This window comes from Artemia sp. Qi Xiang Cuo, chromosome 17 (assembly GCF_049724085.1).
Source record: "Artemia sp. Qi Xiang Cuo chromosome 17, ASM4972408v1, whole genome shotgun sequence".
NCBI lineage: Eukaryota > Metazoa > Arthropoda > Branchiopoda > Anostraca > Artemiidae > Artemia > Artemia sp. Qi Xiang Cuo.
The window spans coordinates 46,346,690-46,412,897 of record NC_142810.1 but is presented as its reverse complement, the minus strand read 5'-3'; the positions used below and the strand labels follow the sequence as shown (position 1 = coordinate 46,412,897).

General features: G+C 43.4%; 3 protein-coding genes across 3 annotated transcripts; 1 reads left to right on the top strand and 2 right to left on the bottom strand.

Annotated features, from left to right (window-relative positions):
* The first annotated feature begins 27,228 nt into the window (after positions 1 to 27,228).
* Positions 27,229 to 28,763, top strand: LOC148942261 (uncharacterized). Its single transcript, XM_089103271.1, has 2 exons — positions 27,229 to 27,288; positions 27,477 to 28,763. The coding sequence occupies exons 1-2, from the start codon at positions 27,229 to 27,231 to the stop codon at positions 28,761 to 28,763; spliced, it is 1,347 nt and encodes a 448-aa protein (XP_088959397.1).
* Positions 28,764 to 28,858: 95 nt separating this feature from the next.
* Positions 28,859 to 29,587, bottom strand: CAHbeta (carbonic anhydrase beta). Its single transcript, XM_089103270.1, has one exon. The coding sequence runs from the start codon at positions 29,585 to 29,587 to the stop codon at positions 28,859 to 28,861; it is 729 nt and encodes a 242-aa protein (XP_088959396.1).
* Positions 29,588 to 31,845: 2,258 nt separating this feature from the next.
* Positions 31,846 to 37,800, bottom strand: LOC148942259 (uncharacterized). Its single transcript, XM_089103269.1, has 2 exons — positions 33,372 to 37,800; positions 31,846 to 33,278 (listed from the first exon to the last, which is right to left on the bottom strand). The coding sequence occupies exons 1-2, from the start codon at positions 37,798 to 37,800 to the stop codon at positions 31,846 to 31,848; spliced, it is 5,862 nt and encodes a 1,953-aa protein (XP_088959395.1).
* Positions 37,801 to 66,208: the final 28,408 nt, after the last annotated feature.

Genomic DNA, 66,208 nt, shown 5'->3' with positions numbered 1-66,208 from the left:
ATAGCGGTCAGCATCATTACCGGAGGGGCAGGCACCCCCGCAGTACTTGGCTTCCTTGCCGGTGCTAGCACTAGTGCCGTTATGGGCCTCCCGGGTTTACTTCAATCGATCCGTGCCGTTGATGAAGCGCGTATAGGCGAAGCATCCGGCGTTATGGATGATCAAGCTATTGAACGAGCAAGCTCAGCCCAAAACTGGTCGACCGGCACCTACATTGCTGGGATATTGATACCTAATGGTGCAGGTAGTTACGTTAGTAGCCGAATAATTGACTCTAATACCGCTTTAGCAGCAGGAGTAGCCGTTGGTGCGGGACTATCAACTATATTAGAAATCATTGGCGCGCTTGCCCCTTCCAGCCGCGAAAGCGCAGGTTTTACGGCCCTATGGGAAAAACTTAACTCGATGACGCCAGAAGCACGGGAAGAGTACTCAACCGCTTTCGATACGGTTATGGAACAGAAAAATATTCCACAAAGCGCCAGACCTGCGGTACTTGCCGCCTTTGTTGAAAATAACTTAGCATCGTTAGATAAAACCGCATCAAAAGCAAGTAAAGATCTAGAAAGTTATTGTGATCAATTGGGCCGTCAGCAATAGATAAAAAATTTATTACAGAAAGACTTAGGCACAAAGGAAAACAAACGCTATAATACGCCCATCTGGGGATGACTTGGCTTCGACGCTGATTACAAAACCTTAGGTGCTGGTCGAGAATGTAGTGATTCTCGTAAATCCCTCACTACACAGTTATAGTTGCAAACGACGATAACTACGCTCTAGCCGCATAAGCCGGCTTGTGCCGCTCCTTCAGGTGTCTGTAACTAGAGGATTTTGCGGTATCATTCGAGACAGAATCGCCCGGACGCTTTGCCTCAAGCTGAACGGTTAAAACTAAAGAGGCTCGCCCATAACACCCTGGCTCTCGGGTCGTGACGGGTTAATTAAATAGAGAAGCCTAAACATGTAGATCTTGAGGCGGAGGATTGACGGACGCGGGTTCGACCCCCGCCATCTCCACCAAATTGATAAACGAAGACGTCCTAGGGCGTCTTTTTTTATGCCTGAACCCCTTGAATTTCCTCACTTCCACACCTAACATCATTCTTAGGGGTTCCGAACATATCCTCAAAAAGCCCCCACCCTTGGGGGCTTTACTGGGGGCCTTTGCATTCCCACGCAGGAGCATGGGAACGAGTTTACAACCTTAACCCCATGCGAGGGCGTAGACCCGCCAAGCGGATACAGTCAGTAATTTATAATACATTATGACATCCACCAGCGAATTCATTTTTTAAAAAGAAAGCAGCTAATAAGTAGGTAGCCATACAAAGCTGGGGGTACAAGAGCAACAAAAAATAAACATATCTATTTTAAAACAGTTAGTTATATAGTTTATTCGTTAGACGCCATCCACCAAATACCGCAAAAAGCCCCGTTAATCGGGGCTTTTTGTTATCTATCTCACACACGACCTAGCTCCCACGCTCTGGGTGGTAGCCGATGCCGACTTGCATTCCCACGCAGGAGCATGGGAACGAGGTGAAACCAACCTCACACACTGCGTTAGTTCATTACGGGCTTAGCTTAACAGCAGTCCCAGTGGCTACTAAAAATAGCATTGACTTACCACTTCCACTAATTTCAGAATAATTCAGTGATACGCCAATCACAGCATTAGCATTTAAAGAAACTGCAATTTTCCTGAGTTCCATCAAACACTCCTGTTTAGCTTCACCTAATGCGTTTTGATAAGCTTTACTTCTTCCTCCTACCATATCTCTAACAGCCACAAACACATCTTTAAAAACATTCATACCGATTACACATTCAGCAGAAACTATATCGAGCGTTTCAACCACTGGGCGTGTTTCGACGTATGGCGCTGTTGTTAAAATCACCTCCAACAAATGTGGCTCTGCTTTTAAAGCATCTTGTCGACTAGCAACCTTCTCCAATAGCCCGTCTACTATCTCAGGAACTAGGTTAATACCCAACGTTCCAGCCTCGATAACTTTGGAGACAACGATTTGCCCTCTCAACAGCTCAACATTAACTAAGGTTCCAGCCTTTTCAGTCATCAACTCTATTAATTGATCAACTGTTTCAATATTTTCACCATCAACGCCAATGATGAAATCATCTTTATATATACCCGCTTTCTGCCCAGCACTGCCCTCTGCTGGAACAGCTACAACCTGCAATCCAATCATTATTTAAATCCATTTTGGTAAAAATTCAGTCAGATTTCGCATAAAACAATGCACCTATAAACAGCCCACACTCAATGCGTAGCTGCAGAAATCGAATACTGGCTAATTGCGATTAATTTAACCTAGTGTAAACACACACGGCAGCATCCATTCTGACGGAGCGCGGTTAGCACAAGCTTCAGCTAAAGAATGGCAAAGCTGGAAGTGACAAGCACTCCCCCACTTGGCTCCCACGCTCTGCGTGGTAGCCGATAGCGTCGCCGTATCGAACAGCCTGACTTGCATTCCCACGCAAGAGCATGGGAATGAGGTGATCCTATCTCACACACTTCGTTCTACGCTTAATGCGGTTAGACCATCACCTTTTAATCATTCACAACAATTTCACTCAAACCATGCTTTTCAGCAAATTCTGTTAGTTTGCCGGTTTGCTTCATGGTTAAAAGGAAATCATTTATCTCTTGTAACCAGTCCAGTTCGCCTTTGGGAACTGCATAGGCATATTCCGTAGGTGCGAGTGATTCTTGAGGTTTAAAAAGCACCGCCCATGAGGTGAGCTGTGTCATGCGTTTTCCGTAGGGGTAGTCCGCCATAAATACATCCGCTCGGCCACTTAGCACTTCCTGTTCTCGGGCTTTAAAGCTGTCCACTACTGTGACTTTAGCGTTTTTAATATAACCCTTAAGCACAGGTTCCATAAACGTCCCCCGCTGTACAACAACGATATTGCCGTATTCATCAATCTCCTCCCAGCTGGTGATATACTGGTTATCTTTTGTACTTACCGCATAAATATCACTTTTTAAATAAGGAGAAGAGAATTCCATATAAGTTTTACGATCGTCTCTTATTCCAACTGCATGCATTGCGATATCGCAGGCATCATTGGATAAATTCTCAACTAAGCTGGAGAAAGAACTCTCCACAAATCTTAGTGTTACACCCATAAAAGTAGATAACTCCCGAGCCATATCTATGTCGATGCCTTCGAGGCGGCCAGTTCTGGGGTTTTTGTAACTTATGGCAAAATAATCAGGCCAATAACACACTTTAAGCTCACCTAATTCACGTACTTTTTCACCTCTTAAACTTGAAGCAGCAGATTGATTTATAAGCAATATCAGACACAATGCTATAAGTTGAATTAGCCTACATTTATACTTAGTTGCTCTCATTTAGATAATCCATTACGTCCAAGTTTTTTCCGCTTAATTACTGATAACAAACACAATTAGATAATTCTTCGTTATACTCAGTATGATCGACACTATCGAGCCAAATCTGCATGAAAGATTATAGCGCTATTAAATCCCGATCCATCACAAGATGGATATTTTCAGGTGTAATAAGCTCCATACTCTTAATCGCTAGTGTCTTATGGTTTAGCCTTATTCAAAGCATAACAGAACGTACCGAGCGATCGGCGCTCTATGCAAGAATGATTGAGGCGACGGTCACCCGAACATTAGAAGCACTAGAGATCAGCCTTCTCTCTTTATCAGATGAGTTAGAAGCTCACGAAGCAAGCCCTGATCATTTCAACGATGTGCGGGAAAGAGCATTAAATGTTCTCAATTTCGCCCCCCAATTAAGACAAATCGTCATAATAAAAAACAATAAAACAATTGTTAATACTAATACTGACAATAGCGAAAACCCAATAAATAATATTAACTTAGAGATATTAGGCTTTAAAAAAACACCGTCTAATGCCTATAGTCTTGGTCTTAATATAGGGACAACGATCAAAGGACGTTACTTACCAACCACCTACGAATACCCCGATGAATCCGCACGGCTTGAGCTTATTCCGATCGGCTTTTCGACCCGTACACACTCTGGGGAGGATCTGCTGATTCTTGCCGCATTTAATTCCAATTATCTAATTCGATATATTAAAGACCTCGATATAGAAAAAAATGATGATGTTTATTTGATTGATTTTCATGGCAACGCGCTTATTCAAACAGGTTTGTTTGGCCCCAACAGAGAGAGCATTACCCAGCATCTATCAACCGTTTTAGATAATGGAGAAGATGAGGATATCAGTATCAACGCATCATCCTATTTCCCCACTTACACCACCACTACGCGACTCTCAACAAAATACCCCTTAGCGGTCGCCATTGTCACCAATTTTGAAGATACCTTTTTTCTTTGGGTAAAACGGAAAAGCACCTTCCTCTTAGTTATTGGCTTAGCCATTGTCACGCTCATTGTTGGTGCTATTTATATCGTTAGAATGAATAAAAAAGCATTCGCGATGAGGGAAAATGTCCACTTATTATCTGAAGTCGTCGAAAAGAACCCGACCGCTATTATCATTACCGACAATACCGGTGATATTCAGTATGTGAACAGAAGTTTTGAGCAGATCACTGGATATAAGAAGAATGATGTATTAGGGCAAACCCCACGCATTCTCAAATCAGGTCATATGCCTGAACCACAATATGACGATATGTGGCAAAAGCTTAAAAGAGGTAAAAGCTGGTATGGGGAATTTCATAATAGACGTAAAAACGGTTTACTCTATTGGGAAAGAGCATCCATCAGCCCGCTCATTAATGATGATAATGAGATCACCCACTATATTGCCCTGAAGCAAGAGATTACAGAGGAGCGCAAAGCTCAAAACAAACTGCGTTTAGCTTCAGCAGTCTTTAATGCAGCTGCCGAAGCTATATTGGTAACCGATGCAAAAAACCGTATACAAATGGTGAACCCATCCTTTCAAAAGATCACGGGTTACTCTGAAGCAGAAATTATTGGCCAAACCCCTGCGATATTAAAATCGGGTAAACATAGCCCTCAGTTCTATAAAGACATCTATGAACAGCTCAACAGCAAGCATAAGTGGGAAGGTGAGATCTGGAATAAACGAAAAAATGGGGAGCTTTATCCTCAGTGGATCGTGATCTCCTGTCGCTTAGACGTAGATAAAAACATTGAAGGATATGTATCACTGTTTAGCGATATTACAAAAAGAAAAAGTGATGAGGCAATTATTCTTCATCAAGCAAATTATGACGCATTAACAGGTTTGCCTAACAGGCATTTATTTGAAGATCGCTTAAAACAATCTCAAAAACTTTGCCAAAGAAACAAGACAGAAGCCGCGCTCTTTTTTATCAACTTAGATCGCTTTAAATATGTAAACGATACATTTGGTCACCTCGCAGGGGATCTATTGCTGAAATCAGTCTCTACACGACTAGAAGCCTGCATTCGCAAAAGTGATACCGTAGCGCGCTTAGGAGGGGATGAGTTTGCAATCATCATTTCTGAGATAAACCACACAAGCGTTGTTGAAAAAATCGCTAAGAAAATTCTAGCCAGCTTAACTCAGCCTTTTATATTGGAAGGTAATCACGCCTATATTTCTTGCAGTATTGGTATAGTAACGCATAGCTGTGATGCCACGACTTCAGAACAGCTTATCGCCAACGCAGATAGCGCTATGTACAAGGCGAAAACGAAAGGACGCAATCGGTACGAGTTTTTTGATAAAGACCTAAGCACTAAAAACAAAGAACGTAACTTGCTAGAAAACGATATTTATAATGCCATTGAACGTAACGAATTCTATCTAACTTACCAACCTATATGGAGCATTGATGGTAAACATATACGTTCAATAGAAGCATTAATAAGATGGCAGCATCCCCAGAAAGGCCTTATACCACCCTCTAATTTTATCCCTATTGCTGAAGAATCAGGACAAATCTTAGCTATAGGTGAATGGGTAATTAAAGAGGCTTGCAAGTTTGCTCAGATACTCAGAAAAGAGGTAACGAATCCTCCCTCAGTGAGCATCAATATTTCCAGTGTTCAATTTATGGAAGGCCGTGTAGCCGAGATAATACAAAGGGAGTTAGCTGCCAATAACCTGCCAGGCTCAAGCTTAGTCGCAGAAATTACAGAAAGCGTTCTTTTATCAGAGAAAGAAAATATTTATACGCAGCTTAAAGAGATTGTCGTTGTAGGCGTAGACCTTGCGATAGATGACTTTGGTACAGGATACTCATCCCTTAGCTATCTGAAAAAGTATCCCATTAAAAGACTAAAAGTTGATAAAATCTTTATCGATGAAATTGCTTCGGATATGGATGATCAAGCGTTAGTATCGGGCATCTTATCTCTAGCTGAATCTTTATCACTATTAACGATAATTGAAGGGATCGAGACAGAGAGTCAATTAGCAATAATAAGAGGCTTAGGCTCCCCTATGATACAAGGTTATTTGTTTTCCAAACCAATTAAAGGGGAACAAATACTTGAGTTATTAGACAACAACGCATAAATTGATTTTTTGATAATATGATTACCTCTTGGTAAGAAAAATATTCAATATATGCTCTAATTCTAAACCCCGTGCTGACATTTAAGGTAATACAGCACAATTACAAACACTTTCCGCAGAGCAGCACGAGAATAAGCAAGCCACACACCTTTAGTTTTAATTGAGCATAGTTATTGAATGACCTTTGCAATATAATTTACTGTAGCTCAATAAGAGGTACGGGATGCGGATATCATTACGTGGTGACGATGGGCTAACAAACTGGTCGAAACATGGATAGCAGACAGGCTTTGAACTTTATACTCATCCTTATTAGCGCCTCTATGGTTATGGCTGGGTTATATCTCAACCTCAATCATCACGACAATTCCACCGCATTAATTTTAATAGGCGCGGGTGCGAGTAGTCTTATTCCCCATTATTATTTTTCCAGTAAAGCTAAACAATTACATACCGTTAATTCATCAAGCCATACAGCACAAAGCTTTCAAGATACATTTGAAAAAGCCGCTATTGGATTAGCCCATGTAGATCTACAAGGTAAGTTTATTCGTGTAAACAGTAACCTATGCCAGTTTTTAGGTTACCCAGAACAGGAACTCCTCGAAACCACTTTTCAATCCCTCTCCCTTCCCGACGACTTGGAAGAAAGCTTTAGATGGATCAGAGCTGTTTTAGCTGGCGAAGAGGTTGAAGATTTCTCTAAGATCAAACGTTACTATCATAAAGATGGTCGTTTAGTTTGGGCAAAACTTACAACAACACTAGTTAAAAATGAGCTCAACGAGCCTGATTACTTCGTCTCTTCCATTCAAGATATATCAGACCTAAAAAATACAGAGATGCTTCTTCGTCAATCAGAAGAGAAATTTAAAACAATTATAGAAGCGGTATCTGATGAAGTTGTTATATGGATGTCGACACTAGGTATGCAAGAGATGCTCTATGTAAACCAAGGGTTCGAAAAACAATGGGGACGCTCGGTTGACACATTATATGAAAACCCAAAAAGCTTTTTAGATATTATCCATCCCGATGACAAAGACGCAGTTGAACAAATATTTACACTAAGCCCCGATAGCAACTGGAATATAGACTTTCGCATCATCCGAGATGATGGCGAAATACGTCATATTCATAACGTCGGCTTTGGTATCCTTGAAAACGGTGAACCTCTTTATCTTGTCGGCTCGGCTGTTGACCGTACCGATATAATGAATCGTCAGCAGCAGCTAGACGAATCTATTCTCAAGCTTGAAGCGGCTTATAAATCGTTAGAGCAGCTGTCACAAAAAGACGGACTGACCGGTGTCTTCAATCGCACAACATTTTTAGAACATCTCAGCGATGCTCATGAACGCTATAAGCGTTATAAAACACCCGCAACATTAATTTTTATCGACCTTAATCAATTCAAAGCGATTAATGATAATCATGGTCATATCACCGGGGACAATACGCTAATAGCTCTCGCTAATAAGCTATCAGAAAATATTAGACAAACCGATGTTCTCGGCCGCTATGGTGGAGATGAGTTTGTAGTTCTGCTTAACAATAGTTCAATTGAACATGCTCAAGAGTTTTTTAACCGCGTAGGTAATAGCATTCAGGTCGATTGCAACTTATCCGGCAAGCCCCTGAGAATTGGTATCTCTTATGGTGCATATGAAATTGATCCTACCGTGGAGACTCTTCAGCAATGGATATCCCATGCCGATATTTCGATGTATAAAGATAAAGGAACGCACTCCAGTTAGCCAAAACGCCTAACCTATACAATTGATGTTTTATCCCGCTTCACATAAGCTCATCTCATACCTTGCTGGAGTCGGAACATGCATCAACCTAGCCCTATCATCTTACAGAACAATCCTCCATTTTTAGATGAAATAGATCTAACAAACACTCAGCTAGCCGAAAAAAGTGTTTACTTAAAAACACTTAAGAAATCACAAAAAAAGATACTCAGTGTCCAGCAAGCTTATTACCACCAAAAGCGTCGAGCTATTTTGGTCTTTGAAGGTTGGGATGCCAGCGGTAAAGGGGGGGCTATAAGGCGCTTAACTGAAAAATTAGATCCTCGTGGCGTAAACGTTCACCCAATAGGTACGCCAACCCCTGAAGAACAAAGTAAGCATTACCTATATCGCTTCCAAACTCGCTTACCCAAAGCGGGGACGCTCGCACTTTTTGATCGCTCTTGGTATGGCCGAGTTTTAGTAGAGCGGGTTGAAGGTTTCGCTTCAGAACAGGAGTGGCAACGCGCTTATCAAGAGATCAACGAATTTGAACGTAGCCTTATTGATGACGGTGTAAAGATCATAAAGATCTTTATGCACATTAGCCCAGAAGAACAACTTAAGCGATTTGAAGAGCGATTAAATAATCCGGTAAAACGCTGGAAGCTAACCAGTGAAGATATTAGAAATCGTGCAAAATGGACAGACTATCATCAAGCCATTAATGATATGTTTAAATATACTTCTACAGAAGCTGCGCCTTGGCACATCATTCCGGCAAATCATAAATGGTATGCCCGCACTGATGTCCTAAAAATCATAGAGGCACAACTATCTGAAGGCATGGATATAAGCCCACCTCCCTTAGATCCAGCGATGATTCAAGAAGCCTATGAAGCTTTAGGTATAAAAATTTCTGATTAATCTCTCTTTGCAACAATTCTGAAATAATTAGTCGTCATTATTAGTCTCAATTACAAAGAGGCTAATAAATATGACAGAAAATACTTTAAAAACTCAGCTGAAACAGTTGCTGAATCGTGGTTACTCAGAGATTGACGTTTTAAACTTAGGCATTGCACCTAAGCATCTAATTGATCAAGCTATTTCCGAATACAAAGCTGATCAACGTATTCAAGACCAAACACTAAGTACTCAACATAATCAGGCAAGCTTCGCTATGCGCTTAGGTGGTTAATTTAGCCACCTCCCCTCCTTTTGAATCATTTTCCTATTATCTTTAGCAATATTCATTTCTTCTATTGATTTCATTCAGATACAATTCACCTCGTTTGGTGTATTAATGTTAGCTACTTGAGGAGAGTAATGACTCACCTCCAAGGGTGGCAGGCTGATTTTTGTGGGGGAAGGCCCGTTAGTCCCAATAACAAATTGATGAGCACTTATAGGAAAATTACAATGAAAAAAGTACTTATTGCAGCAGCAGCTGCTACTTTGATGTTACCTACTGCAGCTATGGCTGAGCGTGATGGCCTAACTGTATACAACACCAAATGTGGTGTATGCCATGCTTCAGGCGCCGCTGGCGCACCTAAAGTAGGTGACGCGGCAGATTGGGGCGCACGTGCAACACAAGGTATGGATACCCTATTAGCGACTGCTAAAAAAGGTAAAGGCGCTATGCCTCCTTCTGGTCTATGTATGGATTGTAACGATAACGAACTTAAGTCCGCTATCCAATACATGATAGACAACTCAAAATAAGCACCGAATTCACATAAAAAAACCGCCATATTAAGGCGGTTTTTTTTGTCTCAGCCACGAGCTAGAATATCTCCGTCGGCGAAAGGTTACGTAGCTCACCTGTAGGATCACCCTCCTCTCTCGCTTGAATTTTCTCTAACAACTCCTGATCTTTACCCTTTTGCACAATAATTTCTACACGGCGGTTTTTAATTCTATTCGCCGGCGTTGTGTTAGGAACGAGGGGTTTAGTATCAGCATAACCTAATAACCTAAAGCGTGACTGCTCAATACGCGGATCACCAAACAACTCGTGGGCAACCGCCAATGCACGCGCTACCGAAAGATCCCAGTTAGATTCAAAACGGCGTCCAGCATAAGGAATGTTATCACTATGCCCTTCAATCGCTACGTTACCTTTCACATCTAACAGCACGTCTCTAATCTTGGCTAACACCGGGATAGATTCATATTTCAACTCTGCAGAACCTGAATCAAAAGAGCCTTTCTCTTTAATACGAATAATAATATTTTTACCATCCGTTTCAACTTCGACGCTGCCATCACCGATCTCTTCTGCCAACGCTGCGGCAAACTCAACCGCCTCCTCTTTTGCCTGCTGTTCTTGCTCTTTTTGCAATGCCTGATCAATACCGGCTTCTAGATCCGGTGTATCACTCTCACCTTCTTTTGAACGGACATCTAATGTATTCATATCATTATTGACCGTCATCTGACGGACTTCGTTCAAGGGAGTAGGTTCGGGACGACCTGGACTAAACTCTTGGGCAATAATAGAGGTGCCTTTAGGTATATCTTCAACCTTAATCTGGTTTTGCACACCAAAGGCTTCACGCATTGAACCCGCAAGCTGCTTAAACTTCAGCACATCCATCTCTGAAAAAGATAGAAGCAAAACAAAGAAACACATCAACAGCGACATTAAATCGCCAAAAGTTGCTAACCAACCAGGTAACCCTGCAGGACAGGGGGGGCATTCATGTTCTTCGGTATCATCACTCATTGCTCAGCTCCTTACCGAATTAACCTTCAGCCGCTGCACGTTTTTTCTCTGGCAGATAGTTTCTCAACATCTGTTCGATCACACGTGGATTTTGACCTGCTTGAATAGCCAATAAACCATCAATAACTAAAGACGCATTGAGCGCCTCTTCATCTTTTCTGACATTAAGTTTATCTGCCATAGGTAGAGCAATCATCGTTGCAAGCATGGCGCCATAAAGCGTTGTCAGAAGTGCTACGGCCATGGCTGGACCAATAGACTTTGGATCGCTCATGTTAGAAAGCATCTGCACTAAACCAACCAAAGTACCTATCATACCCATTGAAGGGCCGACATCCCCCACAGCAGAAAAAACTGATGCGCCGAATTCATGACGGTCACTGGTTAATTTCGCTTCTTTCTTCAGCAGCGTTTTGACCACTTCAGGATCATGGCCATCAACCAATAACTGAATCCCCCGTTGCATAAAGTCACTACTAACCGTTTTATCCTCTAAAGAAAGCAACCCCCCTTTACGTGCGGCATCCGCTAACTCAACGGTCTCGGCAATAATATCCTCAGGGTTTAAAGACTTATACATGAAGGCTTTGGCAGCCACTTTACCTGCACCAAGAAACTGACCTAAGGTAAACTTCATCAATACAACAAAAATACTACCGCCAATAACAATCAATAATGACGGCGGATTGACAAAAACACCTGGATCACCACCCGTTACAATTGCGGCGACGACAATACCAAAACCGCCTAATAAACCGACGAGCGTAGCTATATCCACTCAGGACTCCTTAATACCAGCCAATAAACACTGTTCAAGCCTTACCTAACGAACTGCTTATCATAGCAAAAAAGTCTCAACAATCACCCACTCTTCATAGGTTTAACGGTTATTCTTTAGGTATAATTGATTCTAGGCCGATGCTTCGGTAAGTTTAGCCCTTTCAATGTGGATTTATTCCCATGCCTCGTAAAAACAAAACAACCGATTTTGAGCAATCCTTGCAGGAACTCGAATCAATAGTCACACAAATGGAACAGGGAGACCTATCTTTAGAGGACTCTCTTAAAGCATTTGAAGAGGGCGTCAGCCTCACTCGCGAATGCCAAAATATCCTTGCACAAGCAGAGCAGAAAGTGCAGCTGTTAATCGAATCAGGCGGTGAGCTAAAAACAGAGCCATTTGAGCCTGAAGAGGATCGCTGATTTGGAGATTCAGAGCCTGCTCAACCAATACAGCGAACGTGTCGATAGTTATCTTAAAACATGCATAGTACAAAAAAGTATCGATCCGATTTTACAAGAGTCGATGCTCTATTCGCTTTTTAATGGCGGCAAGCGTGTCAGACCCACCTTAGTATATATGGTTAATACTATGCTGGGTGGTGAGATGTCCTATGCTGACAGCGTAGCTGCGGCAATAGAGTGTATTCATAGCTATTCGTTAGTACACGATGACTTACCGGCCATGGACGATGACGACCTAAGACGGGGCAAACCAACTTGTCATATCGCCTATAATGAAGCAACCGCAATATTGGCTGGCGATGCGTTGCAAAGCCTAGCCTTTGAACTGATCGCTGTAGATAAGTATCTTTCTGCCGACGCTAAAGTTCAGCTCGTAAAAGAGATCAGCATCGCTTCCGGCTATCAAGGTATGGCCGTGGGTCAATCCTTTGATCTACGCAATGTAGGAAAACCTTTAACCATCGCGCAGTTAGAAACTATGCATCAACATAAAACAGGAGCTCTTCTAAAATGCTCTGTCATTATGGGTGCAATCACTAGCGGTAAAGCTGATCAAGACCAGCTCATTGCATTAACCGATTATGCGCGAGCCATAGGCTTAGCTTTCCAAGTTCAAGATGACATTCTAGATATTGAGGGTGACTCTACTGTGATAGGAAAGCCCCAAGGCTCGGATATGGCGCAAAACAAACCCACCTATCCTGCACTATTAGGCCTTGAAGGTGCTAAGCTGAAGCTACAACAACTACACGAAGATGCTAAACAAGCTTTAGCCCCATTTGGTTCAGAAGCATCTGAACTCAAAGCCTTGGCTGATTTTATCGTTCATCGCGATCATTAACTGTAAAAGACCCTTTATGTTTCTCACAATTCCCCCATCTCGTCCTAGTACCCCCCTGCTAGATCAGATTAATGATCCGGACCAATTACGGCAGTTGTCCGCTGAAAAGCTACCTGAACTGGCTGAACAGCTTAGAGCGTTTTTACTCTATAGCGTTGGACAGAGTGGTGGGCATTTTGGTGCAGGACTTGGGGTTGTAGAGTTAACCATCGCTTTACACTATCTATTAAACACCCCTGAGGATCATCTGGTTTGGGATGTAGGTCATCAATCTTATCCCCATAAAATTTTGACTGAGCGTCGAGATAGCATGCTAAAAATCCGTCAAAAAGGCGGGCCATCGCCCTTCCCTAAACGCGCTGAAAGTATCTATGATGATTTCGGCGTGGGGCACTCCAGTACCTCAATAAGCGCTGCATTAGGCATGGCGATAGCCGATAAGTTAAAGGGCTTAAAAAACAAGACGGTTGCCGTCATTGGTGATGGTGCTATGACAGCAGGTATGGCTTTTGAAGCGCTCAACCATGCCGCGCATACCGACACTAACCTGCTTGTAATTCTAAATGATAACGATATGTCGATCTCTCAAAACGAGGGTGGTCTGGCAACCTATTTAGCTAAAAATATAAAACACAAAACTGAAGGCGAAACGACCGCCGCACTTTTTGAAGCCTTAGATTTTGAATACACAGGCCCTATAGATGGCCATGACCTACCCTTACTATTAGCAAAACTTTCAGACGTATTAGCCAAATCAGGTCCGCAATTCCTTCACCTTATTACGAAAAAGGGCAAAGGGTTTAAACCTGCAGAAGAAGACCCTGTGGGCTACCATGCGATCACCAAGATAAACCCGATCCACCAGCCAAAAGAAAAGAAGGTTACGTATTCTAATATTTTTGGCCGCTGGATCTGCCATATGGCAGAGTCTCATCCCGACCTAACAGCAATAACCCCCGCAATGAAAGAAGGCTCCGATCTCGTTGAATTTGCCAACCGCTTCCCTGCTCGATTTTTTGATGTCGCTATCGCAGAACAACACGCACTAACCCTTGCGGCGGGAATGGCTTGCCAGAAGATAAAACCGGTCGTTGCTATCTACTCCACCTTTTTACAACGAGCCTATGACCAGCTTGTTCATGATATATCAATCCAGGAGCTCGACATTCTACTGGCAATAGATCGCGCAGGACTGGTTGGTGAGGATGGTTCGACCCATAGCGGCGTACTTGATATTAGTATGCTTCGCTGCTTACCTAAGACCGTCATTATGACGCCCTCGAACGCTCAAGAGCTGCGTAACATGCTCTACACGGGCTACCTTTATAAAGGGCTAGCGAGTGTAAGGTACCCAAGAGGGTCAGCGATTGCCCATGTAGATGGTGAGATGGAAGCGCTCGATATTGGCCGCAGCCAGCTAATTACTACAGGTAAAAAAGTGGCGCTACTAAACTTTGGACCACTCCTAGAAACAGCACAAGCTGTTTCTGACAAACATGGCTACAGCTTAGTAGATATGCGTTTTGTGAAGCCGATTGACAGTGAAATGATTACAGAATTGGCAAATTCACACCAACTACTCGTCACTATAGAAGATCACAGCATTATTGGTGGCGCAGGATCAGAAGTAAGCGAGTATTTACACCGAACTAAAAGTAGCACACAACTCTTAACTTTAGGCATTCCTGATAAATGGATAGGCCATGCCACTAGATCGGAGCAACTTACTGAATGTGGATTAGATGAAGCAGGCATAGAAAAGGCTATAGCGCATGCACTCAGCCATTAAATTTATAACCTGAGAAACGCAATAAACTGCAAAACTATTGCCGCAAACACCCCAGCAATAACATCATCCAGCATCACTCCTAGCCCCCCGGAAACTTTTTGATCGGCCCATTTTATCGGCCAAGGTTTCCAAATATCAAAGATTCGAAACAGGACAAAACCTATAATAATCCACCAAAAGCCAGCGGGTGCTAAGGTCATCGTAATCCAGAAACCAACGAACTCATCCCAGACAATACCACCATGATCATGTACACCAATATCTTTACTGGTACGGTCACACAGCCAAATCCCAATCAATGTTGTTACGACCAACATTAAAAGATACCAAGGCAAGCTCAATTGCTGAAACCAGAAATAAGGAATGACAGCAGCCAGTGTACCAAACGTGCCCGGCGCCCATGGCGCTGCCCCACTCCCTAAACCGAAGGCTAAAAAGTGGATAGGGTTTTTCCAAACACTTGCCGGTACTTTATTCACGTACACTCCTCACTTAGTCATCTGTTCGCTGAAAATGATCGTAACCGGAGCCCTGTATCTGACAAGGTTCTCCTCGAAGAAATAGCTCGATATCCGCCCGATCTGTCACTTTGCCTATAACAGCCACAGGAACGGATAACTGCGATAAAAGAGCAAGATAATTAGGTGGGAGCGTAAAACACAACTCAAAGTCCTCCCCTCCCGTCAGTGCCCATTGACGAGCATTCTCCTCGCCAAACGTGGAAATGAGCTGGGATGAGATTGGCACCGCTTCTAACTGTAAACGTGCTCCTAAACCACCACTCGCTTTTAGAATATGCGAAAGGTCGGACAATAATCCATCGGATATATCAATACAGCTACTGGCTTTACCTAACAGTACTTTACCAAGCTCAATACGTGGCGTCGGCGCATAAAAGCGTTCGAGTAGATAGTCTGCATAGCTATGATCCTCAAAGCCATTCAGCAAACCTTCTAAACCACCTCGACTATCACCTAAGCAACCACTGACACAGATAAGATCATCGACTTTAGCCCCTGCACGCGTTAAGCGGTGATCATGCGGTAGGAAACCATGTACTTGTGCAGAGAGTGCTAACGGCCCTTTTGTAGTATCACCCCCTACAAGCGAAACACTGTATTCAGCACACAACTGCGCCAAGCGACGGCTAAACAACAGTAGCCAATCATCTTCTGCTTTTGGCAGTGTAAGCGCTAAAGTAATCCACGCAGGCGTCGCCCCCATTGCAGCTAAATCACTTAACGCCGAGCCAAAAAGTCGACTAGCGAGCAGATCAGCAGGGGTACCTTCAAGAAAGTGTGTACCCTGAACAAGCGTATCAATAGATACAGCTAACTGATAACTGGCAGGCACAGAAAGTACAGCACAATCATCACCTATGCCTAGTGCAACAGAAGCATCCGTAGATGCTTCTGCAAAGTAGCGCTGAATCAGCTCAAACTCACCTAGTGACATGGAGCTTAAGACTTGCGCTGACGTTGATCTCGGATCTCAGCCATACGGACGCGCTGAGCCAATTTATCTAATACACCATTAACATAACGATGACTGTCAGTCGCACCAAACTTCTTAGCTAACTCAACACTCTCATTAATGGCCACACGGTAAGGTACCTCAATACGCTGGGCAAGCTCAAAGGCACCAATACGAAGAACTGTCAGCTCAATTGGATCAAGCTCTTCAACTTGGCGATCAAGGAAATCAAGATAAGACTTATCTAGATCACTTTTTGCACCGGCAATACCATGCAGAAGCTCAGAAAATAGTTTGATATCCGTATCACGCATATCATTATCAACTCTAAACTGTGCTTCTATCTCGTTCACCGGTTGTCCAGCGATTTCCCACTGATACAAGGCTTGCAGCGCATAACTACGTGCATTACGACGCTGTGTGGTTAAAGATAGTTTTTTCTTAGTCGCTGGTTTATTTTCGTTGTCACTCATCTAAAATCAAACCTCAAGTTGCTTAAGCAAACTAACCATCTCTATTGCAGATAGTGCAGCTTCAGCCCCTTTATTGCCCATTTTAGTGCCTGAGCGTTCAACCGCTTGCTCAATACTGTTAACCGTTAAAATACCGTTAGCAACAGGCACATCATAGTCCAAAGAGACCTGAGCTACGCCTTTAGAGCTTTCACCGGATACATATTCAAAATGTGGTGTGCCACCACGAATCACTGCACCCAATGCGATAATCGCATCATCTTTTTTCTGGGCAGCAAGACGTTTCACAGCCAACGGAATTTCAAAAGCACCCGGCACACGGATAACACGAATATTTTCTTCGTTGATACCATGGCGTTTAAGGGTATCAATTGCACCCTCTAATAAGCTTTCTACAACAAATGCGTTAAAACGACCGACTACGATAGCGTAGTTGCCGTCAGCGTTCACAAAATCACCTTCGATGGTTTTCACAGCCATGATTCAAGTACCGGTCTAATTAGTCTTCACAAGGAATATATTTTTCAATCTCAAGATCAAACCCAGAGATCGCATTAAACTTCATTGGTGCACTGAGTAAGTTCATTTTACCTACACCCAGGTCACGCAGTATTTGTGAGCCTGTTCCTACCGTTAGGTAGGCACCTGATGCACTCACGTTTACTTTTGATTTCTGATGACTATTAAGCATAAGCTCCAATGAGTCACCTATATCAATTTTTTCGCCATTATCTAACAGTAGAACAACACCTTGACCTTCTTTCGCTACGCGCTCTAAGGCTTTACGCATTGTCCACTTCGGCTCTTCACCCGACATAACGGCACCTACTACATCACGTAAGACCTCATTACGATTATGTACACGTACATAAGTGGGCTCATCTTCTTTAATCTCACCCAACGTCATCGCTAGATGAGTGCAGTTCTGAATCTCATCTTTGTAGGTAATATAGTTGAACTCACCATACTCAGTAGACATCACACCCGCATTTTCGCGCTGTACTGTATGCTCATTGGCCGTCCGGTAGTGGATCAAATCCGCAATCGTACCGATCTTTAGATTATGCTTTTGAGCAAACTCTTCTAAATCTGGACGGCGCGCCATAGTGCCATCATCATTCATCACTTCCACAATCGCTGCCGCTGGGGTGAAACCTGCCATACGCGCTAGATCACAACCTGCTTCAGTATGTCCCGCTCGGCTCAATACACCACCGGGCTGGGCCATCAAAGGAAAGATATGGCCCGGCTGAACAATATCGTCAACTGTAGCATCCGCTTTAACCGCTGTTCGAACTGTATGTGCACGATCCGCAGCAGAAATACCCGTTGTTACCCCTTCTGCCGCCTCAATAGACAACGTAAAGTTGGTCGCAAACTGAGCACCATTACTTTGAACCATCAACGGCAGCTTCAATTGTTCGCAGCGCTCTCGGGTCAACGTTAAGCAGATAAGGCCGCGGGCGTGCGTTGCCATGAAATTAATATCATCAGCACGAACCATTTCCGCCGCAATGATTAGATCACCTTCATTTTCACGATCTTCATCATCCATCAAGATAACCATCTTACCTTGACGAATATCTTCCAATAATTCTTCTGGTGTATTTAGTTTCATCAAATTTATACCATCGTTAGCGGTTAAAGCCGCAAGCCATCAACGTTTCCATTGTTAAACCTTGATCACTTTGTTCATTATTAATATCTTGAGTATGACCCAATAGACGCTCTAAATAGCGAGCAATAATATCCACTTCTAAATGGATCAAACGCCCGGGCACATACTCCATCATAATTGTTTCTTGCGCTGTATGAGGCACAATATTCAACTCAAAGCACTCACCGTCAATAGCATTCAGCGTCAAGCTAATACCATCAACCGTCACTGATCCTTTAGCTGCTAAATAACGCTGTAAGTTTTTCGGCGCTTTAACAATAAAACGTATAGAGCGTGCATCTTCTTGCCGAGAGACAATCTCACCTAAACCATCTACATGCCCAGTGACAATATGCCCACCTAAGCGACTGGTCGGCATCAATGCTTTTTCAAGATTAACACGTTCACCTATACTCAATGTATGAAAACGAGTATGAGCTAATGTCTCACGCGAGACATCCGCAATAAAGCCATCACCCGGTAATTCAACAGCGGTCAAACAGACCCCGTTAGTTGCAATACTGTCACCTAGCTTAACATCGCCAAGATCTAAATTTCCGGTACGCACATACAGACGCATATCGCCTGACTGCTCCTCGATTGAGGCAATGGAACCCACTGCTTCAATTATTCCGGTAAACATCTACTGTTCTCCATACACTGGTGTTAATACCAGCTTTAGATCGCTACCCATCATCCGACTATCGATCTGCTTTAATTGGATCTGCTCAGCCATTTTCGTCAACGGCAAACTGAAGGTTGGCCTGGCATCACTGCCAAGTAGTTTCATCGCTATATAAAGATGTAATTCATCCACTAGACCTTGTGCCATAAAAGCACCGGCCAACATTGCCCCCGTCTCAACGAGAAGGTCATTACATTGTTCATTTTTTACCAGCCACTCAAGCAATGCATTCAATGAGACTCGATCTTGTTCGTCAGGTAAAAGCACTATTTCAGCGCCTTCACTTTCTAATGCTCGATGTAATCCTTGATCGGTAGAACAGGTCGCTATTAGCGTACGCCCAGGCTGTTTTAGAATTTTAGCTGTTGTTGGGGTACGTAAAGATGAATCTAACACAACCCTTAGTGGCTGTTGCTTTATGATCTCCGCCGCGTCAGGTAAACCTAACTGCTCTTCACGTACCGTTAGAGCCGAATCATCATGGATAATCGATTCCACACCGGTAACAATAACTGAACTTTGCGCTCGTAATTTTTGTACATCTCGACGCGCAGCCGGCCCTGTTATCCATTGAGATTCCCCAGAGGACATAGCGGTACGACCATCAAGGCTTGAAGCCAACTTTACCCTAACAAACGGTTTGCCTGTCTCCATACGCTTGATAAAACCTGGGTTCAGCGCTCGGGCTTCAGCTTGAAGCAAACCCGATGAGGCTTGGATTCCAGCCTTGTACAGCATCTCTATACCTCGACCAGCTACTTGAGGGTTTGGGTCAACCATCGCGGATACAACACGAACAACCCCAGCCTTAATTAAACCCTCTGCACAAGGAGGCGTTCTACCGTAATGACTACAAGGCTCAAGCGTAACATAAGCCGTAGCGCCCTTAGCATCATTACCCGCTTGAGCAAGGGCATTCACTTCAGCATGTCCCTCACCGGCTCTAAAATGAAAGCCCTCACCGACAATCACATCATTTTTAACTAAAACACAGCCTACCCGTGGGTTGGGGTGGGTGGTATACAAGCCTTTACGCGCTAATTGAATGGCCCGTGCCATATACTCACGATCAGCAATAGACCACTGTGGATCGATAAGAGACACTTAATTTCCACCCTCTTTATGCTGTTCAGATAAGCGTTCAATCTCTTCTTTAAACTCATTTATATCTTGAAAGCTTCGATAGACTGAAGCAAAGCGAACATAAGCAACTTCGTCTAATTTACGGAGCTCCGACATCACCTCTTCGCCCACCTGCCTAGAGGGCAACTCCCGCTCACCCGTCGCTCTTAAACACTGCTTAATACGACTTATTGATGCTTCAACTTCTTCAATAGATACAGGACGTTTTTCTAGCGCACGATGAATACCTGCACGTAACTTTTCATCATCGAAAGGTTGACGAGATCCATCGGCTTTAATTAAACGAGGCATAAGAAGCTCGGCAGCTTCATAGGTAGTAAAACGTTCAGTACAATTTACACATTCACGGCGACGACGTACCTGCTGGCCTTCTGCCACCAGCCGGGAGTCGACTACTTTGGTTTCAGTGGCATTACAAAATGGACAATGCATCAACCTTTCCTGCGTAAAGAGCGAGGGATATCAGCGCTGAATTAATCAACTAACATCCCGAATATTGGGGAATTTTTCTGTTCTTACATATAGAAAATAAAGAGAACAAAATGGGGCTGTCTAAAGAACTTGCAAGCAAGTTCGGGACAGCCCCGCGATTGTACATTTTTCCGGCTATAAGTTATAGCCGGTTATAGAGATTACTTATATACAGGGTAGCGTGCACAGATCTCTTTAACTTGAGATTTAACCCGTGTAATAACCTCTTCATTGTTGATATCGTCAAGAATATCGCAGATCCAGTTTGTAAGATCTGTAACTTCAACTTCTTTAAAGCCGCGACGAGTAACAGCAGGTGTACCTATACGTAAGCCAGAAGTCACAAAAGGTGAACGTGGATCATTAGGCACTGAGTTTTTGTTAACAGTGATATTGGCACGACCTAACGCCGCATCAGCATCTTTACCAGTAAACTCTTTATCGATCAGATCAACAAGGAAAAGATGATCATCTGTTCCTTCAGAAACGATTTTAATGCCGCGTTGCATAAATGCACCAGCCATCGCCTGTGCATTCTTAACCACTTGAGCTTGATACTCTTTCCACTCAGGCTCCATCGCTTCTTTAAAGCAAACCGCTTTACCCGCGATAACGTGCATCAAAGGACCACCCTGAGACTCAGGGAAGACAGCGAAGTTTAGCTTTTTCTGCAACTCCTCATCCGCACGCGCGGATAAGATCAAACCACCACGAGGACCACCTAAGGTTTTATGCGTTGTTGTTGTAACAACATCAGCGATACCTATAGGAGAAGGATAAACACCCGCAGCGACTAAACCGGCAACATGGGCCATATCAACAAACAGAGACGCACCCACTTTATCCGCGATATCACGAAAACGCTGCCAATCAACTACACGTGAATAAGCAGAGAAGCCCGCAACAATCATTGTTGGCTTATGCTCAAGCGCTAGACGCTCAACGTCATCGTAGTCGATTTCACCTGTATCTGGGTTCAAACCGTACTGAACGTAATTATAGATAGTACCAGAGAAAGAAACGGCTGCACCGTGAGTCAAGTGACCACCGTGCGCTAAGCTCATACCTAAAACGGTATCACCTGGCTTACAAAGCGCCATATAAACAGCCGCATTTGCCTGCGAACCTGAATGAGGCTGAACATTGGCATATGTCGCACCAAACAATTCTTTAGCACGATCAATCGCCAACTGCTCTACAACATCGACATGTTCACAGCCGCCATAGTAACGCTTGTTGGGATAACCTTCTGCGTACTTATTGGTCAGCGCAGAACCCTGAGCCTCCATTACGCGTGGGCTAGTATAGTTTTCTGACGCAATCAGTTCGATGTGCTCTTCCTGACGTACAGTTTCAGCCTGCATTGCAGACCATAGGTCCGCGTCAAAATCAGCGATTGTCATATCTTTGCTAAACATTGTATTTTCTGTCCCCTCAATACAATATGGGCTCTGTTCAACTGAAAACAGCAACGGTTAAACCGCTGATCAATTAGCAGCAACGAACAACTTAAGAATTGGGAAAGGCGGTATTATAACGAAACATTTGCGGGGTTACACTTGAAACAGACTCAAAAACTCTTCAATTGTACTCAACATGCAAACTTCTAGGATTTTTCCTCTTTAAAGAGGAAAAATAATCTCTACTTTTATCGATTGATTTACTCAGGCGATAGCCTTCTACCTGCTATTTCCGTTAAAATTACTGCATTAATTTCTGACAAAACAGACAGGTTACTGCATGGCTCAGTTCGTTTATTCAATGAACCGCGTAGGCAAAGTTGTACCGCCAAAACGCGAAATTCTGAAAGATATCTCCCTCTCTTTTTTTCCTGGCGCTAAAATCGGCGTATTAGGGCTTAACGGCTCAGGTAAATCTACTCTTTTAAAAATTATGGCAGGGCTTGATACTGAAATTATTGGTGAAGCCCATCCAATGCCAGGTCTAAACATCGGCTACCTTCCTCAAGAACCTGAATTAGACGATACGAAAACAGTTCGTGAAGTTATCGAAGAGTCAGTCGCTGATGTAAAAGAAGCACTTGATGGCTTAGAGGCAGTCTATGCTGCTTATGCTGAACCGGATGCAGACTTCGATGAACTCGCCAAAAAACAGGCGCAATTTGAAGACCTTATTCAAGCCAAAGATGGTCACAACCTAGACACCGCACTTGAACGTGCTGCCGACGCGATGCGCCTTCCGCCTTGGGATGCTGAAGTTAAAAACCTATCCGGTGGTGAACGTCGCCGTGTTGCTTTATGCCGTTTATTGTTAGATAAGCCTGACATGCTACTGCTCGATGAGCCTACCAACCATCTGGATGCTGAGTCTGTTGCATGGATTGAACGCTTCTTGCAAGAATACCCAGGCACGGTTGTTGCGATCACCCATGACCGCTACTTCCTTGATAACGCTGCAGGCTGGATATTGGAGCTTGACCGTGGACGCGGGATTCCTTATGAGGGCAACTACTCCTCTTGGCTAGAACAAAAAGAGCAACGCCTCGCGCAAGAAGCCAAACAGGAAGCTGCCCATCAAAAAGCCGTTTCTTCTGAGTTAGAGTGGGTTCGTCAAGGGCAAAAAGGGCGTCAATCTAAATCAAAAGCACGCTTAAAACAGTTTGAAGAGATGAACTCAAAAGAGTTCCAAACGCGCAATGAAACCCAAGAGATCTACATTCCACCTGGACCACGTCTTGGTGATAAGGTTATCGATGCCGTTAATATCTCTAAAGCTTATGGTGACAAAGTGCTGTTTGAAAACCTTAGCTTCTCCATTCCTCAAGGCGCTATTGTCGGCATCATTGGTGGTAACGGCGCAGGTAAATCAACACTCTTTAAAATGATCAGCGGCGAAGAGAAACCAGATTCCGGTGAGATTGAAATTGGCTCAACCGTCGAACTCGCTTACGTTAACCAATCCCGTGACCTTAATGGTGATAAGACCGTTTTTGAAGAACTTTCTGATGGCCAAGATATTATTACTGTAGGTAATTACCAAACACCATCACGCGCTTATTGCGGTCGCTTTAACATTAAAGGTGGCGATAAGCCTAAATTTTTCAAGGATATATACGGTGGTGAGCGTAAACGCTTAAATAATGCGAAACTACTTAAAGAGGGCGGCAACGTTCTTCTTCTTTATGAGCCGACCAACGATTTAGATATAGAGACACTACGTGCCTTGGAGGAAGCTATACTTGCCTTCCCTGGCTGTGCGGTTGTTATCTCCCATGACCGTTGGTTCCTAGACCGTATCTGTACACATATGCTGGCCTACGAAGGCGACTCTAAGGTTGAGTTCTTTGAGGGCAACTACACTGAATATCAGGACGATTACAAACGTCGTTATGGTAAAGAGCATCAGCCTGAGCGTATCAAATACAAACGTATGGTCGATCTAGGTTAAACGATTACGACTAACAAAAAACCGAGGCAGTGCCTCGGTTTTTTTATAACGACAGAATAAATACGAGATTATGAAAAACCTCAAACAGCCACATAAAGCTGATCTCTTCCCGCATTTTTTGCTGCATAAAGCCCATCATCTGAACGTTTCAACAGGGACTCTATATCATCACTGTTATTCAGCTCAGCAATGCCTATACTCGCAGTAAAACCAATTTTATCACCATTTGGCGCAGTCACTTTTTCAGTATGACAAGCTAAGCGAATAACCTCCGCTACCTCTTTAGCTTCTATAACATTCATCCTTGGCAGCACCATCAAAAACTCTTCCCCCCCATACCGACATACCAGATCTATACGTTTACGGGCGTGTTTTCGCATGACTTTAGCAAAAGACTTTAAGACAAGATCACCCGCTGCATGACCATAACTATCATTTAAGTTTTTAAACTTATCTAAATCGAACAACAATACGCTTAATGCTTGCCCCCGCTCGCGAGCCTGAAGTATATCAAGTGATAACTGATCCATTGCTTGACGACGATTAGACAACCCAGTCAAAGGATCTCGCGTCGCCTGTCGATATAAACCTAGTAACATATTCAACTGATTAACCGCAGCCCAACCAGCAATCAAACCAAGAACAGCTAACAGCCATAAACTATTGATCGCCTCAACATCCCCTACCGTTCCTCTTAACAGCTGCGTGACAAATTCAATTAAAAGCACGCCCAAGGAAAAACATAAAGCTTCACTAATGGCGAGCGGGAAAATAGCCATCATCGTAATAATCATAAAAGGGAAAAAATGATACCCAGCCACATTAGAATCATAGCCTTGTATCAACAGAAGTGTACTAGAGGCTGTTTGGAATCCTGACAACAATATCACCAGAATCACCAAACGCAGCTGCGCGAGTTTCAAACTGTAGCGTTTAAAACTCCACAACGAGAGAAACAAACAGCCTAATGCTCCGACAACACGCGCAAGCGCTATGGAGTCCAGCATATCTTCAGGCAATAGAAAATAATCAACTAAAAACCACGCAGGCTGAATAAGGGCTAATAGAAAAGCAATTATTCGTATCCGGCGAAACAAATAATAGCTACGCGTTTGATTAAAATATCGCGAATGACGACTGCCGCTAGACACATCCAACAAAGTTTCTAAAAACATAATAACCCTTACTCATTAAAGGTTTTTGTTGCGAAGCTTAAGGACAAGCATGCAGAACAACCATGATATAGCTCAGTTTATAGGCAATTATTCAAAAACCCAGCACATCAAACATCGTGAGAAACAACGATCCGTCAAACACAGCTATTTATTTTATATGCACGTCTATACTAAGATAACATCATCATAGGGACCATAGGGAAACCAATATTGTGACTACACCTAATACTGAGCGCCGCCGTTTTACTCGCATTGATTTTGATGCAAGAACGGAACTACAGCAAGGTGATCATATCTACGAGGTAACCCTAATTGATATATCGTTTAACGGTATATTAATAAAAAGCGCTCGCCCCCTTAACTTATCTTTAGGCGATGAAGCGTTCGCTACCATCCATATACAAGGGGATAACCTGAGTATACGCACCCCTGTGAGCCTGACCCACAAACACGAAGATGAGTATGGTTTTTTAATAGAAAACTTAGATCTAGATTCACTGACTTTACTACGCCGGTTAGTCGAGCTAAATCTAGGTGAGCCCTCTTTACTAGAGCGGGAACTCGACCACCTTTTTACTACAGAAACAGATTAAAGCGCCTCAAGCGCTTCGGTCAACTTAGTAACAGGAACAATCTCCATTCCAGCTAAAGCCTCTTTAGGTACATTGCCTTTAGGCACAATCGCCCGTTTAAAACCATGTTTTGCCGCTTCTCTTATTCGCTCCTGCCCGTTAGGTACAGGTCGTATTTCCCCAGATAAGCCTACTTCCCCAAATACCATTAAATCATGAGGTAAAGCCTGATCCTTAAAGCTAGATACAACTGCAAGCAATAACGCCAGATCTGCACTTGTTTCCAATACCTTTACCCCGCCGACAACGTTTACAAATACGTCTTGATCACCCGTCATCAAGCCACCATGACGATGTAATACCGCCAACAACCTCGCCATTCGGTTTTGCTCCAAACCCACAGCAACCCGTCGTGGGTTATTCATATGGGATTGGTCAACCAGTGCTTGAATCTCAACAAGCAAAGGCCGTGTTCCTTCCCAAACGACCATAACCACACTACCAGGGCTAGGACCCTCTTCGCGGCTTAAGAAAATTGAGCTTGGATTTTTAACCTCTTTAAGACCCGTTTCCAACATGGCAAACACACCCAGTTCATTCACCGCCCCAAAACGGTTTTTATGCGAACGAAGTGTCCGGAAACGAGAATCAGCTGAACCTTCCAGTTGCAACGAGCAATCAATCATATGCTCCAAGACTTTAGGGCCTGCCAATGAACCATCCTTAGTAACATGTCCAACCAAAAACAGTACGGTACCTGTCTGCTTTGCAAAACGAGTTAAGTAAGCCGCAGACTCTCTTACCTGCGATACGGAGCCTGGCGCAGATTGCACATCTGCCATATGCATTACCTGTATAGAATCAATTACCATCACTTTTGGCTTGAGTGTTTGCGCCACATCACAGATAGTTTCCACACTGGTTTCCGAGAGATTTTTAAACTGCCCCGTCGGTAAATTTAAACGGCTCGCACGCATAGCAACCTGCTGCAATGACTCCTCACCTGTTACATATAGGGCTGGCATCTGCTCAGCCAGATAACACATGGTTTGCAACAATAAAGTACTTTTACCTGCTCCCGGATGACCGCCCATTAGCACCGCAGAACCAGGCACTAAACCACCGCCTAACACACGATCCAATTCACCCGCTCCAGATGAAAAACGCGGCATCTCCTCCAAAGCGACCTCAGAAAGGTTAACGACACTCTGCTGCTTTGCCCCACCAGCATAACCATCAAAGCGAACATTACGTGTTTCATTTGCATTTGATTTTGCAGTCGACAACCGGACTTCCGTCAAAGTATTCCACGCATGGCACTCCGTACATTGGCCTTGCCACTTTGTGTAATCCGCTCCACAGTCATTACAGACGTAAGCCGTTTTCTGACGTGCCATTAGACCTCTCCAAATTGCTGTAAATTTTTTAGAATTTTACCCAACCTAAATCCTATAACCTACTGATCTTTACGTTGATCTTGATAAATACCGAAAACAGCCTTCATTTATTCAATAGATGCACTACAATCAGTTGCCTAACAATAATGCAGGCCTGCCCTTAGGAGATAAACATGAAATTGGAAACTGTAGCGATACATGGCGGATATGAAATAGACCCAACCACTAAATCTGCCGCGGTTCCTATTTACCAAACCACATCTTATGCCTTTGATGATGCTCAACACGGCGCAGACCTCTTTGACTTAAAAGTACCCGGTAATATATACACCCGCATTACGAATCCCACCAACGATATATTAGAAAAGCGTGTTGCAGAAATGGAAGGCGGCGTTGCCGCGCTTGCCGTTGCATCTGGTATGGCGGCTATTACATACACCATACAAACACTTGCAGAAACCGGCGATAACTTCATCTCTACCAGCGAACTCTACGGTGGTACATACAACCTATTTGCTCATACTTTGCCCCTCCAAGGCATTGAATGCCGCTTTGTAAATAAAGACGATGCAGCGGCTATCGAAGCGCAAATAGATGAGCGAACTAAAGGTATTTACTGTGAATCCGTCGGCAACCCATCTGGTGGCATCGCCGATATTGAAACGTTAGCAGAGATCGCCCATCGTAACGGCATCCCACTTATCGTTGACAATACAGTGCCTAGCCCTGCCATGTGGCGCCCGATCGAACACGGCGCAGACATTATTGTACAAGCAGCAACCAAATATATTGGTGGACATGGTAACTCAATCGGTGGCGTCATCATCGATTCTGGTAACTTCCCTTGGGCTGATAACGCTGAACGCTTCCCTTTATTAAACACGCCTGATATTTCCTACCACGGCGTGGTATATACTGAAGCCTTTGGTCCTGCTGCATTTATTGGACGCTGCCGCGTGGTACCGCTTCGCAATATGGGAGCCGCACTTAGTCCCATGAATGCTTTCTTATTACTACAAGGACTAGAAACACTTAGTCTACGCATGGAACGCGTAAATGAAAACACACGCAAAGTCGCTAACTTTTTAGAAAACCACGATGCGGTTGGCTGGGTTAAATACGCGGGGCTCGAAAGCCACAAAGACTATGCACTCGCTCAAAAGTACATGAACGGCCAAGCCTCTGGCATTCTAAGCTTTGGCGTAAAAGCAGGCAGAGAAGGCACACGTAAATTCTATGACGCACTGCAAATTTTCTTACGTTTAGTAAACATCGGCGACTGCAAATCACTCGCTTCGATTCCTGCTGAAACGACCCATCGTCAGTTGAATGATGAAGAGTTAGCATCTGCGGGTGTCTCGCCAGAAATGATTCGCTTATCTATAGGTATAGAGCATATTGATGACCTCATTGCCGATCTAGATCAGGCATTAGCAGCGATCAACAACTAAAGCCTGAGCATTAAACTCAGAGCATTGAATTCAGAACAAAAAACGGTTGGTAGCGAAAGCTCCAACCGTTTTTTATAGGCAGACCAAAAACACACTTAATTAAATAACGCGCGTAATTTGTTCCACAATGAGCGTGCATTTTGGTTGTCTTTATCAGAAGCTTGAGCCAGCTCCTTTAGTTTTTCAATTTTTCTGATGGCTAAACCATATTGTTCATCAACTTCATCGAGAGACGATGCGTTAAATTCAAGGTCGTTAACAAGACCATCATTAAGACCATAGATCCAGCCGTGAACAGTGAGCTCCTGCTCATTAGTCCAAGCTTTCTGAACTATAGTGGTTTCGCAGACGTTGCTTGCTTGCTCAATCACATTCAACTCACACAAACGGTCTAACTGCTGATGAGAGTGATCCCAAACAGATAAAAGTTCACGATGCTTTTTATATACATCGCGAATATGCCGCAACCAGTTATCGATTAAACCGTGTGGTTCAGTCTCGATTGCAGCTTTAACCCCTCCACAACCATAATGACCAACAACCATAATATGCTTAACTTTGAGAACTTCGACCGCATACTGAATAACAGACATACAATTCATATCAGTATGAATGACTAAATTCGAAACATTACGATGCACAAAAAGCTCACCAGGCAACATATCCACAATTTCATTAGCGGGAACACGGCTATCAGAACACCCAATCCATAAATACTCTGGAGCCTGCTGCTGTGCTAACGTCTCAAAAAAAAGAGGATCTTCCTTGTTAATCTTATCCGCCCATTGGCGGTTACTTTCTAGTAATTCAGTTAGCCGTTTCATATTAGTTTCTGATAACAAAAAGCGAGCTTATAGCCCGCTTCTTTTGGTTAAAGATATACTCTTTAAGTCCTAGATAAAGCCTTTTTTCTAGACTGGTTATACTCTTCTTCTGTAATCAAATCTTTTTCACGCAAACTTTTTAGTTCTTGTAACCTTAATTCAAGACTCTTTTCAGCTTCGACTAACTGATCCTCACTGCACGTTTTTTCTTGACGCAAACTATCAATACGCATTAAACGAGTATTAGCAGCATTGATTGCTGAATTATAGTTATTACTCTTTGCAATCAAGTTAAATGGAAACCATAAAAGCCCATCCAACATATCTTTGCCTGTAACATCATCCTTATCCTGATTCACGGCATTAATAATCGCCTGAACTCGCACCTGCTCTGCCGTCAGCTGCTCACAATTCATGACTTCATCCGAAGCGCTATACGCAGAAACAACTTCATGATCTGCGCTACCAGCACATCCTCCAAGCGTTAAAACAGAGCCTAAAACAGCAATAGACACACTACGTTTAATCATAAACATCTTCCTTGATAAGAAATTAATAAAAAAATAGAGAAGCACCTTAGCTCCTCACAAAAAAATCATGCGTGATACTTAGCACTTAACTCATGCACCGCATCAACAAACGCTTTAGGCTGTTTCGGATCAACAAACTGGTGAATACCATGGCCAAGGTTAAATACATGCCCAGATCCATTACCATACTGGCCTAAAATAAATTCAACCTCTTGCTCGATACGGCTTGCCGGTGCATATAAGACACTTGGATCCATATTTCCTTGCAGCGCAACTTTATCGCCCACTCGAGCGCGTGCATTGCCAATATCTGTCGTCCAATCCAAACCTAAGGCATCCGCACCGGTTTCCGCCATTACTTCAAGCCACTGCCCACCATTTTTAGTAAACAGAATAACCGGCACTTTGCGTCCATCATGCTCACGAATCAAACCATCAACGATCTGCTTCATGTACTTTAACGAAAACTCTTGGTAGCAAGGACCACTTAATGCGCCACCCCAAGTATCAAATATCTGTACGGCTTGCGCACCAGAACGAATCTGCTCATTCAAGTATGTAGTGACAGATTGAGCTAACTTATCCAAAAGAGTATGCATAACTTCAGGTGTTGCATACATCATCTGTTTAACGTGGCGAAAATCTTTACTAGAACCACCTTCAACCATGTATGTGGCTAAGGTCCATGGGCTGCCAGAAAAACCGATAAGAGGAACACGCCCATTTAATTCGCGACGAATCTCTTTCACTGCATTCATCACATAATCAAGGTCTGTTGCAGCATCAGGTACCGGTAGGTCTGCAACATCTTTCTCTGTACGAACAATTTTCTTAAACCGTGGACCTTCACCTACTTCAAAGTAAAGTCCCAATCCCATTGCGTCTGGGATCGTTAAAATGTCAGAGAATAGAATTGCGGCATCAAGATCATAACGCTCTAATGGCTGAATAGTTACTTCACAAGCAAGCTCTTTATTTTTGCAAAGGCTTAAGAAATCACCTGCTTTAGCACGCGTTTCTCTATATTCTGGAAGGTAACGTCCCGCCTGACGCATCATCCATACGGGTGTTGCATCTACAGGTTCATTAAGAAGAGCACGTAAAAAACGATCATTTTTGAGTTCAGCCATTTGTGTCAGCCACTTATATCTTGTAAATTCGAATTGGCCGATATTCTAACGATTTCTGACAGGAATTACCTGTAAATGTATAAACAATTTTAATAACTGATGATACAGATTAAATCAGCACTTTATTTTTTACTGCTCTTAGGCATATTGACTGGCTGCCAAAGCCATTCTGTAAAAGAGCTGCCACTGACACCTCAACCTTTGGCCGTTTTCGAACACGAAATAGTTTGGTTAACAACGTCAACCTCCAGTACCTCTCAAGAGCAACAAGTTAATAGCTTTAACCTTAAACTAAAAGATCGTCTGAAAATGTATGGTGCCAATAATATACAGACCACCAATAAGTCTGGGTCATCAAATAAGGGGTTAATTATTATTAGTAAAATCAATACGGATAACGAGGAAGGTGCTTACCAGCTATCTATCTTACGCGAGAACAGGGAACTCATTCACGGCTCTTACCCTAATACACTGAAAGGCGAAGAGGTCGCTATTAATAAGTTCTTAATGTCTATTCACCAAAAAATAGTCAACGCTGATAAGTACTTCTAATAAAAAAGGCCGCGAATGCGGCCTTTTTTCAAGATAATCTAAAAGCTTAAACTTCTAAATAATCCAAGATTCCTTCAGCCGCTTTACGACCTTCAGCAATCGCCGTCACAACGAGATCAGATCCACGTACCATATCACCACCCGCGAACACCTTTTCATTGGTAGTCTGGAATGGGTACGCATGCTGCTCAGGTGCCTTGACTCGACCATCTTCATGCAGATCGATACCGAAGTCAGCAAACCAAGGCGCTGGACTTGGACGGAAGCCAAAAGCCACTAATACTGCATCAGTTGGAATAACTTCCTCAGATCCAGATACCACCTCAGCACGACGGCGACCATTTTCATCAGGCTCACCCATCTGAGTGCTAACAACTTTAATCCCGGTCACTTTACCGTTTTCACCAACAACTTCTATAGGTTGACGGTTAAACTGAAATTGAACACCCTCTTCTCGGGCATTCTCAACTTCGCGTTTAGAACCAGGCATGTTTGCCTCATCACGACGATAAGCACAGATAACAGATTCTGCACCTTGACGGATAGAAGTACGGTTACAGTCCATGGCTGTATCACCACCGCCCAACACTACAACCTTCTTACCTTTAAGGTCGATAAAGTCGGCTGGATCTTTCTCAAAACCCAGACAGTGATTAACATTAGAGATCAAAAATGGAAGTGCATCATAAACACCCTCCAAATCTTCACCTGGAAAACCACCTTTCATGTAGGTATAGGTACCCATACCTAGGAACACCGCATCATATTGATCGACAAGGTCTTGCATAAGTACATCTTTACCAACTTCGGTATTTAACTGGAATTCAATACCCATCTCAGTAAAGATTTCACGGCGACGAGACATAACATTTTTTTCCAGCTTAAACTCTGGAATACCAAATGTTAACAAGCCGCCAATCTCAGGATTACGGTCAAAGACAACAGCTTTCACGCCATTACGTGCAAGTATATCCGCAGCTGCAAGGCCCGCAGGACCTGCACCAATAACGGCCACTTTTTTATCAGTCGCTGAAACCTTAGACATATCAGGTTTCCAGCCCATCGCAAAAGCGGTGTCTGTAATATATTTTTCAACCGAGCCAATAGTTACCGCACCAAAACCATCATTAAGAGTACAAGCCCCTTCACATAAACGGTCCTGAGGACAAACACGACCACACACTTCAGGTAATGAGTTTGTTTGGTGGCTAAGCTCAGCCGCCTCAATAATATTTCCTTCCGAAATCAGCTTTAACCAATCAGGGATATGGTTGTGTACTGGACACTTCCATGAGCAATACGGGTTACCGCACTCTAAGCATCGATGCGACTGTTCTGATGCATCGGGTTTATCAAAAGGCTCGTATATTTCACCGAATCCTTCTTTACGCACATCAGCATCAATTTTCTGAGGCCCTTTACGGCCTACATCGAGGAACTGAAAATCGTTATTTAAACGGCCAGCCATAATCCTCACCTCTTAAAAGCAACCTCCCGACAAATTAGGAGATTGCAGATTATTCTTCATATACCAAATGGTACGTAGCACTTATTCTGGGCGTGTACGAATACTAGTCAGTAAATCATTTAAACTAGCCGCTTTCGGTTTAACCAACCAAAATCGACCAATATAGTCATCAAGATTATCAATAATCTCTCGACCCCAAGCACTGCCAGTTTCTTTGGTAAATTCAATAATGACTGAGCGTAGATGGTTTTTGTATGCTTCCATACTTTCAGTATGGATACGCTGAATCTCAACTAACTCATGGTTATACTTATCCACAAAGTTATTATCGACATCCAATACATACGCAAAACCACCCGTCATACCTGCACCAAAGTTATACCCCGTTGCACCAAGAACTGTGACTAAACCGCCTGTCATATATTCACAACAGTGGTCGCCTGCACCTTCAACAACCGCGTGAACACCAGAGTTACGAACACCAAAACGTTCACCAGCTTGACCTGCAGCAAACAATTTACCGCCTGTGGCACCGTATAAACAGGTGTTACCCATAATGGCAGTTTCATTTGATTTAAAGGTCACTTCAGCAAATGGTCGGATAACAATCTTGCCGCCCGCCATGCCTTTACCAACATAATCGTTAGCATCACCTTCTAGGTACAAGTTCTGGCCACCGGCATTCCATACACCGAAAGACTGCCCCGCATGTCCTTTAAAGTTAAAGGTCATTGGCTTGTCAGACATACCAAGGTTGCCATGCTTCTTAGCAATAGCACCCGATGTACGAGCACCAACAGAGCGATCGCAGTTGGTAATCGTCAGCGCCCATTCACCGCCCTGCTTCATATCAATCGCTGACTGAGTTAACTCAATCATCTGGTTATTCAACTGGGCAGTATCGTAAGGCTCGTTACGCTCAACTTGACACGTGTTCGGGAATTCATCACCAGCTGAAGCCAAAATAGGACTTAGATCTAAGTTCTTCTGACGTGGCGTATCACCATCCAAGGCTTCCAAAAGATCTACTCGACCAACAAGCTCTTCCATAGTGCGAACACCAAGTTGTGCCATAAGTTGACGAGTTTCTTCTGCAATAAACCTGAAGAAATTTTTAACCATTTCAACGGTGCCGCGGAAGTGATCTTCACGTAGCTTTTCATTCTGCGTTGCCACACCGGTCGCACAGTTATTTAGGTGACAGATACGAAGGTATTTACAACCTAGAGCAACCATCGGCATAGTACCAAAGCCAAAGCTTTCAGCACCTAATATTGCACCTTTAATTACATCCAAGCCAGTCTTAAGACCGCCATCTGTCTGCAACCGAATATTGCCGCGCAGTTGATTCCCACGAAGTGACTGATGAGCATCCGCTAAACCTAACTCCCAAGGGGAGCCTGCATAATGGATAGAAGTTATCGGTGATGCCGCTGTACCACCATCATAACCAGAGATAGTAATCAGATCAGCGTAAGCCTTAGCCACACCACAAGCGATAGTACCTACACCTGGGCGCGATACTAATTTTACTGAAACAAGAGCTTCTGGATTCACTTGTTTTAGATCAAAAATCAACTGAGCCAAATCTTCGATAGAGTAAATATCGTGATGAGGCGGTGGTGAAATTAGAGTAACACCCGGTACGGAGAAACGTAGGCGAGCAATAAGGTCGTTGACCTTACCACCTGGTAATTGTCCACCTTCACCCGGTTTTGCACCTTGAGCGACTTTAATCTGTAGTACTTCAGCATTCGACAGGTATTCAGGCGTTACACCGAAACGTCCTGAAGCAACCTGTTTAATTTTAGAGCGTTTCATGGTGCCATGACGAGCAGGGTCTTCACCACCTTCGCCAGAGTTAGAGCGACCTCCTAATTCGTTCATGGCAACAGCTAAAGCTTCATGAGCTTCAGGGGATAGCGCACCAAGAGACATTGCTGCCGAGTCAAAACGTTTAAAGATATTTTCTATCGGCTCCACTTCGTCAATGGAGATAGATTGCACATCTTTACGCAGCCCCAACATATCACGTAAGGTTGCATAACCACGGTTATTCACTAACGCAGCATAACGCTGATATGCTTCTGGGTTACCGGTCTGAACAGCTTCATGGATAGTACGAACCACATCAGGGTTGTATGCGTGATACTCACCGTCATGCTTATACTTCAGCAATCCACCCGCCTGGATAGGCTTACGCGCAACCCATGCTTCTTTAGCTAATAAGCTCTGTTCAAATTGAAAATCCTCAAAACGAGCACCTTCAATACGACTAGTAACACCCTTGAAACAAAGATCAACAATCTCTGAACTCAAACCAATCGCTTCAAATAACTGCGCGCCACGGTAAGAAGCAACGGTTGATATACCCATCTTCGACAGGATCTTCATCAAACCTTTGTTAATACCTTTGCGGTAATTTTCATGGGAATGCAAAGTTTCCATCTGGATCTCTCCAGTAGAACACAAGTCATTCAACACACGATAGGCAAGGTACGGGTAAACAGCAGTGGCACCAAAGCCAAACAAAACAGCAAAATGATGCGGATCGCGTACTGTACCACTCTCAATCACAAGGTTAGCGTCGCAACGCAAACCTTTGTCGACCAAACGGTGGTGTACAGCGCCTGTTGCTAATGCAGCATGAACAGGTAAAAGACCACGTGTAATATTAGCATCCGTGAGGATCAGAATAACTTTACCATCACGTACACTTTGTTCTGCTTTATCTGCGATCCCTTGAATAGCTTCTTTTAAAGAAAATTTCTCAGGGTCGTAGTTCAGATCAATTTGAATAACGTCAAAGCCTGGCTCACTGTTATCGCGCAAACGGTTAAACTTACTGGCCGACAGAACAGGGGTGGTTAAAATTACACGATGTGCATGTTCCGGCGTTTCTTCAAATACGTTTCGCTCAGCACCAATACATGTCTCTAAGGACATAACAATCGCTTCACGAAGAGGATCGATCGGTGGATTGGTAACTTGGGCAAACTGTTGACGGAAATAATCATATACAGAGCGCACCCTATGGGACAGCACAGCCATCGGCTTGTCGTCGCCCATAGAACCTATGGCTTCCATTCCGCTTTCGCCTAATGGTCGCAAAATCTGTTCACGCTCTTCAAATGTAACTTGGAACATTTTCATATGAGTCTTAACTTCATCCGCAGACATCTCTACAAATGATTTAGACTCTTCATCCAAGTTCATGGTCTGCTCTAGACGCAGTGCGTTCTCTTTCAGCCACGCTTTATAGGGTTTAGCAGCTTTCAGACGGTTATCGACATCTTGCGTATGTAAAACATCGCCAGTTGCCGTATCAATCGCCAGAATTTGGCCTGGTCCTACACGACCTTGAGCAACAATATCTTCAGGCTTATAACTGAACACACCTATTTCTGATGCTGTACAGATGTACCCTTGCTTAGTCATTACCCAACGAGATGGACGTAAGCCATTACGGTCCAACATACAGACAGCAAAGCGACCATCGGTCATTACCATACCTGCAGGACCATCCCAAGGCTCCATATGCATAGAGTTAAAATCATAGAATGCACGTAAATCAGCATCCATTGTTTCAACATTCTGCCACGCAGGCGGCACTATCATGCGTACAGCACGATAAATATCCATACCGCCAACCAACAAGAATTCCAGCATATTATCCATACTTGATGAATCTGAGCCGGTCGTATTTACAATCGGCTGTAGCTCATCCAAGTTGGGTAATAGATCAGTTGCAAATTTACTTGCACGCGCCTTCGCCCAGTTACGGTTACCTTCAACTGTGTTAATTTCACCATTATGCGCCAAGAATCGGAATGGCTGCGCCAAAGGCCAGCGAGGTGCTGTATTTGTAGAAAAGCGTTGATGATAAGTACATACCGCTGTTTCTAATCGCGGATCTGCTAGATCCTGATAAAACACAGGTAGATCCACCGGCATAGTTAATCCTTTATAGGAGATAACTTTGTCAGAGAAACTACAGATGTAAAAATCTTCATCTGCCGCCATAGCAATTTCAGATTTACGGCGAGCGATAAACAAACTAATAGCAAGCTCCCTCTCACTCTTGCTTCCAGCAGTAATAAAAACCTGCTCGATAAGAGGAAGAGTATCTTTTGCTATAGGGCCAAGGCATGAATCATCCGTTGGCACCACTCGCCAACCTGCAACACCTAGACCTTCATTAGTAATCGCAGTATTAACTGCAACACGTGCAGCTTCTGCTTTGGCAGCTTCGCACGGTAAAAACACCATACCCACTGCATAAAATTCGCCTAGTTCGGTGCCTAACTCTTCCTGTGCGACTGTGCGCAAGAAGCTATCAGGTTTCTGCATTAACAGGCCACAACCGTCACCTGTCTTACCATCTGCAGCTATACCCCCACGGTGCGTCATGCAGGCAAGCGCTTCGATTGCTTTATCTAGCAAATCGTGACTAGCTTGACCCTGCATGTGTGCCATAAGGCCAAAACCGCAGTTATCTTTAAATTCACCGGGGCAATAAAGAGCTTTGCTCATAAGCCATTCCCACTTAAAAATACTTCGAAATCAATGTCTTAATAATCTTTCTGCTGCAATATATACGCCAGTCAGCAAAAAGGGACAGCTATTCTACACGCGAAGTCTGTTCGGAACAAATTCCAAACAGCATAAAGGAAGGTTTAAATCACTAAAAGCAGGTATAAAACTAAATATATCTTATTGTTTCATCAAGGTTTTTTCTTTCTTATATCAAGTTGAACGCCTTGCACACTTCTTGCCCAAGGTTTCACATTTTGCAGCGTTTTAGGCAGTTTTCGGATAGCAGCATTAGCAATATCACGGTTAGGATATTGCCCATAAACAACCACATGCCAGGGCAAGCCCTTATAAATAGTCTCAAAATGGTGAAATTTGCTAGGGTTAGACTGAGCTGCGATAAACTCCAAAGCACTCTGCTTTGATCTCGCCCCGGTCATTTGTAAAGTATATCCAGATGATTTCCACGTGAGTAGAACGCTCTCACTTGGTGCAATATCGGCCACTTTATTTTGCGACGCAAGCGCTTTCTTCGTCTGCGGCACAGAGGGAACAGTTTTCTTTTCCTGCGCTTCAGATGCTGAAGGGGATTGTTCCTTCACAGCAACAGGAACACTGTTAGCAGATGGGGTGTTTTGCTTCACTACAGCTCTTAACTCTTCTTCCAACGGAGAAGGCTTAACCTTCACTGGAGATGGTTTTGTTTCTTCCACCACTAAATTTTCATTATTAAGTTTTGCTTCTTGCTGCTGCAATCGGAGCGCTAGATCACTTTTAACAGCAGATATAGGAGTATCCGTTTCAACGACCTGTGTATCATTAACAACAGGTACTTGCTCTATCAACTCATCTCCAGCACCTACAGCAGGTTCTACAGAAACTGTATCAGCCTTTTCGCCTTCAACTGACGCGGTAACAGCAAGAGAAAGAGGTACTGAAACCCGCTCATCGGTCACTACTTCAGAAAGAGGTTCTGTGCTTTCTGGCAAAAACTGCCACAAAGAGACGGCAACAATAGCAATTAAAAGCACTCCAACGCCCAGCATATGTAACGCTGGCAGAGGGAAGGATGATCGCTGTGCAGGTAGAGATGACAGGGATACCTTACCTCCAGCCAATAAAGTTTCGACCCTTCCAGGCATCCCTTCAGACAATTTAATTAGTTCGTTTTTTTTCTTGTCCGATAAAGTCGAAACAGCGGGGTGACATAATTCAATATATTCTGCGGTTTCCGCAACGCTCATACGTTCGATATTAAGATGATGAACTCGCCCCTCAAGATGTTTAACATCATTACTGGCGAATAATTTCTCTGCAAAATCGTTATTCGATACAAGCAACACTTGCGCATCAGCAGCATGTAAATTCAACAATAACGCCAGCGCCCCTTCTGACAGATATTCTGCATCATCAACAGTAATCAGACATTTCTGGCCCGCAGCTTGTATAGATTTTAATTGGAGATGAAAGGCACTTAATTGATCAGCAAAGCTAGCTCCACTTTGCTCATGCGAAGGAAATTGCTGCATTAACAATGCTAGCAGTTGCTGCTCACCTAACTCAATCTCGGGGCGAACTGAACAATAATATAAGGTACTGTCTTCTGTATCTGGCTTTAACTGGGCAAGCAATGTACTTTTACCTGCACCATGCTCACCTGAAACCAGCAAAAGAAAGTCAGAGAAACGAATAAAATGCTTCAATTTATCTAATAATTGAAGACGACTTGACGGCTCAAAATATATATTTTTCTTCATTTTACCCGTTCGAAACCCATGACATTAGCGCCTAATTCAGACTAGCAAAACGTTGCTAATTTTTTACCAGCACTTAACGTTTCCAACAAAATGGAAGGAGGGAAATCGGAAGTCACTACAGCTTTACCAATTTCTTTTAGGAGCACTAAGCGAATACTGCCATCAATAACTTTTTTATCGACACCCATAAGCTCCACAAAACGTTCCGGCGTCATTGCCTCAGGTGGGTATAATGGAAGATTTGCAGCCTCCAAAATAGACTTCACCCGAGCCACATCAGTAGCGGATATATTCCCTAAGCGAAAAGACATATCGGCAGCCATCATAGTACCGGCACCGACGGCTTCACCATGCAACCATTCACCGTAACCTTGATCCGCCTCGATGGCATGCCCGAAAGTATGGCCTAGATTTAATAAAGCTCGAATTCCCTCTTCTCGCTCATCCAAAGCAACAACTTCAGCCTTAATCTCACAAGAACGTAGTATTGCTTGCTCAAGAAGGTCCGGCTGCAATCCCATCAAGCCATCAATATGATCTTCTAAATAGCATAAGAAGGCCTCGTCATAGATTAGACCGTATTTAATAACTTCTGCCATTCCAGCGGAAAGCTCTTTTTCAGGCAAAGTATTTAGTGCATCTGTATCTATAACGACACATTGAGGTTGATGGAACGCACCAACCATGTTCTTCCCTTGAGGATGGTTGACGCCCGTTTTACCACCAACAGAAGAATCAACTTGCGACAAAAGTGTTGTGGGAACCTGAATAAAATCAACACCTCGCTGATAACATGCAGCGGCAAACCCTGTCATATCACCGATAACGCCGCCACCTAATGCAATCAAAGTTGTTGTCCGATTATGACGTTTATCAAGCAGGGCAGTAAAAATATTATTTATCTGCTCCAAGTTTTTATACTGCTCTCCATCAGGCAATATAACTTCATCAACCTGAAACTTTTTATTCAAAGTGGCTTTAAGTCGTTCAAGATACAGAGGCGCGATAGTTTCATTAGTAACAATTAAAACTTGCTTACCTGAAATATAAGGCACCATCAGGCCCTTATCTAACAACCCTTGGCCAATAAAAATAGGGTAGCTACGCTCCCCTAGGTCTACTTTCAACGTTTGCATACTACCCACTTATTACTCTACTTCGAGAGGAGACTTGGCCTTTAACTGCCTAATAATTTCTGTAACAACTGTTTTAGGATGGCGTTTATCTGTAACTACAACAATATCAGCTGTATCAAGATATAAAGGGTGCCGAATAGACATTAACTCTTCCAAAACAGCCTGTGGATTTTCCGTCTGCAACAAAGGACGGTTTTTATCCCTAGACGTGCGGTCTAATTGCTGCTCAACGGATGTTTCTAAGTACACTACCGTACCATTAGCTTGAAGCATTATTCTATTTTCAGGCCTTAAAATAGCCCCCCCGCCCGTAGACAAAACAATATCCTTACGTAAAGAGAGCGCTTCAATAACACCCTCTTCTCTATCCCTAAAGCCCGACTCACCTTCGACATCAAAGATCCAAGGTATATCAGCACCCGCTCGCTTCTCAATCTCACGATCAGAATCCACTAATTAAAGCTTCAATTCTTGGGATAACAAACGACCTATGGTACTTTTCCCAGCCCCCATAGGCCCAATCAAAAATATATTCAATTCACACAACCATAACTACTGAGATAAGGAATTACGCACCAATTTCGGTGTAATAAAAATCAATAATTCTGTTTTCTCAGAAGTGCTCTCTTTATTCCGAAATAGTGCGCCCATGATAGGCAAGTCACCAAGCAATGGGACCTTGTTAACACTATCACTTGTTTCATGTTTAAACACACCGCCAAGAACAATTGTTTGCCCATCAGGCACAACCACCGTTGTCTGCAATTCATTATTATCTATACTCAACTCACCATTGGCCAATACTTGACCAATGGAATCTTGTTTAATAATCAACTCCATAGCAATACGATCACCCGGATTAATACGCGGGGTCACGTCCAAACTAAGCACTACATCTTTAAATTCAATACTTACCTCGCCATCCTCTACTGTTTGGTAAGGGATTTCTGAACCAGACTGAATCAATGCTTTTTTACCATTAGTTGTCAGAACTTTAGGCTGTGAGACAATCTCTGCTTTGCCATCGGCTTCTAAGGCGCTCAATTCTAAACCAATCAATGTACTCGCACCCGGCGCAAAACCAATTGCTATTTGTCCAACATTAGTAGCTGTAGCACCCAAGTCCACGTTCAAACCATCAGTTGGAGATGTACTAGAGAAATCGATAGAGCTATGATCTTGGCTGACAATCCAGCCTTTACCATTATCCACATCGTTATAGCCAAATCCCCATTTAATACCTAAATCTTTAGTTGCATTTGACGTAGCATTAACAAGGCGTGCTTCAATCAAGACCTGCTCCACCTCGACATCAAAACGCTGCAAAGTTTCACGAATTTCTTGAATCGCATTGGACGTTTCTCTCACCATCAAAACATTAGTTTCATCATCAGCCATAATAAAGCCACGCTCAGAAACCAGTTTAGCGCCCTGAACCGTGCCCATCATTTCCGATGCTTTTCGATAATCTACCTGGATAAACTCCGTACGTAGGGGCGCAAGCTGTTCCACTTTCTGTGAGCTTTCCAACTCTGCCTGTTCCCTCTGCGCGATCTCATCGGCAGGTGCAATAAGCAATACATTACCTACGGTGCGTTGATCAAGACCTTCTGTTTTCAAAACAATATCCAGCGCTTGATCCCAAGGAACATTTTTAAGACGCAAAGTGATATTACCGCCAACACTATCGCTCACCACCAAATTTAACTCGGCAACTTCAGCAATAATTTGCAGAACAGAACGTAACTCAACATTTTGGAAATTAAGATCTATCTGCTCACCGGTAAACTCAAATAACTCTTTAGTTCTTTCATCTTTTTCCGCTTGGCTCAACGGTTTAAAATCAAGAATCAATTGATTATCTGTTTGATAAGCTAAATATTCATAAGGCTCGGCACTTGGCTTAATCAAAATACTAGTATTGCCACCATTAGCCATCGAATCGATAAACATAACAGGCGTCACAAAATCTTGTACATCAACCCGCTGCTCCAACGCTCGTGACAGATCGGCGCCCACCAAGTTAACGACAACATTATTACCTTCTTCCTGAATATCGACACCGGCTTTATCATCAGACATGGTAATGGTAACTCGACCAACACCACCCTCAACTCGTTCAAAATCCATGCCTTGAACTTTAGAACGGGCATCGACAAACGCTGTAGCACTCCCAGAATCAGATGCTTTTGATACTACATTTTCTGATGCTTCTGACGTTGAAGGAAGCCCTGAGTTATTACTTTGCACAACAACAAACAAACTATTACCTTCGGAGAAGGTTTTATAACTAGAGGGCTCGTAAAGATTAGCCACGATCCTTAACCGGCCTTCCGTTTGAGCAAAGTTAATTCCATCTACTTGACCTGTTTTAACATCCAGGGAACGGCTTGTTAAATCACTCTCAACTCCCCATAAATCCATTACTATACGAGCAGGTTGATTGATCATATAAGCTTGCGGAGAAGGTGGTGCAGAATCGAAGTCAAAACGAATTTCTACTTTCCCTCCTGGCAGGGCCACAAAGTTAGCATTTTTCATTAAAACGTCTGCTGCCGCCCACTCCGACAATAAAAGACTGACCAAAGCTATGCTCAACCAACGGAGATTCGTATACACACGTACTTTAGTCATCATAGGGACCCAAATTTTCACAATAATATCCCTTATTCCTGCTCAGCCAAGGCAAGGTTTCGTGATCGTTTCATCCAACCACCACGCCCATTCGTTACAATTTCAACTAACTCGATTTTACGTTCATCTAGCGAAACAATTTCGCCAAAATTTAAACCCATATAGCTACCGACCGTAACCCGATGAATCTCGGAATTAGGATCTCGAATCAAAGCCCATAGCGTATTATCCGCTTTTTGATTGATTGTTCCGACCATATTCAACTGATCCAAAGCAAAAGATTCAAGATAATCTTTATCTCTTACATCATCAGGTTTAATCCCATTATCTGGTTCTGCATTGACCTCTTCATCCACATTATCACTAACAGAGAGCGGAATCAGAGGAACAAAAGGCTCTCTCATAGAGGCACCTTTATACACAAAACTATGGTAAGGCTTAAATTCCGGAAGGGGTTCAATTGAACCTGCAGGCCTAGCTTGCGCCTTAGCAATAAATTCCTTTAAATCACTCGTATCTTCAACCCACTCAACACACCCAGTAAGCAAAGAAAACAATAGTGGCAAGATAATAATCCTACTATGATGAGTCATCCCTACCCCCTTACTTAGTTTCATCATAACGATAAGTCTTAGCACTAATCTGCATAGAGACCTTACCGGCTGAGGGTTTTATTGTGTAGTCATGCAGGGTCACGATACGTGGTAAACCAGCGATTCCACTTACAAACTGCCCTAACTGATGATATGAACCGGAAACATTAATATTAATAGGCAACTCAATGTAGAATTCTTTTTTTGATTCTGCCGCAAGCTTGATCGATCCAATATCCAAACCGCTATCAGTACCTAGATTAGTAATATCATCCAAAAGCCCCGGTACTTCTTTCTCTGTAGGGAGTTGTTTTTTTAGTTCACTAAACTTTTCCTCTACATCTTCCATCTGTTTTCGAAGAGCATCGAGATTAGCCACTTGAAAAGCCTTTTCTTTATAAACGGCCTTCAACCCTTGCTCTTTAGATATCTCTTTCTTTAAAGCGCTTTGTTTATCTGTAATATAAAAATGCCAGCCTGCAGCACAGATAGCTACCACTACAATTAGATAACAGACAATCTTAACGCCTATAGGCCAGTTCCCCGCCGCATTGAAGTCCATATCATTAGGATCGAATCCTTTAAACGCATTCCTTAACGCACTCATTAATTAGCCTCATCCGCTTTAGGTTTAGTAACAGGCACAGAAAGATTAAACGTATTCAAACTATCTTTACCTTTACCTACCCCACTAAGATTGGGTTCACCAAACCAAATCGACGTATCCAAATTTCTCATCAACGTCGAAACATCTAAGTTATCTTGGGCCAACCCTGCTATAACAACACTGTTAGCTTTACGTGACAAAGATGAATAGTAAAGCCCATCAGGCATGACACGCACCAACTCATCAAAATTTCTAACAATAAGAGGTCTTGAACCTTGTAACTCTTGAATTGCAGTAAGGCGCTCAAGCAATTTCGCCCGTTTTTCCTTTAATTCTTTAATGGCTGCTAAGTCACGATCTAGTTTCTTCGTTTCAGTTTTCAAATAACCATTTCGGTCACTTTGACGATCTTTCATAAAATCAAAATAGTAACCGACTGCAAACACTATAAGGCCAGCAAATAATGCTGCTCCTAATAAGTTCATCAAGAAGTTTTTCTTTCTTTCTTCAGCGCGCTCTTCACGCCAGGGTCTTAAATTGATAGTTGCCATCTGTCCCTAACCCTCAAATCCACGCATCGCTAACCCACACGCCTTCACTAATGAAGGCGCATCCCGTTCAAGTCTAGATCGATTAACTCTCGAATTAATAGCCATTGAGACGAAAGGGTTAGCCATTTTAGTTGTTATACCCAGTTCCTCGGATAATTGATCAGCAAGCCCATCAATCGTCGCTGTACCACCTGAAAGGTAAAGCGCGGAAAGTTCACGATGTGCGCCAGAAGAATAGAAAAACTGCAATGATCGAGAGACTTGCTGCGCAACCGTTCCTCTAAAGGGAAGGACAACCATCTCATTAATTTCGGGGGACAGATCGTTAAGGCGTAATGATTGCTCCACCTCTTCTATACTCATACCATACTGCTGATGAATAGAGTTCGTAAGATCATTACCGCCAAATGCTTGCTCTCGGCTATAAACAATCTCTTTTCCCTTGAAAACGTTCAAGGTTAAGGTTGCCGCACCAATATCAACAACACCGATCAGGTAATCAGCGCTCCTTTGTTCAGAAGAGATCAGAGGAAATGTGCGCTCGACTGCGTATGTGTCTACATCGACCACTTGGCACTGCAAACCAGCACTATTAATCGCATCTTCACGCTGTTCTACATCACCTTTACGACAAGCAACGAGCAGCACTCGATTTAGATTATCATTATTCTCAACAGGCCCTTGCACCTCAAAGTCCAAGGCGACCTCATCTAAAGAATAAGGGATAAACTGATCGGCCTCTACTTTTATTTGATCTTCCAATTCAAATTCAGAAAAGGCATTGCTCATTTCTATACGTTTAGTGATGACTGCAGAGGCTGGTACGGCAGCAATTGCCGAGGACATCCTCCCTCCAGCAACCTTGATTGCTTTTTCAATCGTAGAGGCAACCTCCCCTACGTCTTGAATATTCCCATCAATGACGGCAGTAGGAGGCAAAGACACCACAGCATAAGCTTCTAACGAATAGCTCTGTCCACTCTTAGACAAGGCTACTAGCTTAACCGAAGAAGAGCCTATATCTAGCCCTACTAAGCTTCCCGATTTATTCCCCAATAAGCCAAACACAAATATATTCCCTAACTTAATACTGCGTTAATGTGTGTTTACTACTCTATTACCTAACTCTAACTCGTATTAAAACAAATTAAAATTCAATATACGCTAGAGCAAAGTGGTAAGCTGTCTATATAATAGACCTTTACTAAAACCCTCAATTATCAGATTAGCATGTCACCTATGTTTTCGCTTTTCAAACTTTTGTTTAAATTAGGTATTTTTTGTTTCCTCATCGGACTAATATCCGCTGCGGGCGCCTATTATTATTTTTCGCCGCAACTCCCGAATGTCGAAACATTACGGGATATACGTTTTCAGACCCCCCTGCGTATATATTCTCAAGATCAAAAACTCATCGCAGAGTTTGGCGAAAAACGCAGAACACCAATCACATTCGAGGAAATCCCACCTCAATTTACCCAAGCCCTCACCGCAGCAGAAGACAGTCGTTTATTTGATAACCACGGCCAAGACATAAAAGGCCTTTTTAGCGCAGCCATTAAATTATCAACCACCCGCCACAAACAAAGCGGTGGTTCGACAATTAACAAGCAAGTCGCTAAAAACTTCTTCCTTACTCGCGAACGTACATTTAGCCGAAAATTTATGGAGATCTTGCTAGCACTCCGAATAGAGCAAGAACTATCCAAAGAAGAAATCCTTGAACTCTATATTAATAAAATTTATCTAGGACATCGCTCATACGGTATCCAAGCAGCAGCTAATGTATATTACGGCACCGACATCAAAAACTTGAGCCTTGCTCAACACGCCATGATAGCAGGCTTACCTAAAGCACCATCTGCATACAATCCAATTACAAATTCAGATAGAGCAATTGAACGCCGAAACTGGATTCTTAGGCGCATGCATTCCTTAAGCTTCATTAACGATCAGCAATTGGAAAATGCTACTAACGAACCTGTAAGCGCCAAGTATCATACAAGCGACATTGAGCTTAGAGCCTTCTATGTAGCAGAGATGGTTAGACAGCAACTCTACGAACAATATGGAGAATCGCTCTATACTGACGGCTATGTAGTATATACAACTTTACAGAGCAATCTTCAAACCACAGCAAATGATGCCGTCTCAAATGGTTTAATTGCTTATTCTGAAAGGCATGGTTATTTCGGTGCAGAAGACAACTGGGACACTACAGAACCACAAGAAACCTTACAAAAACGCTTAAATAAAATCATCAGCTACGGTGTACTCAAGCCAGCGCTAGTGCTTAATGTTTCCGAAAAAGGTGCTGAGCTACTTTTAAAAAACAACCAAACCGCCACCTTAGAATGGGAAGGCATGTCATGGGCAAAACCTTATAAAAGCGTTAACCGCACAGGCAAAACCCCAAAAGCAGCAACAGATATCTTGAAAATAGGCGACCTAATTCGAGTAAGAGAGAAAGAAGGGAAACTCCATCTTTCACAAATACCAAAAGTGCAAGGCTCTCTCGTTGCCCTTAATCCAAAAACGGGGGCCATTCTATCCCTTGTTGGCGGTTTCAATTTCACTCATAATAAATTCAATCGCAGCACCCAAGCTGTGCGGCAACCAGGATCCAACTTCAAACCGTTCATTTATGCTGCAGCACTCAACAAAGGCTACTCACCCGCCTCACTTATAAATGATGCTCCCATTGTTTTTCATGATACATCACTTGAAGGAAACTGGAGACCTCAAAACTCAAGCCGAAAATTTTATGGGCCTACACGCCTTCGTCAGGCCCTCTACAAGTCTAGAAACTTAGTATCCATTAGATTATTAAGAGCTATAGGTATTCCCACAGCACAAGACTACCTGGAGCTTGCGGGCTTTGACCGCAGCAAACTACCTAGCAACCTGTCGCTATCCTTAGGTAGCGCCGACGTTACACCACTGACCTTAGCAACAGGCTACGCCGCTTTTGCAAACGGCGGCTTTAAGGTTGAGCCTTTCTTTATCGAACGAATTGAAGACGCTTTCGGCAAAAGCCTTTTCACAGCACAACCTAAAATAGCCTGTAACACCTGCGTAGATACCGAAAACCCTCAACAACAACTAGCACCAAAAATATATGACGAGAAAGTAACTTTTCTTATTTACAACATGTTACAAGATGTTATTCGTAGAGGGACAGGAAGAAAGGCTTTAGTACTCGATCGCCGAGATATTGCAGGAAAAACAGGCACAACTAACGATCAAAAAGACGCATGGTTTTCTGGCTTCAACCAAGAGTACATAGCAACAGCATGGGTAGGGTTTGACCAACCTAAAACATTAGGTAGAAGGGAGTTTGGCGGGACAGCCGCATTACCTATATGGATCGATTTTATGCGCGAAGCTCTTAAAGGCACACCTGAAAACCCACCGACACCACCGGAAGGCATTGTTAGCGTGAAGATAGATCCTAAAAGCGGGAAACGTGCTTATCCAGGCCAAAGCGATGCTATTTATGAATTCTTCCGTAAGGAAAACGTTCCTGCCAACTATGCAGCCCCATCAAGCATACAAAGAACTAATTCAACGGAAGAACTTTTCTAAATCCTATTTTAGTATCAAAAATTTAGATAAAAAAACCGGCGTATGCCGGTTTTTTTTATGCCCAACAATCAAACTTAAGAAAGTGGGTAATTATCAGGTAAAGGCAAACGAGCTACACCTGAATCAATTGCCGCCTGAGCAACTGCTGTAGATACAGCACCCAATAAACGAGAATCTGTTGCTTTAGGGATGATATATTCAGGACCAAGCTCCAACGAATCTAATCCATATGCATCCAACACATCCTGTGGAACAGGCTGTTTTGTCAAATCAACTAACGCACGAACTGCGGCAGCTTTCATCTCTTCATTAATCGCAGATGCACGAACATCTAAAGCACCACGGAAAATAAATGGGAAACCGATAACGTTGTTAACCTGGTTAGGATAATCAGAACGACCTGTCGCCATAATCACGTCATCGCGTGTTGCATGAGCAAGCTCTGGACGAATTTCAGGATCAGGGTTCGCGCATGCAAACACAACTGGGTTTGCTGCCATTTTAGCTAACTGCTCAGCAGAAAGTAGATTTGGACCTGACAGACCAACAAAAACATCGGCGCCATCAATTGCGTCATCCAGCGTACGTTTATCAGTTTCTGAAGCAAAAGCTGCTTTTTCTGGCGTTAGATTTTCACGACCAGAATGAATAACACCCGTACGGTCAATCATAAAGATGTTTTCGATCTTAGCGCCCATGCTTACAAGTAGCTTCATGCAAGCATTTGCAGCAGCGCCCGCACCTAGACAAACGATCTGAGCTTCCTCAAGCGTTTTACCTGCAATTTCCAGCGCTGTGATCATACCAGCAGCCGTAACAATCGCTGTACCGTGCTGATCATCATGGAAAACTGGGATATTACAGCGTTCAATAAGCACACGCTCAATTTCAAAACACTCTGGTGCTTTAATATCTTCTAGGTTAATGCCACCAAACGTTTCAGCAATGCGAGCAACCGTATCAATAAATGCCTGCGGGCTTTCTGCATCAACTTCAATATCAATGGAGTCTATACCGGCAAAACGTTTAAACAGTAATGATTTACCTTCCATTACAGGCTTAGACGCTAACGGACCTAGATCACCAAGACCTAAGATTGCTGAACCGTTTGTAATAACCGCTACCAAGTTACCTTTAGCCGTATAACGGTATGCATTATCAGGGTCTTTCGCGATTTCACGAACCGGCTCAGCTACACCTGGGCTATATGCCAAAGAAAGATCAAGCTGAGATTCAGCTGGTGTAGATAGCTCAACGCTGATCTTACCTGGACGTGGAAACTCATGGTAATCAAGAGCTGCTTGTTTCATATCATCAGACATAGCTGCTGTTCCAATCTAGTTAAAATTTCGAACCCCGAACTATATAGAAAACCCCCGTATCGAACAACCTTAAGGGGTACTCTATTGGCCTTTTTTCACTCAGCCAAACCTAAAGAACCAAACTCGACATGCGACTTATGATCAAGCATCACGCACAAAATAAGTAAAAATAGCAAAATAAAAAAAGATATTGTTATCTAGTCACCCGTCACTACAACATCAGCGTAAACTTAAACGCTAAACAAGATTATAAGCAGTCGATAACCAAATTAAAGACAACAAAAAAGGCGCCCCATCATGGAAGCGCCTTTTTTTAGAATTCTCGTAGACTATGCAGTCTTATTTTTTCACGCCGCGAGCACCGAAACGCTTGTTGAAGCGATCGATACGACCACCAGAAGTTGCTTCTTTCTGCTTGCCTGTGTAGAACGGGTGACAAGAAGAGCAAACATCTAAGTGAAGGTCTTTACCAAGAGTAGACTTGGTTTTAATAACATTTCCGCAAGAACAAGTAGCAGAAATTTCAACGTAATTAGGATGGATATCCGCTTTCATGGTAAACCTCATGTATTCATGCCGCCACTTGATCTTCTGCCAAGCACCGCATTGATTTAAACTACCAGCGAAAATCACCGGTACGTTAAGTAGGCGGCGGATTATACGCATGCAGATACAGCTTATCAACTTAAAAGCGTTTAAAAAGTGAGCAACGATAAACAATTATGATCATATTACGCCTTGCCATACCTAGCCCACTCCGCAAACTGTTTGATTATCTGCCTCCCGCAGGATCAGAACAACCTTCATTCGAGCCTGGACTAAGAGTACTCGTCCCTTTTGGCAACCGCGACTTAATTGGCATTTTAGTTGAGACAACCACTGAAACACAGTTCGAGATAAGCAAACTCAAGCGCGCAAAAAAAGTATTAGACGAAACCCCTCCCCTTCCCGCCCACCTTTTCAAACTAGCGCGCTGGGCGGCATCCTATTACCAACACCCCGAAGGTGATGCCTTACAGCAAGCACTGCCGGTACTACTAAGAAAAGGGCAAGCCTGCGAATATCAACACGAACTACTTTGGCGAACCACTACTAATGCTCAGATTAGCACGTTAAAAACCAACGCAGTCCGTCAGATCGAATTATTTAAGCTACTTAAGGAACACCCTTCAGGCATTAGCCTAGACGCAATCAAAGCAGAAGGCGGGACCCTCAACACACTACGCTCCCTTGAAGAAAAAAAGCTAGCAGAGTCTTTCCATCGCCCTCATAAGTCACATCACGATCAAGTTTTACATGAAGCCCCACTAACACTAAATGAAGAGCAGCAATCCACCCTAACTCAGCTCAACAAACGATCCGGTTTTACCGCCAGCTTAATCGAAGGTGTTACCGGCTCAGGTAAAACAGAAGTTTATCTACAAGCAATTGAAAAGACCCTTAGCGAAGGTAAGCAGGCCCTAGTATTGGTACCTGAAATAGGTCTAACCCCGCAGACTGTTATGCGCTTTAAGCAGCGATTCAATCTACCTATGGCGGTACTACACTCAAACCTTTCCGACCGACAAAGACTCGACGCATGGCTACAAGCCAGAGAGGGAGTCGCAAAAATAGTTATAGGGACACGCTCCGCTATTTTCACGCCACTCAAACATCCGAGCATTATCATTATTGACGAAGAACACGATGCCTCATTTAAACAACAGGATGGCTTTCGCTATTCAGCCAGAGATCTCGCAGTGATGCGTGCCCGCGCAGAAGATATTCCTATCATCCTAGGTAGCGCAACGCCCTCCTTAGAGACATTACATAATGCAAAAGAAGGCCGCTACCAATGGCTAAAAATGACACAGCGCGCAGGCACATCGCAAGCACCTACATTTAAACTATTAGATATACGCCAAGAGAAATTAAGCGAAGGGCTTTCAGCACAATTAATTAGCGCAATCGGCCAACATTTAAATAACGGCACCCAAGTGCTCGTATTCTTAAATCGCCGCGGCTATTCTCCCACTTTAAGCTGTAACGACTGTGGCTGGATAGCCGACTGTAGTCGTTGCGATGCCCATATGACATTACACAGAGAACCGCCACATCTTCACTGCCATCATTGCGACAAACAACAAGGCATCCCACGGGTTTGCCCCGAGTGTAACAGCGATCAATTACAGCCAGTAGGCGTAGGTACCGAGCGTAGTGAACAAGCATTACAAAAGCTTTTCCCTGACTTCCCCGTCATTCGCGTTGACCGAGATAGCACTCAGCGAAAAAATGCCATGCATGACATTATGGACAAAGTTAACTCCGGCGATCCATGCATCCTTGTCGGCACGCAAATGCTCGCTAAAGGCCACCACTTTCCAAAAGTAACATTAGTTGCAATTATTAATGCCGACAGCGGTCTATTTAGTGCTGATTTTCGCGGCATGGAAAGAACCGCACAACTCATACTCCAAGTAGCTGGGCGCGCTGGTAGGGCTGAAGATCCTGGTACAGTTTTAATGCAAACCTATCATGCCGACCATCCTATTTTACAAACGCTTGTCGAGCATGGCTACAGCGCCTTTGCACTGGAAGAACTTCAGAATCGCAAAGCAGCGAAACTTCCACCTTATACTCACTATGCTTTGCTTCGCGCAGAAACAACAACCCAGTATCGAGCAGAATCATTTTTAGCCGCGCTAAGACAACAACTGGAAGATGACCTTCTTCTCCCTGAAAACGTTCACTGGATAGGCCCCTTCCCTTCACCTATGGAAAAACGAGCAGGCATGCACCGTGCCCAGCTTATGATCTATGCTGAAAACAGAAAAATACTCCACCAACTTTTAGCTAATTTATGCTGGTATTTGGAACAAAACAAAGAGTCCAGAAAGGTCCGCTGGTCCATAGATGTAGATCCTGCAGATACTTTTTAAACCAAAGAGCCCTTCTACCTCTTAACAAAATTCTGATTTACAGGGATAATACGCGGTTCTTTAGAGGCCTAACTTCGATGATGATAGCCGCAAGAGCGTAATACTCACCTTGCTAAAATCAAAACCGCCTTCAGGCCCACCGATTCATCCAAACGGTATATGTACGCTAATGAAACAAGTTATTGCAGGACTTATCGATTCTGCCCTAAAAACACTGATTGAAAATGGCACTTTGCCGGAAGATGTACAACCAAATATCATGGTTGAAAACACACGTGACAAATCACATGGTGATTACGCATCTAACATTGCCCTAACCCTAGCTAAACCTGCGCGTAGCAACCCTCGCCAATTAGCAGAAAAGCTGGTTGATGCCCTGCCTCAATCTGACAACCTAACGCGTACCGAGATAGCAGGACCAGGCTTTATTAACTTTTTCATTAGTGAAGCTTCAACCAACAGCTTGCTGACCACAATTTTGGATCAAAAAGAGAGCTATGGCCGCAACGCTGATGGTGCGGGACGTAAAGTTCAGGTCGAGTTCGTCTCAGCAAACCCAACCGGCCCTTTACATATAGGTCATGGTCGTGGCGCCGCTGTAGGCGATTGCCTTTGCCGCCTCATGGAAGCCAATGGCTGGGATGTGACCCGTGAATTTTATTACAATGACGCGGGCCAACAGATCAACAACCTAGCTCTCTCTGTGCAAGCTCGTTGCAAAGGACTAACGCCTGATGACGCAAGCTGGCCTGAAGATGGCTACCGTGGCGATTACATTATCGATTTGGCCGAAAGCTTTATGCGCGGCGATACCGTTAAATCTGAAGACCAATCCTTTACCGGGACAAAAAATTCTGAAGATTTAGAAGCAATTCGCCATTTCGCTGTTGCCTATTTAAGACGCGAACAAGACCTCGATCTAAAAGCATTTGCGGTAGATTTTGATGTTTACTTCCTTGAATCCTCCCTTTATAAGGAAGGAAAAGTAGAACATACGGTACAAAAACTGATAAAAAATGGCTATACCTACGAAGACGGTGGCGCACTTTGGTTACGTACAACCGATTTTGGTGATGACAAAGACCGAGTAATGCGCAAAAAAGATGGCGGCTACACCTACTTTGTACCAGATGTTGCTTATCACTTGGACAAATGGCAACGTGGGTTTGAATGCGTATTAAATGAACAAGGTGCCGATCATCACAGCACGATTACTCGCGTCCGCGCAGGCCTTCAAGCACTTAAAGCAGACATTCCTAAAGGCTGGCCTGATTACGTACTTCACCAGATGGTTACCGTCATGCGCGGTGGAGAAGAGGTAAAAATATCCAAACGTGCAGGCAGCTACCTAACCCTGCGAGACCTAATCGATGAAGTCGGCCGTGACGCTACTCGTTACTTCTTGGCAGCGCGTAAATCAGATAGTCATTTAACGTTTGATATAGATCTTGCCCGCTCTCAATCCGCAGACAATCCGGTTTACTATATTCAATACGCCCACGCCCGTGTTTGCTCCATTTTCCGCAAACTCGCCGAGAACAATTTAGACTGGGATCTTGAAACAGGTAAAGCAGCTCTATCTTGCTTAGAACTAGAATCTGAAAAGAACTTGGTTATCAACCTTGGACGCTATCCAGAAGTGGTAAAAAATGCAGCTAGCGCCCGTGAGCCTCACCAGATCGCCAACTACTTACGTGATCTAGCCGGTGATTTCCATACTTACTATAATTCAGAAAAAACCTTAGTCGATGATGAAAACCTACGTAATGCACGCCTAACTCTGGCCGTTGCCGTGCGTCATGTTTTAGCAAACGGCTTAGATCTACTTGGCGTTACCGCACCGGAGCAGATGTAACACTATGGCCTCCCGTAAGGACTATGCAAAAAACAAACGCGGCGCAGCTTCGGCTAGCCGCTCTAGACCCTCTACTAAAAAAGCGCCCGCTAAAGCCAAAAAGCGCTTTCCTACAGGTCTACTTGCAATCACCCTTATCTTACTGGGAGGCCTAGGCTATGGATTATTCAAACTCACCCAAATCGATAGAGATCCGAGTACAACACCTATAGCTAATCACTCGGATCCTAAGCCTAGCGTAAAAAAAGCACCCGAAAGCAAAGCGCCTGTAGTTGAGAAATCAACAACGGCAGCCACTACGACAGAGAACACCAACCGCTTCGAATTTTACGAAATGCTAAAAGAGAGTGAAGTAGAAACCGTCAAGGTTGACGCTTATAAATCAACGCCTAAAAACGCGAAGTCTGAACACAAATACCTTTTACAGGCAGGCTCTTTCAAAGTGAAGGCTGATGCAGAAAGAATGCGCGCACAACTCATCCTGCAAGGCTTGCCAGATGTCCATACAGATACCAGTAAAAACAAAGACGGTACCCTTTGGTATCGAGTTCGTTTAGGGCCTTTTGATAATCGATCTAAATTATCTAAAGCCTACGATAAGCTTGTGCAACTCAATCTCCAACCTCTGCGCATCAAGCAATAAGGCGCAATACAGAAACAAACGAGAAAGCCCAGCGATAAAGCTGGGCTTTTTAGTCAATTAAACCTTGAAATTCATCTCAGCGTCACCATCTTTCTGTAAACCCCTTAAAGAAAGCAATATCACGCCCTCCACATCGTTTTTTGCGTGTTATTGGTAATTAAATCTCCCATTAGGAGCAGAAGATGACAACGATTGTATCCGTACGTCGTGGAGACAAAGTAGTAGTCGGCGGTGATGGCCAAGTATCTTTAGGCAACACCGTAATGAAAGGCAGCGCAAAAAAAGTGAATGTGCTCGCTAAACACGCCGTCATAACAGGCTTTGCAGGCTCTACCGCTGATGCGATTACACTACGTGATCTATTTGAACAGCAACTTGAAAAACACCAAGGCAATATCGTCAATGCGGTAATCCATTTAGCACGTGAATGGCGCAGCGATAGAGTACTACGCCGTTTAGAAGCCCTAATGCTCGTTGCTAACAAAGAAAAAACCTATTTAATCTCCGGGAGCGGAGATGTTATTGAACCGGAAGATGGCGTCATTGCAATTGGTTCTGGCGGCAACTTTGCGTTAGCGGCTGCACGTGCACTCGTTGATAATACTGACTTAAACGCAAAAGAGATCGTTGAGAAAAGCCTGCATATTGCCGCAGGGATCTGTGTCTTCACCAACGGCAACTTAACGATTGAAGAACTTGATTCTGTCGCCAGCTAAGGAAACTAATAAGATATGTCTAACATGACCCCACGCGAAATTGTATCCGAGCTGGATCGCCATATTATTGGACAAGATGAAGCAAAAAGAGCGGTATCTATTGCCCTACGTAACCGTTGGCGCCGTATGCAATTAAATGATGAATTGCGCACCGAAGTAACACCTAAAAACATCTTAATGATCGGCCCAACCGGTGTAGGTAAAACAGAGATTGCACGTCGCTTAGCTAAGCTAGCTAATGCGCCATTTATAAAAATCGAAGCAACTAAATTCACTGAAGTTGGCTACGTTGGTCGCGATGTAGAAACCATTATCCGCGACCTTGTCGACATGTCCATCAAACTCCTGCGTGAAAAGGAGATGGAGAAAGTTCGTTTTCGAGCTGAAGAAGCAGCTGAAGAGCGTGTTTTAGATGCATTATTGCCACCTGCCCGTCCTGCAAACTTTGGTGAACAACAATCCCCTGCCGAACGGGAAGACAGCGCTACTCGCCAAGTTTTCCGTAAAAAGCTGCGTGAAGGCCAGCTAGACGACAAAGAGATCGATATCGAAGTAGCCCAACCCCAAGTGGGCGTTGAGATAATGGCACCTCCAGGCATGGAAGAGATGACCAACCAGCTACAAAATATGTTTTCTGGCATGGGTGGTGGCAAAAAACAATCTCGTCGCATGAAGATAAAAGAAGCCTTCAAAATGCTAACCGATGAAGAAGCGGCTAGTATGGTGAAAGAGGATGAGCTCAAGCAGAGTGCGGTTGAGTTAGTTGAACAACACGGAATCGTTTTTCTAGATGAAATAGATAAAGTCTGCAAAAACGGCTCGAATAGTAGTGGTGAAGTATCTCGTGAAGGCGTGCAACGTGACTTACTACCTTTAATTGAAGGCTGCACTGTAAGCACTAAATACGGCATGATCAAAACAGACCACATTCTATTTATTGCTTCGGGCGCATTCCACCTATCTAAACCATCAGACCTCATTCCTGAACTCCAAGGCCGCTTACCAATTCGCGTTGAATTAAAAGCACTTACGCCAGATGATTTCCGCCGCATTCTCAAAGAGCCAAATGCATCGCTTACCGAACAATATATCGCCCTACTAAAAACTGAAGGCGTAAATGTTGAATTTACCGATGACGGTATTCACCATATTGCAGAACTTGCTTTTCAAGTAAATGAAAGCACCGAAAACATTGGGGCTAGACGCCTACATACAATGATGGAACGCTTGCTAGAAGAGTTATCATTCTCAGCTTCAGATTGCTCAGGTCAATCCATTAAGATAGATAAAGCCTTTGTTGACCAACAACTGAGCGAGTTGAGTCAGGATGAAGACTTAAGTCACTACATCCTCTAGCAACAAGGAGATCCACATGCCAAAAACGCCATTACCTAACGAGATTAAATTACATAAAAAATCTCGTACTCTGGAATTAACATATGGAAAAGATAAGTTCGAGTTAACAGCGGAGTATCTTCGAGTCCACTCACCCTCGGCAGAAGTCAGGGGCCACGGGATAGGTAATGGCGTACTGCAAACAGGCAAAAAACTGGTAGGAATAAAAGAACTTATCCCAACCGGCAACTACGCACTTAAAATTGTCTTTGACGATGGTCATGATAGTGGCCTTTACACATGGGACTGCCTACATGATCTAGCGTACAATCGTGATCAGTACTGGCAAACCTACCTTGAAAAACTCCAAGCTGCAGGCGAAAGTCGTGATGGTGGGCTTATCGCCATTGGTCGGGGCTAAGCGATTTAAGAGTAATAACTCTTGAATACATTCCCAAGACAATACCGCTCCATATAGGTACAATTCCAGCATTCATATTTAAGACCATCATCAGGACATCTAAACATGACCGACCAGCGCAATGACGACACGACTCACTTCGGCTTCGAAGACGTAAAAAAAGAAGAGAAGGTTCAACGTGTTGCTGATGTATTCCACAGCGTAGCGGGCAAATATGACTTGATGAATGATCTGATGTCGGGAGGTGTTCATCGCCTTTGGAAACGTATCACTATAGAGCAAAGCGGTGTACGTACAGGCAATACTGTTTTAGATATTGCAGGTGGTACGGGTGATTTAACATTGGTTTTTACCGGATTTTTGGGGCAACGGGTAAATGTTTTATTAGCATATATCAACGACTCCATGTTAAAAGTTGGCCGCGATAAGCTGATGGACAAAGGCGTAACAGGCAATGTCGAGTTTGTGCAAGCTAATGCAGAAGCATTGCCTTTTCCTGATAATACCTTCGATGTTATTACAATCGCGTTTGGCCTACGCAATGTAACGGACAAAGATGCGGCATTACGCTCAATGGCCCGCGTGTTGAAACCTGGCGGAAAAGTAATGGTCCTAGAGTTTTCTAAAACTGACAATCCATTACTAACTAAAGCTTACGACTTTTACTCTTTCAACATCTTACCTCAGATGGGTTCCATGATAGCTGGAGACGCGGAAAGCTATCGTTACCTTGCCGAATCCATCCGTATGCATCCCGATCAAGAAACACTCAAATCGATGATGCAAAATGCAGGACTCACAAACTGCAAATATCAAAACATGACTGGTGGCATTGTCGCTCTGCATACAGGCATTAAACCTTAAAGGCCTCCCAATGATCGAGATGTTACAAGCAACCCTCTTCACAACAGCAGAAGAGGCATGCAACCAATTATTACAGCGTGACCCGATCACACTACAACATCTCGAACGTTTAAGCGGTAAAGTTATCGCCGTAGAATTAACAAACCCTAGACTTAACCTGTTTCTACTCCCTAATACCGATGGAATCCAAATCCAATCGGTTTATAACGACAAACCCGACGCCACGCTGAGTGGACAGGCTATCGACTTCCTTAAGCTTTTGGCAACTAAAGACCGAGTAGATGCCATGTTTGGCAAAACAATTCAGCTTTCAGGGGATACAGCTCTAGCAACACGCTTACAAGAGATTTTGGCCGATACACTCATTGACTGGGAGGGCATGCTTGCTAACTTAGTTGGAGAGCTACCGGCTCACCAATTAGCCATCTATGCTACTTGGAAAAAAAACGGGTACAAAAACGCAGGCCTAAGCGTCATTCAGAATCTGGATGAATATCTAAAAGAGGAGGTTAAGCTGATCCCTACTCGTCCTGAAATCAACAACTTTTACAGCGAGATAGACGTTTTAAGAGAGCGCGTAGAGCGCTTAAGCGCCAAGATAGCAGCTAAGGTTAAGAGCTAACCTTAGCCATACTCACTACTTAAATCTCTTAGAAAGGTTTAACAACAACAAAAATAAGTATAGGTATAAAGATCAATAATGGTAGTTCGTTAAATAAACGAAAATAACGCCCACTCCGATCCAAAGCCCCTGCTCTCATCTTCTTCAGATATGCTTTACACCAGTGATGATAACCAATTAACAAAACCACAAAAACAAGCTTGGCATGTAACCATCCACCACTAAAACCATAACCCAGCCACAACCATAAACCCAAACCTAGCGTAAATAGCGCCATAATACTCATGAAGCCATAAAGCTTACCGGCCATAACCTCTAAACGCGTAACATCTTGTCCCGCTTCACGGCCTTCAACATAATGTACAAAAATACGAGGAAGGTAGAAGATCCCCGCCATCCAACTTGTCATCGCAAGAATATGAAAGGTTTTAACCCATAACATGGCGATCTCCTTAATAGCCTAAAAGGGGGTAAAGCTCACCGGATCGAATATCACGGTTTGCAGTTTTAATTGTACCGTCATTCTGCCAATTACGAATTAATTTATTTAAAAAGGGTTTCACATCGCGCTCAGTCATACCACTTCTTAGTTCAGGGCTATACAGCATTTTAAGTAGCAAACCATCTAAGCCGGAAAGCAAACTCTCAGGTGTCTTATCATTGAAAATTGAGGGGTAAACTGCCTCAGAGTCATTTGGCAACCCCATCACTTGAGTAATCTCTTCCACAATACAAGTCACTAATTTCCCATGCATTCGCGCTTGATCTACAGGAATAATAATAGCTGCGCTCTCTATTTCATACCTGCTGTTAACACGAAAGTTAGCCATACAAACTGCCCCATGCATGACGTTTATCGCCTTTTCACCAAAAAGCTGACCAATCTGTTCAGCCCAGTCACGCTGCTGAGTAAACACAATTTTCAGGTTAGCCTGCTCAGGAGAGGACACAAAACTAATGGGATGCTGCATCAACGAAGATAGATGGGTAACATGCATACGCACTAAGTCAGCATGTAGGCTTTTATCGCCAACCTTGTGATCCAGCCATACACGGATAGGCTTTTCCCAACGGCGAACCACACGCCCTTGCTGCGAGTACTCATTACGTAGCGCAACCTGAGTAAAAGCCTGTACTAAATAACTGGGCTGCTGCCAGCGATAATCAGCACTGGCAGCAAATGTACAACTCAGTAGCGCTAAAAAAACAAATCTCCGATAAAGCGGAAACATTATTAGATAGCACGTGTAGAGATATTTAGAAGATCAGCCAATGACACCTCCAATTGATCTCCCGACAAGATAGGCCCAACACCCGCAGGCGTACCCGTCAAAATGACATCTCCTGGTTCTAAGGTAAAAAACTCACTACTGTGGCTAATCAAGGGTAAAACGCGATTCAACATATGTGAACTATTACCCGACTGACGTACTTCACCATTAACTATCAACTTGATATCTACATTCTGCAAATCAGGAACACGGCTAGGTGCTACAAAAGCTGATAAAGGCGCAGCCCCATCAAAGCCTTTTGCCTTTTCCCAAGGATGGCCCTTATCTTTCAGCTTAGCTTGTAAATCTCGTAAAGTAAGATCTAAACCCAAACCAATACCAGCAATCGCAGCTAACGCTTCCCCTTCCGATGCATGACTTAAACGTTCACCTATTAAGACAGACATCTCGGTCTCAAAGTGTACTGAACCATACCCCTTAGGAACAATAAAAGGCTCAGCCATATCAACCACGCTCGTTGATGGCTTGATAAACAACATCGGCTCAGTAGGAATAGGATTATTTAGCTCAGCTGCATGATCAGCATAGTTGCGCCCCACACAAACCACTTTACCTGTCGGTAAACCTGTAGGTGTACCGTCAATAAAACAATGCTGATAACTCATCAATATTCCCCAACTATTCCAAAGGCCAGCTTATCGGCTAAGTTTACCCGCACCCTTGCCCAGTAGCTAGAGAGAGGCGCGAACGCAGATACAATCCCACAGATAAAATAAAGGTTAATGTCAGTACAATTAAAGACCCTACAAAAACACCAGGCCAGCCAAGCCATTGCCAAAAAGGATCGAGATAAAAGCCGCCGCTACTCGCACCTAAATAATAAAATACAAGATAAATAGAAGACGCCGTGGCACGTGCATACCGCGCGTTTTGGCTAACCCAGCTACTAGCGCTTGAATGGGCAACAAAAAAGCCAAAAGCACTAATCAGGAAACCAATTATAATCGTCCATAATGAAGGAACAAGCGTAACGAGAGTTCCCAGCATTAAAACTAAACAACCAAGTGCAATCACCAATGGTTGAGGTATTTTGGCCGCTATATTGCCAGAAATAGCTGAACCAAATGTACCGCTTAAATAGGTAAGGAACAACATACCTAATAAACTAGCAGGGAGATTAAAAGGCGCCTCGGCTAACAGGAAGGTTGCATAACTATATTGATTAATAAATATAAAGAAATTTAACCCACCAATAATATATGCCAACACCAACAATGGGTTCTGCAAATGAGATAAAATATCAGCGAAGACGCGCTTAGGACGTAACAGGGTTGGCGAAAAGTTTTCAGACATAGGTAACATCCAAGCAAAAACACTTAAACAGATGAAGCTGATTAAACTCATCAATGCAAAAGCTTCCTGCCACCCCAGCCAATCGCCAATAAAACCGCCGATCAACCGTCCACCGATGCCTCCGAGTGTATTACCACTAATATATAAACCAACCGCAACCCTTACTGCATTTCGTCCAAACTCATCCCCCATATAGGCGATAGCAATAGCGGGTAAACCTGCTAAACAAACCCCTTGTATAGCTCTTAACAATACAAGCTGCTCAAAACTGCTAACTTGAGACAAAGCAAAGCTACACAAAACAACACCTGCCATGCTCCCTAGCATCAACTGTGTACGGCCTATAGCATCAGAGATCGGCCCAAAAAACAGCAAAGATATACCCAAAGTGAGGGTTGTAACAGTTAAACTCCAGCTCGCCTGCAAAGGTGTTATCTGAAATTCATTCGCCAACATAGGAAGAAGTGGCTGAGTAATATAGACATTGGAGAAAACCATAAATGAGCCTAAACATAACGCCAATGTAGCTCGCCAAAACTGGGCTGTACCTACTTCTATCATCTTTGCACCTCTAATTATGGGTGCAGATTAGCAACCAGCAGATAATAATAAAAATATATACTTTTTATTGATTTCATAAGAAAATGTTATACATGGATATAAAACACCTGACCTACTTCAAAACCGTGACCGACTTCAGTAGCTTTACAAAAGCCGCCGAACATCTTCATATAGCCCAACCCGCAATCAGCATGGCCATAAAAAAGCTAGAGGCCCAGTTAGAGCTCACCCTATTCCATCGACAGGATCGAAAAATCAGCCTTACCGATGAAGGCCAACACCTCTATCAGCATGCATGCAAAATACTGCAGGCAACAGAGGATGCATTACTGGAGATGCAGGAGTTAAAAGGTTTAATCCAAGGTGATGTCCGTGTTGGTATACCTAGTATGTTGGGATCCTATCATTTCCCTCCCATACTGATGGCTTTTCGTCACCGCTACCCACAATTAAACCTAACCGTTATCGATGGTGGGGCGGGGAAGCTGCAGCAACTACTTGAAACCGGTGAGCTCGACCTAGCGGTGATTGTAGATGAAACAACCTCTGACTTTTTGGAAACTAAAGTATTCCTACGTGAACAGATGATGGTGGTATGTCCCAAAGATCACCCCTTCGCCGCATTAGAGAGCATTAATTATCCACAGCTCTTCGCCGAAGAGCTGGTCATGTTTAACAGCGGGTATTTCCATCGTAACGTTGTCGACCGTATTGCCGCCGAATCAAATGTCACACCTAATATCAGCTTTGAAACCAATCTAATCCCGCTCATTAAATCAATTGTAAAGCAGGGGTTTGCTATCTCCACCTTAATGGAGATGGTTATTCAAGATGAACCCGACCTCGTAGCTAGGCCCTTCACCAAATCCGTATGGCTTGATCTATCTATTGCTTGGCGTAAAGGGGGTTACCTGTCACATGCTAACCGCACCTTTGTGGAATTTCTTTTAGAACATAGCCAAGAGAAGAAATAACAAGATAAAGCCCGCTAAACACTCAGCTTGCAGCAACCTTATTTTATCTCTATGATTCGCGAAAATTTGAGGAGATTACGATAATGTTGGATGTAAATGAGTACTTCGACGGAACCGTCAAATCGATTGGTTTTACAAACACTGAAGGTAAAGCAACAGTCGGTGTGATGGCGCCTGGTGAATATGAATTCGGCACCAGTGAAGATGAATTAATGAAAGTTGTCAGCGGCGAACTTATTGTTAAACTTCCAGGTACTGAAACCTTCCAATCGTTTCCGACAGGTACTGAATTTAAAGTAGCAGCTAATCAAAGCTTCCAACTAAAAGTTGAACAACCTACTGCTTACCTATGCTTCTATAGCTAAATAATTCCCTAGCTATAGAACACCTGCCGACTAAAAGAATCGCACAATCTTTCGCTTTTAGTTGGCGGGCAAAATTTGACAATTTCCTTATTCAATACAATCTGCCTCAACTTAAGTTGAATATTTTTCCCGCAATCTGGACTGTTCATTCATCCTTTTCAACTTAGGCTGTGATAATATGCCCGCATAAATTTTCAGCGACTAAACCTGTGGCGCACCTGTTATAGGCGATCACCACGCAATTAAAGAGCTACTACCATGAGTAATACAACCTCTCTTGATAAAAGCAAAATCAAGATCTTGCTACTAGAAGGCGTACACCAATCTGCGGTGGACACTTTTAATCAGAATGGTTACACCAATATCGAATTCTTAACTGGCTCACTACCAGAAGACGAATTGATCGCCCGTGTAAAAGATGTTCACTTCATTGGTATTCGTTCCCGCACTCAGCTAACGGATAAAGTTTTTGATGCTGCTAAAAAATTAGTAGCTGTAGGTTGTTTCTGTATCGGCACCAACCAGGTGAACTTAGAAGCAGCAACCATGAATGGTGTTGCCGTCTTTAATGCGCCTTTCTCAAACACTCGTTCTGTAGCAGAATTAGTCATTGCTGAAGCGATCATATTGCTTCGTGGCGTTGCTGAAAAAAGTGCTAAAGCTCACCGTGGAGAATGGCAGAAATCGGCTAAAAACTCTTACGAAATTCGTGGTAAAAAACTAGGTATCGTTGGCTACGGCAGCATCGGTTCACAGTTAAGTGTTATTGCTGAAGCAATGGGCATGGACGTTTACTTTTATGACGTTGTTACAAAACTGTCTCTTGGTAATGCAAAACAAGTGGGATCGTTAAAAGAACTGCTGAATATTAGTGATATTGTTACCTTACATGTTCCTGAAACTGCATCAACTAAAGATATGATGGGTGAAGCCCAGTTTGCAGAAATGAAGCAAGGCTCTATCTTTTTAAACGCCGCTCGCGGCACCGTTGTAGTGATTGATGATCTATGTGACGCGCTGGATTCAGGCCGTTTGTTAGGCGCAGCAATCGATGTATTCCCAGTTGAACCTCGCTCTAACAATGATGAGTTCATCTCCCCACTACGTAAATATGACAATGTTATTCTGACGCCTCACGTCGGTGGTTCTACTATGGAAGCACAAGAAAACATTGGCTACGAAGTAGCTGAAAAACTGATCAAATATAGTGATAACGGTTCTTCAATTACCTCTGTGAACTTCCCTGAAGTAGCACTGCCAGAGCATCCAAATGTTCACCGCTTGCTACACGTTCACAACAATGTACCTGGCATCATGGCATCCATTAACAATGTTTTCTCTGCTAACAGTGTAAACGTGAGCAGCCAATACCTACAAACAAACGAAACAGTAGGCTACGTTGTAATTGATGTAGATGCTGATTGTTCTAAAGTTGCGTTAGAAAACTTAAAACAGATCGAAGGCACCATCCGCTGCCGTCGCTTGTTTTAATAGATCGACCAACCAGAAAAGCCTTTATCGGCTTTAGATAAAACGGGCGCGCGATCAGCGCCCGTTTTTGTTTTCCCAACGATCAAAAATCTGCCCCACTTTTTCAAACACTTCATCTCGATAGATTTTGGTTTCATTCACTAAATGGTGTTTTGCACCGTTAATCAACGTTAGCTCCAATTCTGGATACAAACGCCCTAATATAGCTAGGTTATAACGCCAATCAACCGTGTCATCATCGGTTCCTTGAATCATGTGAATAACGCCATTCACGGATTCATGAGATTCAATCCAGCGTCCCCATGCCAACATAGCTCCCACCCAATTCACCGGTATCTCTTTGTGTTGCAGAGGGTCCTCTTGGTTAATAAATTGCCGAAACTTCAAGTCATGGGTGTTGTTGCTATAACCTCTAGGCACTTTTTTCACTATATATTTAAGCCAACGAAATTTTCGCTGGATGGCGCGCCATGAGGATGAACGAACCAACGGCGCCAATAAAACTCTCTCACCAATAGGAAACATATTTTCATCTGTAAATAACAATTGATGAGCCATGATGACTGCCCCTCCGGTGCTTTGCCCAATCAAATGCAAAGGCACCCTAATATCGGATTTTACAAAAGCGATCAGGTCCGCTAATTGAGTCGCATAATGTTTAAAGTCCTCCACGGATAAAGGATCCCCATCCGACAAACCGTGGCCACTTAAGTCGTAACACAGCACATCAAAGCCATCACTGAGTAACCTATCAATTAGACATTTATACAGTCCGACATGATCCATATACCCATGAAGAACAATGACCGTTCCTCGGCAAACGCTCTCTTCTTGCGAATAGGACTGAAGGGTCACCTCTATTCCATCCAGCCT

Bases quoted from the DNA above. Each gene is read 5' to 3' on its own strand.
- LOC148942259 (XM_089103269.1), bottom strand. From the start codon at position 37,800: ATGAGCAAAGCTCTTTATTGCCCCGGTGAATTTAAAGATAACTGCGGT. The intron at 33,279-33,371 runs GTATTCGTACAC...GTTGCTTTTAAG, and splicing joins TTTAAATGATTTACTGACTA to AGGTGAGGATTATGGCTGGC.
- CAHbeta (XM_089103270.1), bottom strand. From the start codon at position 29,587: ATGAAACGGCTAACTGAATTACTAGAAAGTAACCGCCAATGGGCGGAT.
- LOC148942261 (XM_089103271.1), top strand. From the start codon at position 27,229: ATGGCACTCCGTACATTGGCCTTGCCACTTTGTGTAATCCGCTCCACA. The intron at 27,289-27,476 runs GTAAGCCGTTTT...GCCTGCCCTTAG, and splicing joins GCTCCACAGTCATTACAGAC to GAGATAAACATGAAATTGGA.